Below are 71,169 nucleotides of genomic sequence, written 5' to 3'. Positions count from 1 at the left end.
AACATGAAAAGTATGAGCATGTACAGCACTCAGTACTTAGCTGGGGCTCCTTTTGCCTGAATTACTGCAGCAATGCAACGTGGCATGGAGTCCATCAGTCTGTGGCACTGCTCAGGTGTTATGAGAGCTCAGGTTGCTCTGATAGTGGCCTTCAGCTCTTCTGCATTGTTGGGTCTGGCATATCGCATCTTCCTCTTCACAAAACCCCATAGATTTTCAATGGGGTTAAGGTCAGACGAGTTTGCTGGCCAAGAACAGGGATACTATGGAAAATGAGATCTGCATCTCCATAAATTTGGTCAGCAGCAGGAAGCATGAAGTGCTCTAAAACATCCTGGTATACAACTGCGTTGACCTTGGACCTCAGAAAACACAGTGGACCAACACCAGCAGATGACATGGCACCCCAAACCATCACTGACTGTGGAAGCTTTACACTTGACCTCAAGCAACATGGATTCTGCGCCTCTCCTCTCTTCCTCCAGACTCTGGGACCCTGATGTCCAAAGGAAATGCAAAATTTACTTTCATCAGAGAACATAACTTTGGACCACTCAGCAGCAGTCCAGTCATTTTTGTCTTTAGCCCAGGCGAGATGCTTCTGACGCTGTCTGTTCAAGAGTGGCTTGACACAAGGAATGCAACAGCTGAAAGCCACGTCTTGCATACGTCTGTGCGTAGTGGTTCTTGAAGCACTGACTCCAGCTGCAGTCCACTCTCCCCCACATTTTTGAATGGGTTTTGTTTCACAGTTCTCTCCAGGGTGCGATCATCCCTATTGCTTGTACACTTTTTTCTGCCACATCTTTTCCTTCCCTTTGCCTCTCTATTAATGTGCTTGGACACAGAGCTCTGTGAACAGCCAGCCTCTTTTGCAATGACCTTTTGTGTCTTGCCCTCCTTGTGCAAGGTGTCAATGGTCGTCTTTTGGACAACTGTCAAATCAGCAGTCTTCCCCATGATTGTGTAGCATACAGAACTAGACTGAGAGACTATTTAAAGGCCTTTGCAGGTGATTTGAGTTAATTAGCTGATTAGTGTGGCACCAGGTGTCTTCAATACTGAACCTTTTCACAATATTTTAATTATTCTGAGATACTGAATTGGGGTTTTCATTAGTTGTCAGTTATAATCATCAAAATTAGAAGAAATAAACACTTGAAATATGTCAGTCTGTGTGGAATGAATGTATACATTATACAAGTTTCACTTCTTAAATGGAATTAGTGAAATAAATCACCTTTTTGGAGATATTCTAATTATATGACCAGCACCTGTACTGTATGTTCATGATTTGTACTTCAGCAGTAACTGTTACTACTATTTGCTGCTTTTCCAGATGCTGCAAAAATGAAAACAAAACAAAACTAGCAGAGTAGATAAACATTAATAGATTTTTTTATAAGTATCTAACAATATAAAATATTGTAGCGCTGCCCAGATTTGTGTATCCCAACATGCTTATGGGCAACTGAATATAGCCCCCTGTTGTGTCGTTGCTGTTAATACTTGCTGTACCTTCATATTGTGGCACATATTTTTGCCCGTGTCTTATGTGAACCCTGTCCAATATTTGCATGTCCTTAACTTTGTATACATCTCCCACCATGTGTGTACTTCACAGTTCAACATCTGACCTTTGTGTGTTTAATATGTTTAGGTTGAGTGTTCATTAGGTACCTGTTATAGTCCTGTTAATGACTGAATAAAAGAGCACGTTCTTCCTAGCCAGCAAAATTCGTTGTTTTAGTGATAGCTTCGTCTGCCCAGCGCTGCTATATACATGTACCACAAGTCAAAAGTTGTTGCATACCATGTGTTTACAGACTTAGACTTTTCCTTTTATTTCATAAATTGGTAATTATTTATTTTTGGTAAACATGGGAACGTTGAGTGAACAACCATAAATGAAAATGTAAGTCATATAAAACAAGTTTCCTTTATAACATGGAAAGAATATGTAACAGTTTATGTCTGACATCCTATTAACTGGTTGTGTGGTGATGGCATAGTCAAATTCTAGGCTGTTATTTAACTTTAAATGCACTAGTTAACTGTTTCATCCCATGGAACAGAGCAGTATGTAATGTCTCTTGTAGAAAAGAATGCCTTGAATTTTCTCCGCTGGTATAACTTCTACAGGAAGGTACTTTCATGAATCAAAGATATGACATTTTATTGCCAATAAAGGTACTCAAATGTTGAACGTTTATTGTAAATACATTTATATGTTAGCAAAGAATATTGGGTGAATTTTTAGTAAATGTTAAGTGAGCAACATGCGAATGCAGAAAATCTCAGTTTGTGCAAAAACATTTGATTGGTTGTGTACATACATACATAAAATAAATATACATCAAAAAAATCACGAGGCGTAAACAAAGGCATCTGCCCTGCAAGATTCACAGGCGCATCAAAATAACCTGCACCTCTGAATGGCTTCAGTAACACGTAAAACTTTAAGATGTAAGATGTAAAGAAAAATGCAGTTTCTTTCCTATGCACTGATGTGAGTCCTAGCTCTGTTAATGGTTGTGGATGTCAAACATGAAAAAAAATCATACTCTTTCTGTGATGACTGACTGCCTCCATTATACTCTATAATTACACGCAATCATATTGCACATACCAGGCCATTTTGCCCAGATAATAACATAACGAAATGAAAGCAGAGACGTGCCAGGGAGGATCTGTTCTGAGCTCTGTCGTAATTCAGGTAGATACAGGCAACCTGCACCAGGACAGCTTACTGTTCTGTTTGACAGAGAAAAATTGAGATGAGTCTCAGCTAATTGAAACTTTATCCCTGCATTTCCAATGCTGCGTTCATCCAGAAGCATTGAAGAATTCTGTAACTCACAGGGCTATTCAACACAGATCCTGGGATTTGTACAACTTCGAGGAACGTAATCTTGGGGAGAGATCTATTAGCTAACGAGGTGGAATGACTAAATTTAGCAAAACACTCTTTTGTTTTAATTGCTTGAGATAAAAGAGTGAGGCTACACAGAATGAGGCTACACAGCTCGGTCAGTCTTATTCTATAGCTACTGATTGGATTAAGTTCATAGAGGTAATCAGCACTCTCACTTGCAGTAGATGCCCACTTTCATTTCACCTACTTAGTGAGAATGATATTATGATCATCTCCATTTTACCTTCTCATAATTGGATTGTGGAAATCTTAAAATTGCTGAAAAAAAATCTTGAAAAGTCCAGACCCTTAAAATATTTTTAAACCTAAAAAAAGTACAAAAGTATGATGGCATAAAAGAAAACCAATGAAACCGTAGTGTCATAAAAAGTTCAAATACTTTTTTTTCTTCTGAGAAACATACTTAAGACATCAGGGATTAAGAGGTTATCTTTGCTGATGTCCTTCAGCTTCGGGGAGAATAAATTCCCATCTATGCCAATTTCAAGGACATTGCCGGCTGCCTGCAGATAAATCCAATATGCAGCTGAGATACAAATTGTAACTAAATTAAAAAGTATGGTTAGGGGACACCTAGAAAAAACAGAAGTGTGAATGAAAAGGTCAAGGAAAGTATTACAAAAAAAATGTGAATGTGGTATGAGGAACCATTGGAACACTTCAAATCAAAGCCGAGTGATGGTCCTCCTTCCCCGTTCGACTACATTTATTTGTAGGCTGTGTTAATTACTCAGCACTGTTGTGAAATTCCCCGCGACCCAGTAGGATAAGCGTTTTGGAAAATGAATGAATGGATGGATGGATGGATGGATGGATGGAAATTTCTGTCATCAGTGATCACTCCTTAAGAACAACAAAGATATTGTGTCAGTCGTAGTTTCCAAAGCTAATGAATCCTGTGCGCATGAACCTTCCTAGTGTATGGATGGAGGAGATCCTACACCATGCAGGCTGGTAAGCATTTTAGAATGTTAAATTCCTTCAATCAAGCGGAGACCCTGCCTTGTGAAGTTTGAGGAACCATTCGGAACCTTTGGTCTGGAACTGAGGAACCATTCGGAACCTTTGGTCTGGAACTGAGGAACCATTCGGAAGCTTTGGTCTGGTACTGAGAAACCAGGTGGGCCCTCACAGCAAAGGAAGGTCCAGTACCACAGGAAATCAGAGAAAGAGACCAGCTAATGGTGTTTAGGACCATGTTGACTTTCACCACAATTTTTATTCAATCACATCTGTCAATATGGGTTTAATGAACTACTTAACAAAATAGAAGAGAACCCAGAATAACTTCTGGAACTAAAATCTGGAAATACACTATATGGACAAAAGTATTGGGACGCACCTGTCAGTCACTGAATTCAGGTGTTTCGTTCAGACCCACTGCCACAAGTGTATAAAATCAAGCATCTAGCCATGTAGTCAGGTTTACAAACATTTGTGAAAGAATGAGTCATTCTGTAGAGCTCAATGAATTCAGTCGTGATTCTGTCCCAGAATGCCACCATTTCAATGTCAGTTTGTGAAATTTCTTCTCTGCTAGATATTCTACATTCAACTTGAAACGTGAAAGCATTTAACAACAGAAACTCAGACGCAAAAAGGCCGACCAAGTAAAGTAACAGCAAGTAAAGTAAAGTGGGGTTACCGAGTACTTAAGTGTATAGTGTAATAAAGTCACCAGCACTCAGTTGACTTAATAACTGCAGAGTTCCAAACTTTCTCTGGTATTAACTTGTGCACCAGGAGCTTCATAAAATGCAAGCCTTACATCACCAACTGCAATGTCAAACATCGGATATAGTAGAGTGAACCACATCACAACTGGACTCTGGAGCAGTGGAAATGTGTTCTATAATGAACCATACTTCTCTGTCTGGCAGGCTGATGGATAAGTCTGAGTTTGGCAGATGCCAAGAGAACATTACCTGCCTGAATGCATTGTGCCAACTGTAAAGTCTGGTGGAGGAGGGAGTTGGGCTTGGTCCCTTAGTTCCAGTGAAGGGAACCTTTAATGTGTCCTGTTCCCTTTCAGCCAGCAGGCGTCACTGGTCATACGGTTTCCCCCTCCATGTCTTGTAGGCCTTTAGCCCTATTCTGTTTCCTTGTTCCACAGGCCGCTGTGTAGCTCAAAGGTTGAGCATGTGGCTCAGAAGATGAACTCTCCAGCCATGAGTTTGAGGCTAGTGGGAGACCAGCCTCATCTGTTATTCAATGTTTAGTGGTTTTCTGTTGCCCTAGTGTTTGTTATTTGCCTGTTTCCTTATTTTAGGTTTACCCTGTTCCTGCATTGTTTAATTCTGTTCCGTGTTTATGTGTTTATGTTCCTAATTTTTTCCTACTGTTCTAACCCTTAGTGTTTGGTACAGGTTCTGTCTTGAGGTTCCCTAGTTCTGTGCTTAATAATTGTTTGTTACTTCACTTGTTACTTGTTTTCCTGTGCCTGTATGTACTTAAGTGCCTGCCCTCACTCCATTCTTCAAATGGACATTTGGAGCTCTGCTTGATTTGTTAGTCCTACTCCCTGGTTTGCTCTGTTGCCTAGTTGCCTGTACTTGGTATTTTCTTTTTTTTCCTGTTTGGTCTTGGCCCCTCATATTCCATTTATTTTGAGCTGTTCCTCGGTGTGTTCAGCTTGTTTAAGCATTGTTAAGCAGTGTTCAGCATTGTTGTGTTGCTTGGAGCCATATCGTGGAACATCACTTCTTTTCAACCTTTGCCATGTCCCATCGTAACACAATGCCTGACCTCACAAACATTCTTCTGGATGAATGGGCAAAAAATCCCACAGAAACAGCCCAAAATCTTGTGGAAAGCCTTCCCAGAGAAGTGGCAGTTGATATAGCTTCAAAGGCAGGACCAATTCCATATGGATGCCAATGGATTTAGAATGGGATGTCATAAAAGTTCCTGTAGGTGCAATAGCCAGGTGTCCCAATATTTTTGTCCTTATAGTGTACATTACTGCTCATGTCCTATTTAATTTTCAGGGGATTTATCTTGTGTCTCAGTATTTTTATGTTTGCTTCACTCCACGTGCCCTAAGAATATAGCAACATTCATCTTGGAAAACAAAACGCTTTGAATCTTGTTTCTTCAGTCAGACTTTGGCAGATTTTGACATGTTCAGTACAACTCACTTATTACAATGCATATCATACAGGAATCTACACACAGCCCAAAAAATAAAAATATATGATGATGTCAATCATCAGCAACATAACCAAACATAGTGAGTGAGTCTTGAGTTAGTGTGTGTGTGTGTGTGTGTGTGTGTGTGTGTGTGTATGTATATGAGGTTCTTGGGATTTCAGTTCACAGTTTGGAGGTACGGGTTCTACTACATGAAGCCATTTTTTCCAGTTATTTACAGAGATGAGTGTTTTTACCTCAGTATAAGACCTGATTAATCCATAATAATAAGAGACTGCATGCCCTCAGCGAGAGATTCATTAAAGGTGCGTCTCCCATGAAACCTTTTTAATTTTCTAACAATAAACCCTGGCTGTTGAGACCATTTGTTCACATAATACATGAGATGTGGGAAGACACAACGCAGCGATGGCTCATTAAAGAGACTTGTTTACTCTCTCTGCCTGACGCCAACCGTCTGCTTTCAGACTCCACTGGTGTGTCATGGGGAGGTGATCCGCACACACCTCCATCAGGCTCACAGTGAAACCCATGTAGCAGACACACGCTTTCCGAAACAAACGGCACCCTCCACCTGTATCTGTAGCCCCCAGCACGTCCACCATCACCATGTCAACTTTGATTATTGCATGCTGAGAAGACAGACTGGTTACTGCCTCAGTCATAAACAGCTCATTGAGGTCAAACTCATTACCAGGCTTGTGACGAGTGGCATTAACATCAACTGAGCAAACATGATCAGCTTGTCTTGAATTCAAATGGCTGCATGGACCAGAGACCACATATCATTGGGGGTGTCTGTTTCTACCGGCATGAGCCTGGGTGAGTTACAGGCCAGAGGATTGGGAGACAAATGGGCAACCATCTTATCAGCGCTCATGCCTTTGGCCTCCCATCCTCAGGGCCACACACCCGAGAAAGGCTGCCTAATACCTCATAAGAGAGACTCTGTGGTGAAGATCTCACACAGGTTAACAACAGGCTTGCATGACATCCCACTCAGACGCAATATATGGTATTTTGAAATCTTCCTGGTATCATGTGCACCCTGTATTATCATAATACCACCCAAGCCTTGTAAGCAAATAACTGATTTTCTCAACAAGAAGTTCCTAATTAGCTTTATAGAGTAATAAAGACTAATTCAGCGGGACATTAACAAGTGTTGGACAAAGATAACTACAGTAGGCTTATATACGTTTCTTTAACTCTTTTTTGTTTCCTGAAAGATCAGCAAATCTTCAGTTCATACAATTTTTCAACTACCACCTACCAGCTACACCTACACAGTAATTATTATCCTATGGAAGCACTCAGTAACCAGCAGCTGTGCAAGAGATTATATTTAAATAGCCACATGAAAATGTCCCTGACCTCTGAAACACGGCTTACTATGGACTGAAGAATATTCTCTCATTTCTGTTGCATGTGTTGCCATTAATGAGACATGCAGTTGGGGCTTCTGAGCCAAAACAGGGCAAAATATGTGATATAACTTCCAAGAGGGGCTGAACTGCTGTGGATACACAGCTAAATCTCTCATACACAGAGCCGGTCCTCTATGCTGTTGTATGTGAATAATGTTCCCAGGAGGTTTCCTGGAAGCTCCTCCTCTGTGCAGGGACAAGTCAGGGATCAGCATTCAGATAAATATCAAAATATCAATTTAAATGGGAAAATTGCATGACATTTACAGGGTTACCTTGTATTCTTAGACTAAATGCCTCAATGTTTCTTTTTTCTTTTTATGGGTCCTTGTGTTTAATGAGGAGGTCTCAGTTTTTCTACCACAATATATTGAAATTGTAACTTGCATTGCGATTTTATAAAAAGTATCATTTAATTCACCGTAAGTTTTATGGTTTTGATTTTTGATGTATAGTTTTAAATTGTAGTGTTTCAGAAGCACAAGGCCACGTTGGGTAAAAACTAATCTCACCACACCCCCTAGTGGATCTTCTTAAAAGGCGCAGTCCAATTGGATTTACAATCGCTGAAGTACCAGGTGCTTTTATCCGAAGCAACTGACAAGACAGGGAAGAGTTACAACTTATGCATGCTCAGTGGGATTTGAACCCAAAAGCTTTGCATCATTAGCACAATATTTTATTTGTCGAGCTACAGGCTGGGGCACAACGAAAAATAATGGGTCCCCAACCCAAAGCAATCCAATTATGTCACTCATTTGAGGCCGCAGGGAATAGTCCTAACTCTCTGTCCTTTATGGTGTCTCTGGCTACAGGAGCTGCTGAAATTCCATAATGCAACAGGACTCACCAGACTGATCATATTGCCTAAATCTGTATTTTCTAAAGGCTGTAGAATTCCAAAACTCTGTAATAACATGATGTTTGACCACGGGCCTATCCAGCTCTGCTAAGAATTCAAATTAAACAGAATAATGACAGTGGTGTAAAGAACATCCACTTCATTAGGCTGGTAAGGAATTAAAAAATTGAAAGAAATGTATGATCATAACTGGAAATGGGTAAGCAGGTGTGGAAATAAGATGGATAGATGAAAAACTGGAGAAGCAGAGTGGTGCTCACTGGATACTTCTGGGTACTCAGGCCGAGGGTGACAGACAGCCGGGGACGTGCCTGAGCACTGCTTACTAAACACTGCTTACTTAAACTCCAGAAACTACAGGAATCTTCTAAGCTACAGAGAAGTAATACGCATCTACAATCATTAACCCATTTGTGCACTGATTTTAAAAAAACATTATTACACAACTGATACAGTAGAATGTGAAAGAAAATCAAGCAGTAAAATAAGCATGAATTCTCAAACATTTTTTACTGATTATTTCTTCAATGAACACTGAAAAATATTTGACCATTTTAAATATTTTTGTTTCAAAAGTGAGTATTAAAAGGCATTCAATGTGTCTAATAAACTTACTAGTAAATGAAAAGATATTTGTATATACAATACAAATAAAGAAATAAAGCAACATTGAACAAATCCTGAACAAAGTGTTCCAAAAAAGTATTAAATATGAAAACCTATTTGAAAACTGATATTTGTCTGTTCTGCACAAAAGTCACAAACAACTATCTGGCTAGTTTGCACAATGTCACAAACAACTGTGAGCGTTGTGGTGTTTACAGCACAGCTCCTGGCACAAAGTGCTTTTGTCAACCATCTTGCAGTCCAGTGATGATGAACATATATGGCATCTTTTTCCTTTTCTTGGTAGCTCAACTTGATCAAGTGTGGGCCACTTAGTGCCAGAGACATTCAGAGCAGCCAAGGTTGTTTCTGAAAGACCTGGCATCTGGACTCTTCTCTTCAGTCAAGGCCTTAGTGGCTGATAGTCTGCGTACTCAAGAAAAATGTGCCATTTATATGTGGCACGTCCTGATTTTGCCAAGTTCAATGTGTCCCTCAGTCAACAAGAGAGGGGCTGGTATGTTCTTTGTACATGATCCTGGTTTCCCAGTCAGGAAATTTTGACATGAACACCACCATTACATTTAAGCCTGCAAAGCTAAGGCAATGGAAAAAATAGACCAAAGTCCAATGCTTTGTTCTTTCCTAAACACTACACAGCAGCTGTGGCACAGCTAGTCAACATGATCCACACCATCTTTTGTATTGCTATAACCCGTTATTATGGTTGGCTTTCCAGATTCCTCATGAATATCCTTATTGTGCATACAGGAAAATCACAGTCATCTTTGATTTTTCCAGGCCACAGTTGTAAATAAGAAACATGTTCTTAATCTGTCTTGCCTGGTTAAATAAAGGTAAATGAAAATGAAAAAATCTTTTTTTAACATTTTTTCCCGGTCTTTGGCAAAAGCTAAACATGCTAAAGCCTGTAGCTCTCATTTCACTGGCCAGAACCCCCTGAACCTCTGGTTTGTTTCTGCCCAATGTTCCCAATAGTGTTATTTGTTTGCATAGCAAATCTGCTGTAAGGTTCGCAACTGTGAACCAGTTGTCTGTCACACTTATGGCAGAGTAATGTACAGGATCCAGCAGTGTTTTCAGTACTGTTTCTGCCACGGCAGTGGATGGTTGGGCGCCTTCACAGTCTGAAGAAGGGAGTCCATTAATCATGTAACCAGCTACAACATTACACAGAAGGAATAATTCCATCCCATATATGCCAGGCTTAATGGGCAAATACTGATAATGGCCATGGTGTTCTCTAAAAGGAATGAACCAGGAATGAAAGAATACAGTATTTCTGTATTCTTACTCAGCTCTTTTTCGTGTGTGTGTGTGTGTATAAAAAAAAATACAAAATTTTGCACTTTCTCAACAGAGTATTCAGATAGATGGTATTCATAGCCTTATTGAGCTAGTATCTGAAAAATTCATCGCAGTCTCAAAGCACTTATGTGGCTAAGGGCGTCTGCCAAGTACTATAAATGTAAATGTAAACCATTCATCAATTGTCACAAATGATCAGATCAAGTGGTTCTTTTTGCAGCTTTCAATAAAAGCAATCCAAATTGGCTAAAGTGCTACAAATCTTATCACTGGCTTTTCTGGCTTCACGTGTGTCGCTATTGTCTCAACACAAAAATGCCAGTATTTGTTTGAATGTATTTATTCCAAAAGGCAGCTTAATACTGTTCTACCACCAGGATCACAGGACCAAAGAGACCTCATAACAATACGCTCCAAGCAGAATCAATGACACCCAATACTACTCTCACCTAATCCTCATCAATTAGTGACCATGTATTTGGATCTCTGTCTTTGGATGCAAAGAAAAGTCAGGCATATTTGTTCATATTATCAATTACCATACTTTTCAAGGGCCCATTAACGGGGCCCAGCAATGCATCCAATTCACTTTGCATAAGTCTGGCATCTCTTCTCAGGTCCTCTTTTGTATGCATGATGTTGAAAGTCCACTCTTGCCTCTGTAAGCAGGTGCTTCTCCTTGTGCAGAAGCTTCTTGTTGTTGCGCCTGCACAGGTCTTCTGTGCTCATTGCGATGCTTATGCTCCTTCTGCATCACTTTCTCCCTCCTCTTCATTCTGTGCCGCCATCATCAACACTGAAGAAGTCATCCTTCGTAATCCACATTTTTACTTTATACATTGAAAAGCCACATGACATTTTGTCGAAATAATAATTCTCACTAAAGTCACAAATACCTAATACAGAAAAAAACTAAAATTTGTATATAAAAAAGCGCAGACAAATAAAAGCACTGCAACCAAAATTATGAATACAATACTACAAAAACTTATTTCTTCCCGACATATTAAAAAAGACTAAATCAATCTCTAATTATTTTGCGATATTTTTTTCTGGTATATTGTCGCAGTCAAAACATAACAGGCATACCCGATTGGAAAGGTCAGAAATAGAATTTCGTGAGGCCAGCGAATATTTTTTGTTTTGTCGTCAGCGACCCATGTTCATTTCACAGGGAAATAGTACGGGAAATTGGCACTGGATGATAACGAACTCTACTGCTTCTTTGTTGGTGCATACAAATGGCGTCTTCGAATAAGCTAAACACAGTCAATGGCAAAATACGCGGCTAAAGCCGTCCGACAAACCGCATGTCTTAAAACATTTTCAGCTTAAGCAAGTTTCTTTCCCAACCACTCCGATACCTGCTTTCGTCACCATGGCTACAGTCAGCACGCTTGACGCGCGTCTGCCGGAAGTGTGTACGTACGTCTGACACGTACGGACACGTCATTTCCCATGCAGAGGCAGAGTGACAATGACGACCCTAAGGCAGGGTACGAAGAAGATGGCGCCGCTTGATAGCATATTACGATTTAGTATGTGTAAGGTTTGTCGTTGTGTTTTGTAGAAATTGTAATATTGTTTCCAAATCACTTTCTTTTAACACGTAATTCTCCCTGTTAATAAAACGTAACGTATTTTGCTAAATTATCTAGTTTATAGGAATTTTAATTGTATTTTATGTAAAGGTTTTACCATGAAAATTTGCCTGTAGGTCATTTTTATGAATTCCTGACACACCCGTATTTACAAAAAACGAACTGGATGGACTGTGCCGTATAGACCTCAATTCACAAGGCAAGCCAACAAAGCCTTTTGTAATTTCTGTAAATCGACATGAAAGAAGAAATATTGTAAATCTACGTGTTCAATAAAATTAGCGGAATTGCTTTTATGAAGAACATTTTAAAATAAATTAAAAAAATACTCCAAGAAACTAGTTCTGAGTGCAAAAAATAAATATAAAATTTATTAAGACACCCACAATATTTCAAATATATTCGAACAGCTCATAATCCAGATGGATGTGTAACCTCATAAAACTGACAAGAAAATAAATAAGAAAAAAATTCACTCATCTTTATCATTAAAACAGAAATAATGTAGAATAATCATTTAAAAATAAAATCACATTGCCTCATTTTCTCCGACAATCTCCACAATTTATTATTATTAAAAATGGAACTGTAGTCATGGTCAGTATTAAAGCCATGAGGCCAACCTTAAAATCTTAACACCAGAAATTGACATAATTATAATATACTAATGCATTGAAGTTCATTACCCTTAATTTCGACTGTTCTAATATCTACAGTTGAATAGTACATATAGATCATATTACAAAGGAGCTACATTTAAACAATCAAACCCAGCATCACCCAACCCACCCACCAGTTTAAAGTAACACAAACTCCAAAGATTAATAACACCCGAGAAACGGTTCACTTACTCAGTCTGCGTTTGAAACAATGAACTAATCTGTGGACTACATTATGTCACATGTATTTGAAATAATTAGATTTTGTATTGTATTTTTAAAAACAGTTTGAATAATAATAATAACGATAATAAATGATAATACAGTTGCAGTATTATCAATCATCCCATATATAGATATTTTCCATGTTATTGTACACATTGCAAATCCATCATTATTCAATTTAAAGACGTCTGAAGCAAACTTCAGCTGTTGTGGCAGTCAGTTGCCAGCCAGGACACTTAGACAGTGACTGTTTCCCTGAATTCTGTGGCTTCACAATGAGGTTTGACTGAGATTGAGCTAGAGGGGGATCGCAACGTCACCATGCGCAACATTTCAGGCACAGGCTGGTTGGTGTGGTCAGAGCCGGCCCTGGACTAGCAGGCTGAAGACGTGTCCCGGCGGCTGCCATGACAGGTATGTACAGAAGACGTCTCGCACCGTGAGAGCGTTCTGGCCAGTGCTGTCCACCGTTACATTTTAGTCAAGGACAAAGAAATGGGGGTTCCCCTTTACCCAAACATGCATTTTAGTCTTACATCAATCCACCAGCAAAATCACAAGAACCATTCTTAAAATTTTAGGAAACTGCCAAATGTAGTGTATGTCAAATACTCATATTCTTCCCACGACCATATTAGGGCCCATTCCTCTGGCCAGGGACCACAAATACTAACAAACCAGGCAGCACAGGGTCCACAGGGCAGCGTCCCTATAAACCCTATAAACCCTCACTCCCAGCGCCCTTTGTATGTGGCTTGGTGACAATCCGCCCTCTGTACAGAGCTGCTCTAAGACCTTCCAGTAAGCATCTCATGGTAAGCACACTGCCAACTTCATTCACAAACAGAGTATAGCATATTATCTCTAAATGACCATAATAATAATAATAAAAACGTTAACATGTTTTTTTACACAACTCTTTATTTTTGTTTCTTCATTTTTTTATTCCTTTATTATCTCAGAACATAAAACAGTACTGTGGATTGTACCACATACGCTATGTATTCACATAATACACGATACAGCTACAGAGAAAGAGACTGAAAAACACTTTTTTTTACATACTGCATACTTGACATAAAAAAAATAAAACTGAGGACAATCTTAAACTCATAAAAGGAATGTAGCTGCCAGTTCTTAAAAATGAGTATTTCTTTTGCCTTGTGTTCATGTGTTTATTTTTGCCTATTAGAGACGGAAACTAGCGTTTCTCTGCTCCCAGGCTCTTGAAAACGGGCCAAATCAGACAAATTGCTTCGGGTTAGGCAGTGACCAGTGCTGAAGAGGGGCATTTTGTGTTTGTTTGTGTGTGTGTGTGTGTGTGTGTGTGTGTGTGTGAGAGAGAGAGAGAGAGAGAGAGAGAGAGAGAAAGGGAATGGGAGGGAGTGAGAAACACATGAAAGGTTGCACTTTGCAGTGTTCTGACCATCTCACACGTTAACAGATGTTCTCACAGGGGATGGACTTTCAGCACCAGATATGTGTGGTGTGCAGAGGAAGTTAACAGTCTTTTCACTTCCATATCATGAGTCAAACTACCTGTATAAAAGTACTTCCAACACATTCCCTGACCATGTATCATGTGTTTTGAGGGTGAGGGAAGATTAAACAATGACACTGCAAGTGCTTTTCTTGTTTTTTTTTTTTTTTTTTTCCATGTTTTTGCCTCACTGCTATCAAATCACTGAGTGATTCTAATCATGTTATCCGTTGCAAACATTATTCACAAAAATGTAAAAATAGGTGTTTTACTAATCAGCACCATGTGAATTTCTCATTCCCCGTACGGTGGCTTTCCTCCTAGAAACACCCTGTCACAACTTCAAAAGGCCCAGATACCCAAGCTGTCCAGTAGTTGTCCTAACCCCCTACCCACGATTCCACAGTGAATTCAGCGACTGCATCACAGCAGCCGCCCATCAGTGGGGCACCCGTTAGGAGCAAACTACTGCCGATTTTCCATCCTGAACAATTAAGTCTGTATACAAATTTACATCTTTAAAAAAGTCAATAAATAAACCAGCACCTGTTATTACTATTTCCAAGAACGAGATGGAATAAAAAATGACAAATCCGAAGCTCCTTTAGTAAGAAAAAAAATGGCCTTTAACTTTGCGTGAGTTACATCTCTCAAGAGAAAAGAAGAGTTGAACAGGAAAATCGAGGCAAGCTGGAACAAATGTACGTGGTCTCGTCGCTATCCCATAAGCTATAACTGTCTGGGACTCTGTTAACGCAAGAGACCATCGTTAGCAAGTAGACCTGACGACTGCGTGTAACGTTTTTCACATCACGGAAACATCTTCCTCTATTGCTGACATTATAAACGGCCACACGTGTTAAAAGTGACAACAGAATCTATCGCCAGTTTGAATGACAGGAGGCTGTCTGCTCTCCTGTCCTTCATGCGACCTTCTGGTCATTAGCCATGTGGCATCTGCGTACTCTTCAACCCATGATCTTTTTTCTTCCGGAATGGGGCTGCTTTCTGTTCCAGAGGTACTGACGTACTACAGTACTTCGTACAGCAGGGTTCCTGACACACATAACAGACACGTCACATTCTAATCAGCTGCTCCCTTCGGCTGTTATGGACTCAACAAACTGACAACTGGAGAACCCCATGTTCACTCACGATTAGGTTGTTATCCCTCTAAAGTTAAATAATCTTACCTATACTTAAGTATTTACATTTGCTTATTTCTCCCCATAAAATTCAATTAAAACAAAAAACTAGTTTTCAAGTTGTCAATAATCTGTTCTTTCGCTTTTCTTTAAAATCAAGATTAAAAGTGCTTTTATAAACTCTTTTCTTCTGTATTTACAATTTGTATCAGGTAAAACTAAACAGTAAAACCGAAAAAGAGCAACAATCACAATAACAATAATAATAAGCATCATTAGCATGTAATAAATAAGAAGGAGGATGTGGATTGTGACGCACTGTGTGGGCAACAGCCACACAAGAGCCATGAAGGATGCCTTGGGAGGCCTCCACAGCAGCCGTGTGCTGGTAGCATGTCGTGACTGTGACCAGTGTCTTTACAACATGAGGTATAGAGAGATTGACCTCTTAAAAGCACCAGGATCCATTCACTTTGAGCACCAAGGAGTTTCTGGCCTTCCATAGGAAAGGCATGGCCTGCAGCGAGGCCGCACCATGGAAAAGTCGACTCCTCGTCTGCACCGCCCGGCCCCTCCAACCTCGGCCCCACCAACCACCCCTTTTTCAGCGGCCTAAAGCTGTATATTGTTTGGCTGGGCCAGCAGAAGGCGCATCGATGAAGATCTCGAGAGCAGCCCCTCCCAAACGCTCATCACTGGCCCACGCCCCTACGTGTCGTTTCAGAGCTTCTTTCTAAAGACGGCAACATTGTAGTAGTACGCCTTGACCGGACATGCGAAGCAGGCACATGCCTTTCACAAGAGCCTGCACCCTCAGGAACCCACCACCGACACGGAGCCAGAGAAACCCGCACATTCCAAACGCACTAGAGATACGGATGCTTTTCACCCTACAGTTTCTTCCCCATCAATAATGCTGCGTTTCCATGGCCCCAGCCTGCAGTTGAAAAGGCATCCTTACATTCCCAGGGTCCTTGAGAAGGCTAACAGCTGGCTTTGTGATTGCCTGTTCTGACTGCGTACTTGCTTTGTGGGAAAAGGAGAAACAATAAAATGACCTTTAGGGTCTTGTGGGTGGCTGGTGGGTCCCAGAAGCGCAGCATTACCAGGAGGAGCTGTGTACATGTAAACCTCCACATGGGAAACGCAGTACTAAACACGCGTACGTCATGCTACGTCCGCCACAGTAGGTGAAAAAGGCCAAGGCTGTTTCAGTGTGTTAAACAAGCACCATTGTTTGTACGTGTGCTGAAGGCATTACAGTACCCGTGAGGACCGACCCAGCACCGCAGCGCAAGCCGCTCTGGCCAGCTAAGGCACACGGGCCGGTCGGCGGGTGTGTCTACATGGGGGGGGGGGGTGAGGACACACATAGAACCATGTCAGCACCATTGCACAGGGGGCACCTCTGTCCTCCATGAGGACTTAGTGAGAATGGGGGGGTCAGGCTGAGCTTCCAAGCGTGCAAACAAGACACATCCCCTAAAGGATGATGGGAAGGATGTCAACTCGAGCCCGGCCTGCCTACTCGGGGCTAACGGCATATGCTGGAGTTAGATAGGAGACGTTCGGGGCAAACCAAGACGTCCGATTTGTTGGCATAGACCAGGAAGAAGCACCAGCTGTGAGAGACGCAGGAGAGAAGCTGTTTCTGCCTCCATCCTATCCCAGGAGGGTATGTCCTCCATGTCCTTGCGGAATTCCCGCTCAAAGGACAACGCAGAAGGGATTCCCCGTGTGTTTTCCAGTCTTTGAAGAGCATTTCTGACGGACTGGGGCGGTGAACTTCCAAAACATGTTCTTCTGGGTTGCAGGCATCATGCGGCTCTAGGATGGTTCCTCCAATCGTTTTGTTGCACGTCTGACAGCGTTCTCTGTCACCGTTAAAGCTTAAAGATGTTGGCGCCGCCGTCCGCGGCCTTGTCTTCGTGCGAGAATTCCAACCAAAAACCGAAAACAGTATGGGGGGGGGGGGGGGAACAAAAATAAAGATCTGCATCTTGCTTGTTTCCAGATTAATGAGGAAGAAAATGAGCAACGAGGGATCCCAGCATTCCCACAGAATATCATATGGATAAACAGTAAAGAAAAGAATAATATTAATATTAAACAAATCATTATCCTCATAATAGTAATAATAATAATACCAGTAATAACAACATTGACAGTAACAATAACAATCATAATAATATTGATAATATTAGCCATAATAATAATTAGGATCATTATTGTATTAAGGATCAGAAACTTGTCACCCATCTCTCACGCCGGAGAGAGGGAAGAGCACCGCAGGCAGGAGGTCCGTCAGGCAGAGTCCTGATCCGCTGCCAAATTTGAGGTAAAAACCAAAAAATAAGGGAAAATATTTCAAGGATGAAGGAGTAATCCCCTGGTGTAGAGAGTGGGGGCCACAAGCTGGGGCTGGGGGACCGACTCTCCCTTTGCCTGCCCCCCCCCCTCCTCACGCCCAGTGGCTGTAGGGCCCGGTGAGCTGCGTGAAGGCGTATGGTGACACTGTCACAACGGAGGCGGTGTGCTGCGTTGACGCCTGGCGTATGCTCACCCCTTCTCGTCTGTCCTTGCCCTGCATCGGCCCGGGGCTGGCCCCAGCCCCTGCTGCGCCCCACTTGCGCTTCTTGCCGTAGGCCTTGATGTCGTTCTGCGAGAGGCCAAGCAATGCTGCCTCCTGCTGGCGCTGCAGCGCCCTCTCCGCAAGCAGCTTCATCTTGGCCTCCCACAGTGCCAAGCCATGGCAGGGCTGGTTCAGGTTCTTGTGCTGGTAGAAGACGAGCGAGATGCGGGTTGGGTGGCTGCGGTCGGGCTTCTTCAGGGGCGTGGTGGCATGCAGCTCCCGCCGGGCACACTCAATCAGGATGGAGCCGTGGGCTGGTGCCACAGCCACACCACCGATGTTCGGGTCCAGGAAGTTGTGCTCACTGTCTGACCACACCTCTTCCTCCTCCTGCTCACGCACGCTCTGGCTCTTGGCCAAGCACTCAGGTCCAGCGGGCTCGCAGAAAGCCTGTGTGTCCGCTTGCTGGAAGGCATCAGGGAAGAGCCGGCCTTCGGGTGCTGGCGACGGCGTGCTCCCAGCAGCCGAGCCCCCACAGGACTTCCAGGCCTTCTCCTGAAGCCCCAGGGGTGTGGAGCTCCGGCTTTCACCCACCTTGCTCCAAAGCTTCTCAGGGAAGGCTCCTGTAGTGCCGCTCTGCTTTGGGCCCAAGCCGTACCCTGTCAAGCCTGCGCTCCAGGACCTGACCTGCTGACCGTCCCAGTGGTGGGATGAGGGAGCCGGTGATGGAGTTGCCCTGATTGAGGGTGACAAGGAGGGGGCCGGCGAGGCCAGGGGAGTGGCAGCGCTGTGAAAGGGGGCCCATTGCTGTTGGTGCTGCTGAGGCTGCTGATGGTGGGTGGCTGGGTGCTGGTGGACCTGCTGTTTCTCAGAGGTGGCAAAGGTCTCCAGAGATGCCCCTGGGGTCAGGCTGCCATTGGGTTTGTGCCCTGGCCAGGCGTCGGACTGCGGGGTGGAAGTAAAGTTGACACTGCAGCTTCGGGATGGTCCCTTTGCCGCGCAGTCTGGGTACAAGGGTATGTCAGCAGGCTCCTGCTTGATGATGGGCGTCGATCTGTTGCGGATTTCTGATGGTGCCGACTGGGGCCTGGCAGGCAGGGCCAAAGACTTGGCAAACTCTGCCGGGTAGCCACACCGGGCCGCGTCGCTTGGCTGCTCCTCCGGGTGGTCGGGGTAGGAGTGGCCCAGGCTGGCCTGGAGGCTCTGTACATCCGGCTTCTTGTCAAACGAGGCAGCTACCGCGGCTGCCTTAGGCCAAGCTCCATTGCGACCCTCGTAGGCAAGCAGCTGGTGGGGGAAGAGAGTGTTGGAGGTGTAGCCGTAGTAACCATAGTGCAGCGCGGGGTTGGAGTGAAAGCCGTTGACGGCACCAGGGGAAGGGGGAGGAGGACGAGGCCCATTGGAAGCATGGCCACTTGCATAGTAACCAGGATGGGGGTAGACATTGTTTATGCTGTACGCTTTAGCTGGCTGGCGGTTTCCTAGGGAAGGGTAGCCCTCTAAGACTCCGTTGAACTGGCCCATTGCTTCTGTCTTAATGGTGGGTTTCACCTCCTGTTTGGGGATTGCTACAACAAGACATGATGAGAGAGAACCTGTTAGCAGCGATGCAGCACAGCATCTTTCCCTCCACAGATATGGACTCATGTCACATAGCCGCTGCAACGTGGCACTCACCTTTGTTTGCTTGCTGTGGTCTGGCAGGCCCAGAGTGGTGCATCTCCATCTTGATGGTCTTCTCTGGTGTCTCTCCCAGCTGCTTCTGCCCTTTCTTCTTCTCAGAGGCAGCCTTCTTGGCCTCCAGCCGGCGCTGCCGACAGGACTTTGCAGGCTCGGGAAGCTTGCGCACCTCACGCCGGAAGTTGTTGAGCACCTGGATGGCACCATTCTGCATCTTTTTCCGCTGATTTTCCTCGCTGCCGAACTCGTCGGTGGGGGACACTTTGTAGAGAGGGAGCACATGCAGCTGCTCGTCGTCTGGGATCTGACCAACCACTCGGTTGTCCTCCTTGGTCAGCGTGCAGACCTGGTAGGGAGGGACACTATGGTTAGGAGGCGGTTGGGTGAGTAGGGCATGGACAAATGGGTAGATGGGATGGAGGGCAGGCCTACCACAGTGCAGCCGTTGTACAGGTTGTGCTGGTCCTTGTGTGCATGGGCACAGAAGTCCATGCAGGCCGTGACCCCAGAGAATGGACGCCCCTCCTTGAGGCCAAGCCGGCAGTCCGGAGCGGTTTTCTCCATCGCACACTGAGAGGGGCAGGAAGCAGGTTTGCTCATTGTTAGCAGAGCGTCCTCCCAAGACCGCACATCACACGCAGATAACTGACTGACATACAGATGCCTCATCCCAAAGTGCCTCCAATGTTTTCACATATCTGGTTCTGGTCAATATTGTGCTGCCACAGCCCCCAGTGCTCCCACGTTTGGCGCCCGCCACATCTAATGAGAGCCGAACGTCATGCTCTGCCACCCTGTGCATTTTCTGTTTGGTTTCCATGTCAACGACCAATGTAGTCACCTGCCCACAGAGGGCATGTTTACACACCCCAAGGGGCTGTGCAATAAAAGAGCGTGTTTACACACTGATTGGGACAGCACAGTGAAAAGGTATGTTTATGTAACGTCCTTGGAAACCGAGAGACTGACCATAATTATAAAAGTCTGGAGGGACAAAATCTGACTTTGCAGCTGACTGTGGCCACAAGTCGTCAACTTACTGAGTGGCCCAACATCAGTAATTCACCTTACTCATTCAGAAGAGAAATAATTCATATGCTTTCAGACACATATATTTCAGTGATAATGCACAAATACATTCTAACAATACACTTAATTATTTATAAATGATTTGAATTTTAAAGTCTTATCATTTGGGATTACAATAATTATACTATTATATTTATATAAAACAGGGATTAGCTTCAAAATTACTTTTACAGTTATTGTAATTATTGTTAAACAGGGGTCATATGAGGAGTGGATAATGGCCATAGAATCACTGAGTCCCTCAAAACAATGTAGTGGCTTCTAGTTAGGTTTTATTAAAAAGCACATGTAGGAATCAGTACAGCGGACATTTCTGTGAGGTTGAAGAAGCACTGGTCCAGGGCGGCAGGGTGGAGAGTCTCGGTGACCTTACTTGGTTGCTGTATGCTTTTGGGGCCATCTGCTTGTACAGGGGAGCCACCTTGGTAGCTAGTTCCTGGAAGTTATCCCTGAGATTTTCCTCCTACAAACCATCACAAAAAATATTTAATATTTAAAATAAGTACTGACAAGGCTACACGTAATGGAAGCAGCACCCAAAAAAAGATAGCTACATTGTACACAACAGGCACCCGAAAACAGAGCTACATGGAAAAGAATAGGCACCCAAAAGGACGGCCACATGGAATGGAACAGGCACCCACAAGGACGGCCATATGAAATAGAAGAGGCACCCAGAAAGACAGCTATGTAAAATGCAAGGCCCCTGCTGAAAAATATAACTAAACGGGAAGAAAGAAACAGAGTTGGAGATGGACATCAATGGTGGAAAATTACATTTTTTTAATGAGGGAGGTGAATGTGAACTAGCCATAGATTGAAAATGCAAAAATATCAGCACTGAACAATTTTAATCCACTCATGCATGGTGTCCACATTTGTGGACAGTTAATTTAATTCCATTTTGCGTTATTTTATTATGATATAATTCTCCAAATCCGTTGTGGGCAGTATCAGTGCATCCATAGCAATCTTGGAACAGCAGAAAAAATGTTGTTTGATTGCTGACTCCCTAAATCCAAGATGTCTGACAGTGATGGCCGCGCACATTATGCTTGAGTCATATCTGTGGAAAACTTCTATTCAAAGAGGTCAAGTAAAAAAACATTAGTATGCACAGAAAACTGTGATGAACATGTCTGTGTTTGTAAACCTACATTTAGAGTAAAATGTAGTCTTAATAACTCAAAAACCAACTGTCCACATATGTGGACATCATGTAACAGTGGAAGTCTTGTTTCTGTAACCTGGTATTTTATCTATTATACATTTTTCCTTCTGATTTAAATGAGCTTATATTAAAATTAAACTGACAATAAAAATGTTGAAAATGATCATACTGTTGTGTCATGTTGGACATTCCTATTTTTATAACAGATGATTCAACATGACATGAAAATGAGCTAAAAACTTAAGAAATTAGTTAATTAATTGATTCATTTTTATCTCATTAGCAGTGCATGTGTTCTCATATTTACTGCACTATTGCAAAGTTTCCAGATATATTTCACCATTATTGTAAATATTATTTTGAAGTTGTCCTCTCTGTTGTTTGTAAAATACTTGCGTGGACATTTAAATAACTTTTAAATAAAAAAGAATTTTGCAAAAAACTAAAATGTATTTCAACTTAAGCACAATTTTGAATCATAATAACAACCTTTTAAAAATGTGTATAGTTTTTCTCTGTATTCATGCACGAAAAGGTGAAACACAGAATTCCAACATGACAAAGACAGCTAACGTGAGTAAGGTTGGTTGCCAAGACAAAGATGTGCGGCGTTCCCAATCCATGATGTGTAGATCCCGCACTTATTTTTTTATCTTTTCCATAGCAACTTTCAATATCAAAGATATAGTATGCACTTACACTAACAAATAACAACACTAATATTTATATATACAGTATGATGTTATGTGACCCAGTAGGATAAGTGGTTTGGAAAATGGATTGATGGATGGATGATGTTATGTGATCAAATCATTTTCAATATTGTTCCTGCTCCCACTTGTTCTTTGGGGGTTTCTGCGATCTTTTGGAAAGCCCCAGAAGTATTCCAGTTTTCCAGTATTCCAGTTTTCCAGTATTCCAGTATTCCAGTATTCCAGTTTAATTGTTCATGGCCAACGTGCAAGTAACTGATATTGCAAATGGAAAATTCGACAATATGAAGGGGTGACAATAGTAATTTAATGATCGTGTCAGTATGGGGTGCAGCCCTCAAAAACTTGATTTGTGACAAAACGATTACAGACTCAAGCCTTCAATCCTGCCTGTTCACCCCGGAGCAAAATATGTAACAGCTGAATGAGAGGTGGGCTACATCTGAATGAATGGGGCCCTTTCCCAAAACTGACCTCTTTGGGGTGGTCTCCTTGAAGCCTGAACTTGCGTGGCGTCTTGCTTCGGGCATACTTGCACCCATTGAAATACATGCTCCAGGAGCACCCGAAGGAGAAGGAGGCACCACAGGTGTCGAGGTCCTTCCCCTGGCATGCGCAGGTGCGGCTGTGAGTGGGGCGGGAGGCAGAGAGGGGCAGTGTTAGCAAACTGCGGTCTGGAGGCCCCTCGGCCCTTGGCCAACTGGCCACAAGCCACACACTCACTCTTCATTGAGGCCACAACGGCGGCTCGTAGGGTTGCCGAACTTGGTGAGCGTTTCGGTGACCTCCCGGTACAGGTGGTCCCCAAGGGCGCGCGGCACGCCATCCCAGATCAGGATGACCACGATGATGACGGCGTTCTCACAGTGGTGTCCCACACGCTGCTTCACCAGGCACAGGACCTTCTCAGCCTCACTGCTGCGCCGGATCACCTGGCCGGGAAGTGCACAGGTAAGTCAGGGGTGGAGGGGGGTAAACCTTAGTCCATCCGCAGGGAGGTACTTCTGGAATGACTTCATGAAGAGTTAACTGTGTTTAAATGATGGCAGCTTCCACAGAGATGTCACACCTACTCACCCTGAGTAACAGTGACAAAGTATTTATTTTACATGATCATCCAAATTTCCAAGCCAGCATGGAGCGTTAACAGCAAGTCTTGTTTGCAGCTTAGCAGCAGAGCTGCCTCATGTATTGTTTCTTATTTAGCAGAAGATGCACAGGACTCTGTTTTTCAATTCTCAGAACACGGATCTTTTTTTTTTTACTTTACTACACCATTTGTCTGATGGACCTGTTAAATTGAGTTAAATTGACTGTGTTTGCAAACAGACACTTGTTGCCAACTTTCATGCATCTGGCATGACACTCAAGCTTTCAGACTCACGCTCATGTAAGAAATCGTACAGCAAATCTATATTATTCCATTATAACTCTAAAATTAGCTACATCAAAAGCGCAAGAGTAGTTTGCAAGCCCTACACGATTTACTATGTTCTTACAAGGTAATAAAACTTACATACATGTAAATGCATGTGATGTTTGTGCAGACTTGTCTCGAACTGAAAATCTCACTCCAGCCAACTGACCAAAGTTGGCAGCCCAGGACTTCAGCAAACAGACACTTGGACCCGCATGTTTCAGCACACAGCTACTATAGGAGCAGTGCATTTTGGGAAAGCCCCTGCGCCAATCAGAATTTTAAAGCTAGTGTTTGTTTAACTGAAGCACTTCATCAGGACTACCAATAAAGCCGCTCATCTGGTACAATTGACATCAGTCAGTCTCTCCAGCCAATGGGACTGTTGATTAACAAGGGCCCCATAAATCATGGCAGTCTTGACCCATCAGGGTAGCTGTGAATTAGTGTGGCTCCCTGCAGCTTAAGTGTGACGGGCAGGGGAGCTCGCACCCTGCCGATCCACACCACGTGTCACCCTGTCACAGCTTTCCCCTTTGTAAATCCTGCCCTCGTTAGCTCCCCAGAGCCACTTGGCTGACAGGTGATGCTGTGGACATACATCTTTCCCTTTTCTCACAGTCCCTTTCCTGTCCCTCGGTGTTTTGCTCAGTCCTAAATGCTACACCACACACAGCAATGGGTAGACACAGAAATTTTTAGGAAACGTACTCATAGATTTATTAAGTAAAAAGAGACTCCTTCTGTCGACCTTCTTGAAGACTACGCCACTTTTCATCTTTACTGTCCAGCAAATAACAAACTGGAGAACATTCCAGTGTCATAAGGAAGGAAACAATGAAGCAGGAAGACTTGGAAGCCTCTGTGAAGCCCATCCTGTCATGAAGCCTGGCGGTTTCCTGAGATCGTCCCACTGAGACTTACCCACTTAGCAATGGGGCATCCCTGAGAACTCTTTCCCTCCTTCCCTGTGTAGACCACCTTCTCAATGCGTATGGCCTCACCCTTCTGTCCAAACCTGCATACATACAAAACACATACAACTTCAGAAACATGCATGCATGGTATACATAGCCAACTGATTGGGTGAGAGGCAGGGAATCCTGGGTCGTATCGGGGTGAGAGGCAGGGAATGCTGGGTCGGTTCGGGGTGAGGGGCAGGGAATTCTGGGTCGTATCGGGGTGAGAGGCAGGGAATCCTGGGTCGTATTGGGGTTAGAGGCAGGGAATCCTGGGTCGTATCGGGGTGAGAGGCAGGGAATGCTGGGTCGGTTCGGGCTGAGAGGCAGGGAATCCTGGGTCGGTTCGGGCTGAGAGGCAGGGAATCCTGGGTCAGTTCGGGGTGAGAGGCAGGGAATCCTGGGTCGTATCGGGGTGATTAACCCCTGTGACGTGCTATAAAACATCCATGGACTCCCCCAGCATCCCCTAGCTTCTCCTTGAGTCATGCTCAAATCACAAGTCTTGGACGGTTTTCCAGTCCTCACCCTGTAGGCCATACTGCTTAAGTTACCAACTAAAGAAAGTGCTGGATTGAAGCAGTGTCAGTAGCAAGCCACAGTCCAGGATCAGTCAGCTTTGGTGATAATTACCACTGTGCTGTAACACATTTTAAAGTCACTAATCCCAGCACATGTCTTTGCCCCCCTGTGTGTGGCATGTGATTGAGTAGGAGTATCCCACTCCCCTTAAAGGGGCAAATCAGAGGAGGTACCCTGAGAAGGCGGCAGAAAAAGGTGATCACGTGATTGCTACACTGTGTCCTCATCTCCCCTAGCCTACCTCCTGCTCACTCTCTGCTGATGTTCTCTCTTTCTCTCATACATTGGATTCTGGGTCAGGGTTTCCCCCAGGGGCCCAGGGTGAATGGAGGAGAAGGAGGCAGTGAGACACAGCTGTGCAAGTGGTAGGCAAGAGGATGCCGGGGAGACTGCAAGGGAAGGATGGGCTCCTCAGGAAGAACTTGCCCTCACTGTCCCAGCTTCCCCTTTCACCTCCGCCAGCACAATGCGGGCGCTGCTGCTGCCTAGGCCTCTCAGGGGCCAGTTACTTGACCAAGGGATCTTCCCACACCACAGCTATCGGTAGGTTTATCTGGAAAGCCAAGCACTGCTCATCAAACATCTACATGGTGCCTCTCACCTGTTTTCCATGAGTTCTCTAATGGAGGCCACTGTGGGCCCCGCGCCCAAGTGGTTGTAATATGGGCCATCATCCTTCTCATGGAGCTGCTCTGTGAGAGAGAGAAGAAAAAAGTATGCGTCAAATCTCTGCCTCCACAACCTGAGCTCCACGCCTCTGTCTAGCTGTCCCTCCCAGTGGACTGGGGGCGTGCCTCTGGCTAGTCCTCTGGTGAGCCAATAGCAGTGAGTTTTGAAGCTGGGAGGTTAGGAGGGAACACCCAGGCGGAGCACATGTCAGTTTGGAAACAGAGAAGCCTTCACTGACAGAGTCAGCCTCACACCAAACAGTGCGTGTTTATTTGTGAGCTCTACGGTGGGAAAGGGAGGGTAGCAGGCAAGGCAGCGTGTGTGAGGCTGAGCGTGTGTGTGTGCGTGCCTGGCCCAGGAGGGGATTTAAGGTCACATTCCACTGGGAGCAGAGGGAGGAGAGAGAAGGGCGTGGCTGAAACCAGGAAATTATCCACAGGAGTAATGATCCTTTGACTGCACTTGTGTGTGTTTGTGTGTGAGTGTGCAGATTAGGTTTATATTACATTGTGAGGACCAAATGTCCCCCACAATGTGACTAAAACCTGTTATTTTGACGTTGAGGGGATCATTTTTCAGGTCCCCACAAAGATCTTTGAATGAAATTAAAACACTAAAAATGGGGTAGGGCTGGGTAGGGGTAAAGGTAATCATAGTTGGGATTAGAGTTTTCCCCAAAGAAAGTAATGGAGAGTCCCGACAAAGATATAATTACAAACTTGTGTGTGTGTGTGTGTGTGTGTGTGTGTGTGTATGTGTGTGTGTGCGTATGGGCGCTCCTAACAAAGCGACCAGAGAGGGTGCTCAAGTGAGGGTGTCGGGTTACACCAGCCGTTTTTCACTCTGTGTGTCTCACGGTGTGTTGCCGGGCAACACACTGGTGACCTCTAGCCTAGTAGTAACCTTTGCTCTCCCAGCTACTGTGCAGATACAAGGTATTTACAGCAAATAATACATAGCTACTCAGAATTATGGAAACATAGATTATATAATTTTGCCACTGGAATTCCATTCAGTGGGATATCTTTGTCTAAGCAACAATCAGTTATTACCCAGAAGAGGAAAATGAGGTGTTACATACACAGCAGGTGTTAGGAGTTTAGGAGAACCAAACCCTATGTAAGAGATCAATATGAAAATCAGACAGATGTTCCCAGCATGCCGTGTGGCTGAATGGTGGCAGTGCTGTGGTGGAAATCCTTTGTTGGCTGCCACTTCAAGTCCTGTTTTCACACTTCTCCATACTCAACTGTATTTCTCTCTGAAAGGCTACAAGCCACCTGTCTCCTGGCATGTCCACAGGCTTTCAATGTTACGCAGGACAAAATGAAACATGAATCCTGTTCTTCTGTTATTCTCTTTTTAAGTCTTCTCTCATCCAGACTTGAGAGAAAATGAGGGGCACACCCACCAGCATTTTAGCGACACCAAGGGATGAAGCAAGTGGATCCCTTTGGATGTTAGGTGTCTGCCTCTGAGAAGTAGAATGCTGGGAAGGACACTGCTGACCCGAGGCTTAGACTCTCAGAGACAAACTCTAACTCATGGAAGGAGATTGCTGGGAAGGCCACACTGCTGACCCAAGACTCAGACTCTCAGAGTGAACCTTTGACTCAGGGAATGAGAGTGCTGAGAAGAACACTGCTTACCCAAAGCTCTGATTCTTAGAGAATACCATGAGAGAATACGAGGTTCCTGATCTCTTCAGGCCTGGCTAGCGTGCAGAGCCCCCAACCTGTCAGTGATGGATGGGCCAGGTTGCTCTGAAGTACAGTCATCCTGCTAGGTCATCATCTGCAATAGTGCCCTCCCCCCGCCCCATTGTCCGGCCCCCTTTCCCCTCCTCCTGCTAGCATTCTCAGACGCACGCAGATGGTACCCAGACAATGGCGCTGAAGCCGAAGAGATTGGGTTATAATCAGGGTCATCGCGTGGGGGACAGAAGTGGAGGATAAAGATCATTCTAACTCCACATAGGATCCTGGGTGGGCACAGAAACAGCTAAAAGTCTCATAACCACATGGGATCTTTGTGTTCAAAGGATGGTCTGGAGTACTGCTGAGCCTCTTTCATGAATTGATAAATAGTATGTCTGTCTATCAGGACTTAAGACTGGCCAGTAGTGAAATGTCCTGCTGATGACCAAAGCTAGTGCTCGTCATGGGCAATGTGGCTCATTTTATGCAGGGCAGCATTACACCTTTCTTTGCATCCCCCCAGCCATCGGGGTTTCCTGTCTGAAAATGCGAACCCTCAGGTGAGATTATGGGGTAAACAGCAATCATGACCGAGTGTGTGTTTTGCAGTCTCGGGACCGAGCACTCACCTACACAATCGCAGAGAGGGAATTCGGCCTGAGCATTCTTAGCGGGGGTGTCCAGCAGGCTCTTAGTGGGTGTGTCTAAGTAGCGCAGGGGAGACTCCAGGAAGCCACGCAGTGAGGGAGAAGAAGGGGGGACGAGCTTTGTGGGTGTTTCGGTGTCATCTGATGCGGTGGAGAAGCAGGCGGTGGTGGACAGCACTGTGATGTCCCCTGACGACTCGATCTTCATGCGCTTTGGCAGCGGTGAGAAGGGAACGGTGAAGGGATCTTCCAGGACTCGATGTTGCTGCTGCTGCAGTTGCAGAAGGGGGTCAGGGGCTGAGGCCGGTGCCTGGGATGAGGGACACTGTGAGGCATCCCCATTGCATTGCTGATCTATCCCATCACCTGCTGATGTCTGGGGGGGTTCTGCTTGGGCTGCGTTCCCATTTTCCTCTATGCCCCCTATGTCCATCGCCTCACCTTCTGGTAGGGGTACACCTGTGGCAGCCAGGGGACCAACAACAGGGATTGTGGGCTGTTCTGGGAGATCAGACGGGGGTACAGGGGGGACGGCTTGTCCTGAGTTAGAATTTGGCTGAGCTGGGTTCAGTTCTGGGGTCTGGCTCTGGGTTCCGGGCAAAGGGGCGTCTCCAAACTCGGCCTCAAACTGGCGTATCAGCTCCTCCAATTTTGGGTTTAGGGCACCAAGCTGACTGAGTGGGGGGGCTGGTTGGGGTGTGGAGGGCAGGCTTGTGGTGCCAGGGATCAGACTGCTGTCTCTTGACACTGGCGGCCCTGAGACAGCCTGGTCACCCTGCGGCAGTGAGGCTGCGGAGGAGGCTAGCAGGGTAGGACCGCTTTCAGCATCACCCTGGTGAGCTGGTTCAGCCAGGGCGCTGTTCAGAACAGATTCCTGAGGGTGGGCTGGGGTCTGAGCTGGAAGGGGCCCCGGTTCTGTGGCTAACAATGCTGGGATAAGGTTGGCCATGGCCGGAAGGGGGAGAATATTCTCCTGACGGCTCGGTGGTGGTTTCTGAAAGGAGATCTGGGCCTGTGGCAAGAAGGTAGGCTGCGAGGCCTTCTGTTTGGGCTTCTTGATTACTATCTGCTTCGGTTTGGGTACAGTCGGACCCAGCTGAGGCAGGAGGCCGGCCGCCAGCGGCTGCTTGAGGGACGGAGACGAGTAGCTCTTCTTCTTCCTAGGCTCCTTGGGCTCCTGCTTGATGGGTGCGGAGCCCTCATTTGGCCACCACTTGCGCAGGTCCTGGAAGCCTGGGAAGGGTGGGTGGTGGGCAGCGGCAGAGGTGCTGGAGAAAAGGTTCCGCTTGTGGTGCAGGTACTGCTGCAGGGATGCCTGAGTCAAGTGGCGCACAGCCGCGCTCCCAGGGGACAGTGGCCGGCCATTTGCCACAGCCCCGTACCTCTCCATTGCAGCACAGTTAGAGCCTGGGTACTCTCCAGAGTCCATCTCTTGCTTGATCTGGAGCCCCCCGAGACCTGGGGGGCCATGATGTGAGAGGTGCTGGGGGGCAGAGGACCTGAATGCGGGGTTTGCGTACTTGCCACTGGTGTCTCCCAGCAGCTGCTTCAACTCCGACATGGGATCTCCACCGTTGTGGGGGGGAGGTGTGAAGCGAGGCTGGGACTCGGCAATCAGTGTCATATGGGGCTTCCTGGGGCCCGTCTGCCACTGTGGTGGAAGGGGGCCACCTGGCGTGGAGGTGGGTCCAGGGAAGGGCGACACAGCATGTGGGTGAGGGGAGGAGTGGAGCGCTGCGCCTGGCATTGAGGTCACGAGCATGTTGGTTTTGGGGTCCTCTGTCTGAACCTGCCTCCTGTGCTCCCAGGAGAATGAGTCCAGCTGCGGGTGTATTCCAGGCGGGCCGGATTGTGGCCTGGGTGATGAGGAGGACAGGACCAGGTGGGTATTGTGCTGTGAGTGGGGTGGAAGGTGATGTGGAACTTGATGGTGATTTGTGGATGAAGCATCCGCAGGGGGCACCACGGGCTGAGGAACGGTGGCCGACAGCTGGGTCAGGGCCTCGATGGCAATGGCTGTCTGCAGGCTGATGTTTTTTTCCTTGGCAATGGAAAGAACACTGGGTGAGCAGGGGATGGGAGCCAGGGAGCAGGGCATGTGGGAGTTGAGAGAGGTGTGGGAAGGGGTAGAGGAGGTGGCAGGGGGCGTGGCTCTGTTTAGCTGAAGGGCGAGGTGGGCCGCTTGCTCCTGCTGGCTCTGGTGGAGCACACCGGATGCCCCATACTGCTTTTTGTCCTGGTCATCCACCACCATCTGGATCTTCTTCTCCAGCCACTCCATGTAGTCCGGACAGTCAGGTCCTTCGCAGTTGCAGTTTGGCGGCTTGTTGCCGTGGCGTGCCTGACTCAGTGCTGTTTGCAGAGTGCTCAAGTCCTCGGGGGGACCCATCCCAGACGGCTGGGTCTCCACTGCCTGGCCTCCCATCTCCTGCTTGAACTTCTCATACAGCTGAGCTGTATGGACCTGCTGCTCGGGGTGGCTGCAGGGCGATGACGTGCCCATGCTGGCTGCAAGGGCCACCAGGCTCCTGGCATTCTCCATATCTCTTTCTTCTGCAGCCCCACGCACCTCCCCGTCGCCCCAGCAAGGCATCTGCAGCTGCTCCTGCTGGAAATGATCAGTCTTGTTTTGCCCAGGGCCCCAGATTTGCCCCAGTAGCTCACACGCTGCCCTCTTCTGCCCCTCTCCAGCTGCTCCAGCACCTAGCCCGCCTGCCTCCTCTTCCACACAGCGCCTGCTTTCCCCATTTGTTAGCCCCAGGCTCAACAAGCCTTCTTGCAGGTGGTCATGTGACCCAGCTTCCATCTGGCCTCTTCTTCTGGGGCCATCCACTGAAGCCAACCCTGAAACAGTCTGCAGGACAAACAAATAAAAAAGGCTTCAGTTCTTTGCATTCGAGGGACAAGCGGCACCTATCAGTCTTCAGCTCATTCACTGCAATGCAGGTTAGGTCTCTGCTTGTTCACTGTAACAGGGGTACAGATACACCATTAATGTGTGACAGTCCTCATAAACAGCAACCAGTAATGGGCAGATGGCACAATTCCCTTTATTCACACTGGCTTCATGGTGCAACATGCATACATCTCCTCAGTGGATCATAATGCAGAGTTGGTATTACAGGAGTCATTTAAATGAATTCATTGTCCACAGCTGTGAGGCTGGACTCCATTCCAGCATAAAGCTAATCTGCTCCATATTTTCCAGCTCTCCATGACTCCTACAGTCACCATTTCCCTTTTAATGACCCGCTGTTCTGTGCTCTCTGCCTTAGACCCACGCTAATACATTTGCATGTGCTTACTGTACATTACCAAGGCGACTTATACACAGATCAGCTTTTATTACACGCAGAGGCACACACACTGGGATATGGGGGACTATGCACAGTGTATGAATCCTTGAGACCATTGTCCCTGTCTAAACTCATGCAAATTCCACAGAAGGTTTTCTGTTGCAAAGAAAAGCTGTCTGAAATTTGAAAGGCAAAGCAGTGTTTCCTGCAAGCCCTACCCTCCCCAGCTCCCCACTGTTATTCCAGCAGGTGGAGGTGAGTACAGCCCAGTGCCATTCAAGCTGCCCTGAAATCAAAAGGCCTTTCTGGCTCCTTATTCAGATCCCGGCCATTTGTTACCATCACATGATTAGCGTTTTAAAGGAGTTGGCGGGATCTCCACAAATAGACCATGCTTAGCCACTGACCTGTGCATATTTCAGTGTTGATAGTACTGGACACATGAATGACGCGAGACATTACGCGTTAATCGTTAATAGGCACAAAGAGACTGCTCACCTGTCCCATAAGGCACTTCCATGCTCACTAAATTGTTCAATTGCATCAGCCAGCTGCCACTGCAGTGTTGTTCACAGAGAGGAACACGTGTACAAAAAAGAAGAACTAAAGTTCGCTCCACTATTAGCCATGGAGCCATGTTTGCTAAGATACTTCACTGCACAAAGCAGAACTAACCAAACTGGGTCTGAGCTAGAAACCCTATGGAAGAGGGAAGTGTGCTGGTCTGGCTGCCTCGGCACACATCAGGGGAGTAGCACAGTTTGCAAGCCGGAATTCGAAAGCTCTTCCCGTTGTTGTATCTGACACTGTGTGAAATTCGCCGAGGTGCATTTGCTTTTGTGAACAGGTAGAAGGTGTCTATGACAGTGAGAGCAAACTCCGGGGCTCCTGCACACAGGATATATTCTTCACTTATGATATGAAAGGCAGCTGATCTGAAGACCATTTCATTCCAGACTGTATTGAGTCAGGGAAAGAAGAGGCAAGTACTGTTTAGAAACCCGTCCACATGTGAGAGCCTAACTGACACTCTCTACGGTGAACTGACGCTGCTCATACCATAAAAGAATATCTTTCAAATGTTCTTCCTCATATTCAGTGTAAATGTAATTTTGACAATGTTTCTTTTTCTACTCTGTGGAAATTCACCATCATCTAAAAACGACTCTTTAACAGCAAAGGGGAATCTTGTAATGAAAATCTCACAGACAGGCAGAAAGGATCATGAATGCATACAGTGTCTATTTATATTGGAAGCCAACACTTCAGAGACATATGATGCTAAATACATCATATATATCCAACTTGGGAAAAATATTTGGCAAAAAGCCAAAGCCAGAGGAATTTTGTTTGTTGAGGTACAGTTCTATCCCTTTGTGACTTCCTGGACATTTTACTTCAACAGATCGTCTTCTGGATGTACTTGCTCAGATCACATAGATGTTGTGCTCTGCAGCAGTTGTCAGTCATGGACACCAGTCACTGAGGAGGCTCCTCTAGACGGTTAACCAATCAGTTAGTGTACATTGTCAGAATTTACCCCAGGAATGAGAGCAGTTGGTTCGCAGGCATGTAAATGTTGAAAACTAAACTGTTGCTCAACAACCTGATTGCATTAACCACTGGGTTGCGTGGTGCATTCTTCCTAAATGCACCCAATTATGACACTTCCTGTATGCCATGTGGAATAACAGAAAGTCACCGGACCAAAATATTTGGGCTGAAAATGGAATTCACCATTAGACTCGGAGGAATGGGCATGTTTGGATGAGGATGAATGGCGACAGAACACATGACCAGCTTGAAAGGGGAGGTGACTGCCCTCCGGGGGATGCGGGACTCAGCAACTCATGCAAATTATCCTGCTTTGTAGGTAACCGACAGGCAAGCTCGAGATCAAAAGTCTCTGGATAGCAGCCTCAGCTGTGTACCAATTAAAACGCACCAACATCTATCCAGACAGCTTCTTTCAAATTAACCACAATGCCATGACCTGGGCATGACATAACACACTGGTTCCTATACCTTTACAAAAATACATACATGGCTGTCTGTTAGCCAACTATGAAAAAAGAAGTTGTATATCTTTCTTTTTAACCAATTATTAACCCAGCAACTACCAGCAGTGACCCCCAAGGTGCACTCAGAATTTACTCATTTAGTCTCAACATTCCAGACTGCTGGACCATGAGTTCTTGCATTTATTAACAAAAAAACACCATCTATCAGCATGCGTGTGACCCAACCTGAGTGGCCCTCAGTGTAATATATGGCATTTTCAGTTTTGGCTCTCAGGAAACCAAAGTCAAACACAAACCACATACAGGTGTATAAAGGCAGCTTTTACAAACAACTGCTGAAACCCAGTGACCTTTCGTAAGCCTGATCACAGATAGCAGCCAGTAAGCCAAAGAGCCACACTCTGTCACTAATTATTGGTTAAATAACTAACTGTACACAGAGTCTTCCCCTCTCAGTCCCAGAGTCACAGAAAATGACCTTTTCAGATGTATCGCTGTTGGATGGACCACTTGGTCTGAGTCCACCTCTTGTGTGTGCTATCTGTTCTCCCAGGGAAGAGCATGTCACCGATCAGACTGGACATCAGTGCCAGGGGAGCCTCCTTCCCTGTCTAACCCTATTCACACTGGCCAAGGGGCGGAGGCAGCTTTGGAGCCGGGGGGCTTTAAAATCACGGCTGCACAGCCCCCCGTCAAGCCTGAATTCGCTTCCTCTTTCCTGAAACGGTTCGTAAAACTGGCACGGCAATGCAGTCGCTTGTTCGCACACGCGATCCCAGCCGTGCAGGAGCAGCAGAACCGAAATACAGCCACAGATAGCAGACGTAGCTGACCCCCACCCCCAACTGTGTCAAAACCGGACGACGACGCAGCTGGGACACGCCGAGACCCACGCGCGCATGCCACAACAGCCCTGAGTGAGGGGAGCACGTGCTTCAGGCAGCCAAACAGACAGCAGCTAGCGGCACGTACGCCAGTATGCCAAACCGGACTGGTCTGTCAAACCTGCCTGTCTGCCCCAGTCCCTTTAAATGCGGCGCGTAAAAACAGGCTCACACTGCGGCCAGCGGTGTCCCCACCTCCGCCGGGGGGACTCAGACAAGCGCTTCTCAAGGTTGACAAGACAAAGCAATAGCAGAAAAAAAAGAGGAAGGGTGAGAGTTGGAGGGGGCTGCAGGAAGCCTGGAAGTAGACAGCTGAACACAAATCCACACGGCTGGACACACGACACCCCCTCCACCCCCCTCCCCTCCCACTGCCCTCCCTCCTGTCGTCTAGAAACATGAAGTACCGACAAAAAGGAAGTCGATGGAAAAATAGACGGACGCCGGCAGGAAATGTGAAAAAAAGAGTCGAACTACTTACGTTAGCGCAGCGCTGCTGACACGACTATAGCCTGCACGACGGAAGGGTGGAGGACAGAGAGAGGAGCGTCTAACATAAGCAGGGGCTCACCAAGGGTGGAAAGCCGGCAGAGATCTGCTGTTGGACTCAGTCAGTGCGGCACGCAGACACTCACGCACACACCCGCATGCACACCTCCCCCCAGGCACTCTCTGCCTCTTCTTACCGCCGCTGCTCTCTTCCCTCTCTTCTTTCCTCTCTCATTATCTCTCTCTGCTCCTCCCTTTGCCGTGTCTCCCCTCTTCTCTCTCTCTCTCTGTCTGTTTCTCCTTACAGCCCCCACTCTAAATCCCCCCCCCTCTGTTTCTGACGCTCGCTCGCTCTCTCTCTCTCTCTCTCTCGCTCTCTCTCACTATCCCCGCCTGCTTGAGTGGAGCGAGAGAGAGGCCATTATCTGAGGCACAGTGGGCACGTACATTGGAATGGAGGAGAGTGCAGTGAACAGAAAGGGGGGGCTGGTGGGGGAGGCGTAGGGCTCAGCAGACCTGTGCAGCCCTGCTTGCTCTGTCCGTCTCTCTCTCCCTCTCTCTCTCTATCTGAAAAGCCTACTCATGGGCATAAATAACACTGACGTGAATCTTTGTTCATAATTTGGGTTTCTGAGAATCATTTTCAGAATGTCGGCCGCAGAAGGCAGAAAAAGCGAACTCCGGCCGCAGTCGTAGCTAACAGGAAAGCAAAGAAAGAGCGAAAGAAACGCAAAGCAGTCCTTGGATGTGGTTTGTGTGAGGTGTATCTTTTTTTGGTCACCGCTTCCCATTTCAAGCGTGTCTCCTTCCTGCTCCTTGGCAACTTCTCATCCGCTCCCAACCTACGGGTCTCCCATCCGTTTCGTTCATGCCTCTGTCCTCCACGATTCCTATCTGCCTGCCGCTCCACCACATCCCCTTTCCGCCCGGGGCCGATGGGCCACGATGGAGGGCTCGCGGATCCGGCGCTGCGCCCATGTCCTCGGACATCGACATGGCCACCGTTAGCCTTCGGCTTTGTAGAGGAGTGCGGTCAAAGTTTGAGCGAAAGTACAGGGGCCAGGGAGGACAAGAATAACGGATGGTGCCGATAAGGGAGGAATGAGGAGCGGAACGGAATACCGGGCGATGGAGCTGGTCAACGAGGGTTACGGAACGGTCAGATGGTACGAGCAAGAAATGGAGGACGAGCCTGGGAAAGAGGCAGGGAGAGGAACGGAAAGCAACAGAAATATATCCACTCGCAGACAGCGACTGCAAGCTCGCCTCTCTGTTTGGGATTCTGGATCTCATTTTGCGGACTCCGTGGTGCGAAGAGGAAGCGGAGCGAGCGAACGGACCGAGGGAGCCACCGCCTATCTCTGAACGGTCAGCGGAGAGCCGAGGAAAACAGAGCGGCAGACGTGTTTGGGTCTGGGAGCAACAACAACAACAACAACAAGAGCAGCACCCAGAAGCCACACAGCTCCCTCATCTGTCGCCCCTCAACCCGTCTCCCCTCTCCTCTCATCCTGGCTCCTTCTTGTGGCGTCCCTCCGACACAGTCGCCCCTTGGTGCAGCTCTCCCGTCTGCCTCTCCCCCCAGCACCCTTGTCTTCGCACACGCTGCTTCAGTGCCACTGGATCTTTCTGGATCTCAGAGTTTTTTGGAGCGGTGGGTCCTCCGTGTAGGAGATCGCTGGCGGAGCGAAGCAGATAAGCAGGCATCGCTCCCCTTTCTGGCTGCCGTCTTTTCCTGCAGGTTTGGCAGCCTCACGTTTGGTCCCCCGCCCCACAGCCTTACGCATGACTCTCCACCCCCCCCCCCCCCAACACGAGCAGCCCCAAAACAGGAGACACGCCACTGGCTAAGTCCTCGGCACAGCACCGAGCTGCAGGATGAGGTGCGTTACGTAATATGGCAGCAAGACCCAGAGGGAGTGGGGGGGGGGGGGGCGGGGGGGGGCACAGAAGGCTCAGAAAGTGGATAGTAGTGACATTACCCTCACGTCACGAAAATCTGACATCATCCCCTCAAACCTACACCCCCCCACTGCGACCACCCCGAGAACCGGACAGGGGTGGGCGGATGGGTCACATGACATAGCGTGTGTGGGAGCCCCCTCCACTCCTCGCTCGCTCACTCACTCACTCGCACCCTCTCGCTCTCCTCCTCCCTCTCTTTGTCAATGACACAGCGTTTCTTGTGAAGAGCGCCAGTTTAACCCATCTCTGCCCAGCTTTGCCTCCCGCTTACCAGATTAGTGACATCAGCGGATGGCAAGGGGTGGGAATGCCTGACCGGAGAGTTGATAGTGGAAAGTTTCTGAGAGCAGGCAGGTTCCGGATGAAGCAGACAGTGCTGCAGGGCAGGCAGCCACCAGAATGTAGGGACATGCCAGGCTGGTCGACTGGGGGGCCACACCACTAAGATGGACAGTGGCCCTCTACATTCAGCTCCCCCTCCAACTGACCCCATACAGACCTCATCCACCTTGCCCATCCCCATGTTCAGGCTAACCCTGGGACTCATACCAGATGCCCACCCCCCCAACAATCTGGTAATACCGAGGCGCAAGGAAACTGCAGCCACCTTCTTTCAGGGGTGGCATGCCGACTGATGCTACAGCACCCCCTTATGGCAGACAGAACCAGAGTGCTCCCCCAACATCGCATGTCTCACCTCAGTCAGGCGGCTTGCTCTGGCGGCAAGGTTGCTTAGGCAACCATGACGATGTGCAACCGGAGACCCAGGAGGTAAATTCATGCGGCGAAGGCCCAGGACACCAACTTCTCCCAAAGCAGCGTGACAAAAACCTCAAACCCAGCACTCAGAAAACGTGATCAGGCAGCCAAATAGACAACAGAGCCACCTGGGCTCCTATTTTCGCATGGGGGTCACACTCCCTTCTGTGTCCGTGGTACCAAAGAGGTCCGCCAGCCCAGGTGAGAGAGCCCACACACACATGCGCACACACTGGTGCACTGACCGATTCCTCAGGAGGGAGAGGCAAAAAGCAGCTTCCACTGTAGGAGGGATGACAGACAGCTGAGAAGAGAGCCTGGACTATGTGTTCACCTCTCCACACTCCGCCATGAGTCATCTCCTCTTACTCCACCCACACACACTGACACACAAACGGGCAAGGACTGACTCACAGACATACACACCCTACAACACTCTGAAACTGTAACACACTCTGGCACTCACACAACAATACACATGCAGAATACACACAGAATAAACATATATTCACACACAGAGTGAATACACACAGTAGATACGACAGAAACACAGAGGGTGGATATACACAATGACATTAAGCACACATTCACAGTGAACACACTCTCACACAGTGAATACACAAACTGTGACTACCAACAGACCCAATTAACACACACACTCACTAAATCAATACAAACACAGTGAATATATTTTCACACTGCGAACACACTCTTGTGTAATAAATACACACAGTGATTTTACTCACACAGTGAACACACCCTTACAGAATGAATACACACACAGTGAACACACTCATATACAATAAACACACACAGTGAGTTTACTCTCACACAGTGAACACACCCTTACAGAATGAATACACACACACAGTGAACACACTCATATACAATAAACACACACAGTGAGTTTACTCTCACACAGTGAACACACCCTTACAGAATGAATACACACACACAGTGAACACACTCATATACAATAAACACACACAGTGAGTTTACTCTCACACAGTGAACACACCCTTACAGAATGAATACACACACAGTGAACACACTCATATACAATAAACACACACAGTGAGTTTACTCTCACACAGTGAACACACCCTTACAGAATGAATACACACACACAGTGAACACACTCATATACAATACACACACACAGTGAACACACTTTTACACAATAAATATACAGTGAATACACTCTCACACAATGAACAAACAGTGAATATACTTTCACACCGTGAACATACTCTTAAACAAAGAATACACACACAGTGAACACACTCATATAAATACACAGAATATACCCTCACACAGCAAACACACTTTTGCACAATAAATACACAACCAATATACTCTCACACAGTCTTACAGAATGAATACACACAGTGAACACACTTTTATACAATAAATACACACAGTGAGTACACTCTCACACAGTGAACACACATTTACACAATAAATATGCAATGAACATACTCATTCTTATACACACTCTTATGCTATTAATACACGCCCACACAATGAACATACGTTTTTTTACAATGAATATTCTCACACACACACACAGACACACACACACACACACACACACACACACACACACACAGTAAACACAAACTCACCCAGACACTGAGGGACACACTGAGCAGAAGCACACTGTAAGAAGTCACACCAAGCTGGATTGTTACTGCACACAAACAAACAGTACTGCCGATTAAAATAAACGCAGTGTCATACACACAGGTGTTCCCACGACAGCAAGGGGGACGCTGACATTTTGGGGGGATTTCCTCTGTGACTTTTTATTGACGCATTGGGTGTGATTAACCACCGACCCCCAAGCTGAGTAATAACTAAGCTCCTGCAGGGATTCTGGGGCACAAAACACCTCGTCCCACGGGTTGGATCTCTCAGCTTCACCCGACGCCTTTCAGGTTCAGTGAGAGGGGTAGAGATTCGACATGGGGGTAAAAAAGGTCTGACAAGCAGAGCAATCCTTCACTGACACTTCCCCAGAGCCCCAAAATGTCTGAATCTTCCACTGCTGCCAGCCCGCAAAGACCCTGGGCAAACATCATCAGAACCTGCACCTCTGACACACGCACCCGCAATTAGCTCAGAACCAGGACCGCAGGCATCCGGGGACGTATTTGTGAATGAAGCTCACGAATTTATGCAGAAACAGAGACCTTGTGACCTTTGCTATGCTAATCCAAGGGACGGGTTATTAACATGGGTGTGGAGTGCGACACACGCCTGTAGAATGTGCTCGTTCTCTTTGTTTCTCTCTCCTTCTGCTGTCCTTCCCTTCTTACAGAGGTCCCCAGGAGCCGTGCTCTGCTACGGGGTATCCACTGTGTCATAACTCCTCCCGGTGGCCCCCCCCCCGCCCGCACCCCCTCCCCGACACGCGGCACGTGCAAGTCAGCACGCAGAGCCCAGCTGCGAGGGGCCCCCAGCCGCACAAAGGGAGAGAGCGAGCAGAGTGGGGGGAGGGCGTATCCGACCTCGCCGAGAGCAGGGGGGGAGGGTCTTTGTGAGGCAAACTGGGAACGGCAGGAAAATAAAATGAAATATGTGCAGAGAAACAGGAAGGAGGGAAGGCGAGGGAGGGAAATGCCAAGGAACAAAGGGACATGGCGAGAGTGCAGACGGAGGGGGGAAGCAGGGAACACACGGAGGCGAACAAAGGAAATCAATAACATACTGCAGTCTCCGGAACAAGAAATGTACATCTGTGTTAAAAAATATTACTACACAGAGTCCAGCACAAAGGATCCCCAGGACAACGGCTGAAAGCAGGGCACCGGTGACGAAAGGACGACAACTCGATCAAACTGCCTGTTTCTGATGGCAACCCTATTTGAGTACATATACTATAAGCCAGTGTAATATTAGCGTAGACACTAACAAGGTGCTGGTGGTGGGTTGGGGGGCAGAGAAGCAGCTCCCCCCCTCAAAAGCCTGTGGCTCTCTGCCAGCCTTGTCTCTCCCAGGAGTCAGGCTAAGATTAGCTCCCCATATGTTATAGTCAGGCACAGCCAGCCTTAAAGGGCCAGTGTCCCCTTTTAACAGTGCAGAGCCAAAGGCGCCATGCTACTCATAAAATCACGCCATCTTTCTCGGTCATAGCCGCACATCGGACCCTCAGTGCATTACCAAGCTCATAAGCAGAGCTTTTACCCAGTTAGTTCTGCCCTGGGACTGGGAGTACCACCACAGTGTACCGGAAACCGTCCAAACAGCTGCCTGGAAGAAGGAAACAGTCTGAAAAAGGCTGTTCTGAGCAGAGCCACAGAGGACAGAGACGCCGCGGTCAGCGGAGCGTGAGGACGCCGTGGCCGGGAGCCCGGCTGACCCATCCATTTTTTATGAACTGCGGCACCGCTCAGCGAGCCCTGGGTTCTCCGGTGGATGCAGTCAGCTCCAAACGTGCATGAGCGGAGCCAGCCCAGAGACGCGGTGAGACGACTCCCCATATCGGAGAGGAGCTGGGAACTGAGATCATGTGAAGCCCAGGAGGACTGTTACGTAAGACCTATTTTGGTATGAAGTCGTCGGAGCTCGGATCAATTCGGCTTTAAAATGACGCCCATCTCCCTCCAGCCTCCGCTTCAGAAACCCTCAGCAACTGCTTCAGACTCATGATTTGGGGGCCACTGGATTCTTGTTGATGGCCACCCATCCGCCAGGTGACAACCAGCCTCCAGAAATCATAATCCAGGGAAAATAAAGACCTCCTGAACTGTAACCTTCAAGGCAACAAGAACTGCCACAAAGGATGAGCAGCAAGAAGCAACCTGAGCAGGTTCCTTGTCCAGGAATGAGGGGAACATCATCCTAAAGTCTGAATGGACCTTCGGATTCAAGTCAATGAACGTTTGTGGTGAATTCAGAGTTTAAACATGGACTTTGGATGCCGTGTCAAAATATGGCCTCTCTGAGCCCAGTTTCCATTGTCTTCCTCTCATACCACCTTAGAAAGGCTGTGACAGTTGCCTTCTACACAGCAAACCATTTGTACCCAACATCAACGTCATCTGTCACTATCGGATGCAAAATCCAGGTCACCGTTAACCTGTTACCAACATAGCCTTGCCCTCATGCCGGGACTGGAAGGTTTTGTCCAAATGTCCTCATTCCATTTTATCCAATCCTCTTCTCTCTGTAATTTAGCAGTTCTCCTCATGTATCGTAATTACAAACCCACCCCATCCTACCCTACCATAACCATGGAGACACAATAAACCTTTTTTCTGTGGGTCAAAGTAACAAACACTAAATTTCTGCACAAATTCAACAGACCAATAGTGAACCACACGTATCACAGCACTAACTACCCACCCAACTCAATGAAAAGAGACACCAGCTAGGATGCTTAAGACTATTTTGGGATAGAACGAGTGAGTTCACCTCGACAAGCAAAGGTACACATGTAGTAGCTGTAGCCCACGTTTTTTGCTACATTATTCAATGCCCCATTGACATACCCACATATTCTACAATTCAGTACAACGCAAAGCACAGACTGGTGCTGACTGATCCTCTATTTTTGTCGAATGGCATCGTGGAGAGTGGGTCATGTGATTACAGTCATAGAGATACATACCTGGTGAGATCCACTGTGTAAGTTCATCGCCATCAGCTCAGTACTTACCTGGAGTTCACCTGCATGTATTACATAGGCTACGTCCATAAGTGTTAAACCAGGGTGTTGTTGGACAGACATACAGCTAAGAGTGAAGGAGGAAGGCATCATCCGTAATACAACCATGACTCTGATCACAAATAAAACTGCCTTCCAACCTTAGCAGCCAAGCTAGCATTAGCATGGGTGTCTGTCATGTCACAGTGGTTAATGAGTATGTACTCACATGTGTGTGCAGCCCCAAAGTAATGGCCACAGAGCCATTCTGTCCTCTTTTGGGGTTTTAATAAAACAAACCAGGTAATAAATAACTCAGAACCTGAACTCAGCCTCCTGTCTCTCTTAAGTTTCACCATGAAGTACAAAAGTGTGACTTGTCCCAAGATCCGCGAGGAGCAGGAATGCGCTCTCAGGCTGCCGCCTCGTGTTCCAGCTCAATGGCAGACTGGATCTCATAGCTTGGTGTTCCTACGCTGGGAGGTGGGAGTGACTGTGCCCTTTCAATGAAACCCCGGTCACCAGTCCCCAATTTCATAAGAATCATCAGCATTGCAAACAAGTCAAGCCACCTGTAACAGGGAGATGAATTTAGCTTCCTGCTGAGCCCAAAATCCCATCTGTCTTGGTCTGAGGACTCATCAGCCATGTCATTGCTCTGGGCAGCATGTGAGGGGAGTAAGGTGAGAGCATGATGTAACAGGGCAGATGACACTCCTTGGTTGAGTTGAGTCAGAGCTACCAGGGAGGTCGAGTCTTTTTATAGGCTAACCCTCACGACTAAACTTTTATTTATAAACTGAGCTCATTCCATTCGCTGGCACTTTCTGTGACTAGCGAAACGATTTTTACTTCTGGGCAAATCCTAGCTCATTCGGTGTCAACGTTAAAGCGAAGGGGCCCCTTTAGAGAGCCTCCAAGAGATAACATCGTGAACATGTCCTAAACAAAAAGCCACACCTGGAGGTTAAACATTCACATTGTTTCAGCGGCTATATGTGTGTGAACAGCACAGGACTTAACCATCATACTCACGTTCCCTCCAATTCATGATGTTTTGGGTTTTCATGTCCATTTGGGGGACGCGCCAACATTTTGGGACAACGAAACATTGCGGTGAAAGTTCAGTTACCACACCAGACGTTCAACGGGCCAGGCGATGGAAACCTTCCACCGGGGGGGGAGAAAAAGTGGACCCTGGCACGCGTCAGGATGGCAGGGAAAGCCGAGGACTTGCCGGAGAGTTATTGGTGCTATTATTCCGCAGGGAGCCAGTGTGGTTTATCGCGACTGAGCGCAGCGGCTGGCAGGGCGCGGAATCACAGGGCTGCTGGGAGTTCACATGGCCTCCCGTGCACTGCAGGTTACTACAGTCCAAACAGACGTGTCCATGTGAGCACCGGCACGCGCATGACCCACTAACTTTCATTCCGTTTACCTCGGGTGACTTTAAAACTTTGACAGGCCCGCCCACCTACTTCCTCTTTTCCGTGGCTCCTGGCACGTGCCTCCCGTTCCCTCCAATAAGCGCCGAGCCCGGGATCCTTTAAACTCAGGCCGTCCTCGAAGAGCAGCGGCATGCGCTACAGCCAGATAAAGGCCGGCGCGGAGTGGGGAAAGCGGACCCGTGCGGATCTCATGCTTTTGCATTCGCTGGCCACCTCAGTGTCATCTGCCCACCCAACACCGTTTGAACCTGACCCTGCCACCTGTCTGATTCGCGTTTCGTCGGCTCCCTCCCCAACCTCTGGCGGGAGACAAGGAGACTCAGTTCAGCTTAGGGTACAAATAAACACAGAACCACACGCACACATGGATTTGGAGGCTGCCTTCTGACTCCTTTCACGGAGACATAAGAAACATGAAGGACCATCTCTGAGGGATGACAGCAAGCCCCACTCTATGGTGGCTGGACTGCGCCAATTTGAGGACCTGCATGTCACACAGACACAGACACACACACACATATGCAGACAAACAATCAAACTCCACCATCATTCTCTCCAGAGGGGTATTAACCTTACCTCTGCTGTCAGATACGAGGTCCCAAACCCAGCTTTTCTGTTGTCCTCAAATCCCACCTTGCGGCCGATCAGAGAGAGACAGAGACAGAGGGGGAGAGAGAGAGAGAAAGGCACGGCAATCAATAGAATAATGCGACAAGACGCCTCTCGACGACACGCATCTATTCAGGGCGCCCGGCATCCAGACGCACATTCACAGCACATCCTTCTTGTTCCCGTGCTTCTCTCTTTTTGGAGTTTTCCCCCGTCCTTCCCTGCCTTTCAGTCGAGACAAAGGCAGCCCTTTAGCCTGAAACCGCAGCTGGTGCCCCCGCTCTCTCACGCCCGATAAGGAGTGACACACGGCGAGGGTCTTTCTCTATGAATTATGTAACACAGTGGAGCGGCTCCTGCCCAGGTTTAGGCATGCATGCGTGTGGAGCTAAAAATCACCACTGATAACATCACTACGCTGAAAATGAGGAAGGAGGTAATTTAACTGTGGTGTCAAACAGCCCTAAGCGAAACAGCACCGAGACCCCAAGTGAGCTCCCCATAGCCCCCTCCCAGCAACAACAATAGTGATATAATACTTTTCTCTAGAAGCGTCCTGCCTGGTTGGCTCGTCCCTGTACCGGCTCTGTTTTGTCTTTAGCCAGTTAACCCCAGCCTACCCCCACACTCGCTGCTTCCACCCCCACCCGCTCTCCCTACCGGCCCTGTCGCTGTCAGCTCCCCCCTGATAATTAATATTTACCCACTGAGCCAATCTGCTTTGCCGAGTGCTCCATCCACTGGCGCTATCCCCATTAGAAGTCTCCGGCTCTCGCGACTAACCTCTCTGTCTCCCTCTTGCTTCTGTGTGCTCCTGCCCATTCAGGAAGCCATCTTGTGTTTTTAATCCTGTTTTACATTAGTACTAGTAGACTAGTTCTGTCTCTCTCTCTCTCTCTCTCTCTCTCTCTCTCTCCCGCCTCTCTCTTACTCTCTCGTTCGCTCTCTCTCTGACTCGCTCCCCTACACAGGGTGATTTTTCTCCTTTTTTTTTTTTTAACCAGCGTTCGCGGTCGACGCTGCCTTACCCAAGACCCCCTCCCACACTTCTCTTTTTTTCTCCACCCCTCCCTCCTCTCTCTCACTCTTTCCAACAAGCGAAAGAGCAAACTGCAGACGTGATGTGAATACCCCCGCCCCCCCCGCCGCCTCCACCACCCCCCCCATGCACACACACAAGCCGGCAGCACCACCGAACTGAAGCGACGTCACATTACGGATATCAGACAAAGGAAGCCCAGCGACCAATCAGCAACAGGGAAGATCTTTGCTGCTAGGCTGAGAGAGGGGGGAGGGGAGCCAATGTGTGTGCGGTGTGTGTGCGGTGTATGCTGGCTGTCTATAAAAGAATGAGCCTGTGAGGAGAGAGGAAGGTGGACGGGGGAAGGGTTTCTCTCTTTGCCTGTCAATTATCTCTCGTAGCCGGCTTCCCTAAACAATGCCTGTGGTATGTGGAATCACTGAAGACCATCTGGGGTCCGGCTGCCTGTAATAACTGGACCGGATCGTGCCGGACTGGACTGCACGGCTGCGGGCTGACGCACGCGCAGACATGCGCGCACACACATGCCCCCGGCGACCTGGAAGCACGCAGCAACCCGCTGCTAAATATAAAGCGCACACACTCACACACACACTAATGGCTGCAGGAAGGAGCTATCACCTTACTGACAAGCAACTGACGCCACTGGGTCTATTAATTGTTTATTGCAATAAAATCAAGAAGAAAAGCAATTCACTGCACGTTAAGGACAATGGTGGAACTAGTGAATTTTAGTTTCCTGTTGCCATAAATTACTGCTCCTCTGTAAATAAGGGAATATATACCGTATTCATGAGGCAGTGCTGCATCTCACAACGAATGTGAATCTATTTAGACTGCAGCCTGTGAGTTTGCCAAAGTCTTTTTTGCAGCATGTTACACACATCAAGAAGGATAAAAACAGGGTCAGTGTGTGTGTATGTGTGTGTTTTCACTCCCTGCAGGTGAGCATAGCCCCATGTGTGGCTCTCCTCACTGTTTAGCATGTAGCCTGAGTGTTGCAGGGCAGCTGCCCCTGGCCACGCCTGCCTGCATTGTCGTTATTCGAAGCTGACCGAGCGTCCTTGGCACAGGGCACCGGCGCGGTTCGAGACACGCGCGGTCAGATTACCGCTGTAAGTGAGGAACGTGCCAGAGTGCACTCACACAGCCGCTCGCTGGCTTGCCGCCGACCCAAGGGGCACAGAGAGTCGCCCGGAATACTCCGGCACACACGCGATGCGACCCCACAGCGCCGACAAACGGGGAGCATGCCGGCGTGCTCTCTCCCTGTGCGTCTTTGCACTTTCGTAAATTCCCGCTTTCGGTCTTCCAGCATGACACACGTTTCCTGCACAACCGTTTGTTTACTACGACATTGTTACTATGGAGACCGCCAGAGGCCACTGAGAAGATGGAATTCTGGGTGGCCACGCCCACAGGAGGAAGGAGAGTTCGTAACCCGCCGCTTCACCAGAGGTTCGCTCCGCCGGAGCGCGGGAGGGACAGCACTCGCTGCGGAGGACGCCGCCGTCAACGGAGCCCCCCCGTTGGTTTGCGAGGTCGAGAAGGAGACGGGATGACATGGCGCAGGGTGGGGGGGAAGTGAGGAAGAGAGAGCGAAAGTCGAGTTTGTGGAAAAGAGTGAGAGGAAACAGAGAAGGCAGAAGTGGCAGGACCGCCAGGGAGGGAAGGAAGGAGCTCACGGAGAGAGACGGCGGCCGAAGAGGGCGGGTTTAGCGGAGGCAGCCGGGGCAAACAGCGGCCAGAGCACCCCCCAGCCTGAACTCACTGGCATGACGTCACGCAGCACATTACTATGGTGCCAGCTGGCGGCCTGCGCCCTGCGTCGCATGCTTAGCCACAGGGGGGACGACTGCGGCATCCTCCCCAAACCCACGGGCAACTGGCCTGGTGTCCTGGAGCCCCAGAGAGGCAGAAGTGACCCAACAACCCCATGCCCCCCCCACCCCACCCCCAGCACCTGGTCCCGCCTGACAGGCAGAGCCCTCCAAATCCCTTAAACTCACAACACGGGGCAATAATACACAACCCCCCCCCCCACACGGCCCTCTCACACTCGCTTAAACACAAATGCACACAAACACATTCAAACACTGTCCCTTTTCTCTCACATCACGACAATAGGAGATTAAGGTTCAGGCCCGAACCCCCGCCTGCTGAACCTATACCCACCCCCAGAAAGGAACAAGGGGTGGGATGTCATTAAAGTCGCATTGATAATGAGTCGTAAAGGGGGGGGGGGGGGGTGAAAGGAGGGCTAAAGCAGGACTGTAATTACAGCACAATTAATTAACATAGTCATCACCATTCCTCTGAGAACAACACTTTATTGCCACCCCATCTACCCTCCTCCAAACCAAAAACCCCCATCTTGACCCAAGTCCCTTGTAATCATTGCAGCTGGGTCTCACTTTTTGAGGTTTTGCCCTTCCTCCCCCCACCAGCCCGTGTGGGTCAACACAGGAGCTGGACTCACACCATGGACAGCAAATGTCAAAGTTAAAAGCAGAGAATTTGAAAATGCACGAAGGAATAAGTCTACTTTCCAGCAAGGTGCTCAAAAATGATGTAAAAGTAACCCAAAACCTTCTTTGCACCAGTTTGTAAGCATACAAGTTTGGCTAATTTCATCTCAAATGAAATTCCTGAATGCTTCTGCTAATGATACGCCCTTGACGTGCCCTTTCTGTGAGACTGTCATGTGGTTCTCACACGGCTGCGGACAGCCAGCTCAGGCAGTGCCTCCCATGGCACGAAACCAGCCCGGGTTCACGCGCCGTCCGCTGGCTCGCCTTCTGCCGCTTGTCAGTGTGTCTCCCGGCAGGAAACTGAAATAGCAGCCCAGAGGATGGGGGGTATGAGAATATGGAGAGGCTCAGTAAGTCATGCTCGCTTATGAAGGGAGCTGTAGTGGGAGCAGGTACTGAGCAGACCGGTTTGGGTCACACAAGCATGTCCGTATCTGTCATTGGGAGACGCCCACAATGCTGCTGACTCAGCAGATCTCAGCCAGCTTGGATCATAAGCCGTAAAAAGATGAATATACCGATCAAGCATAACATTAAAACCACTGACAGGTAAAGTGAGTAACACTGAGTATCTTGTTAATATGGCACCTGTCAAATGTGCCATTACTTATTAGGCAAATAAACAGACAGCTCTTGAAGGAGATGTGTTGGAAGCAGGAAAATGGGTAAATGTAAAAATCTGAGCGATATTGACAAGGGCCAAACTGTGATGGCCAGATGACTGGGTCAGATCATCTTCAAAACAGCAGGTTTTGTGGGGTGTTCCCAGTTGTCAGTAAGTACCTACCAAAAAGTGGTCCAAGGAAGGACAACTGGTGAATCAGCGATGGGGTCAGATGGGCCAAAGGCTCATTGATGTGCATGGGGAGACAAGGCCAGTCTGTCTGGTCGATCCTGCAGGAGAGCGACTGCAGCACAAATTGCTGAAAAGGTTAATGCTGGCTGTGACAGAAAGGTGTCGGAACACACAGTGCATCACAGCTTGCTGTGTATGGGGCTGAGTAGCTGTAGAGCAGTCAGAGTGCTCCAGTCCACCACTGAAAGTGCCTACAATGGGCAAATGAGATCAGAACTGGACCGTGGGGCAATGGGAGAAGGTGGCCTAGTCTAGAAGGTCCTGTTTTCTGTTACATGTGAACAGCCAGGTGCCTGTGCATCATTTACATGAGGAAGAGATGGCAACAGGATGCATTATGGGAAGACAGCGAGCCGGCAGAAGCAGTGTGATGCTCATGTTCTGTTGGGAAACCTTGGGTCCTGGCGTTCATGTAGATGTTACTTTAGCACATGCCACCTATCTAAACGTTGTTGCAGACCAACTACAGCCCTTCATGGCAATGGTATTCCTCAATGGCAGTGGACTCTTTCAGTAGGATAATGCACCCTGCCATATTACAAAAATTGATCGGGAATGGTTTGAGGAGCATGGAAAAGAGTTGATCTGGCCTCAATATTCCCCAGATCGAGGTCTGATCAAGTATATGTGGAATGTGCTGGACAAACAAGTCCGATCCATGGAGGCCCCACCTCACAACTTACAGGACTTAAAGGATCTGCTGCTAACATCTTGGTGCCAGATACCACAGGACACCTTCAGAGGTCTCGCGGACTCCATGCCTCAATGAGCCCAGAGATGATTTGATGGCACAAAGGGCAACCTATTCAATATTAGGCTGGTGGTTTTAATGTTATGGCCGATGGGAGTATTTTACAGAAGAGGTCATGCAGAAATATCTTAATCAAACAGGGCAAAGAGCTGCAGTGCTCAGGATATCACTCATCACAAAATAAACAGCTCTCAGAGGTTTCAGTAAGGCCTGAGGCTTCTAAACGTACACAAGGAAATTCAAAATCAAAAGAATCTCAAGGTAAAGTCACAGAATTTACCTTTAACATAGCAGTGTTAGTCTGTTTCATTACAAACCGGGGCACTCAGTTTAGATTACTTCATTCACATAAATTTAGCCCAGTTTAGCTTAAATCTGACAAGCTATCCAGCAAATCAAGAAATCCAGCTTCATGATACAGGCCCCTGGTCAGGCTTAGCTCACAGTGAAGTTTAAAGGCTATTTACAAACACAGGTCATGTGACCAGCCTCCCAGACTCCTACGACGCGACGGAGAACCCTGCCAGCCGTCCACAGGAAGCGCCGTGCTAACTTTGGAACAAAGTGCAGTTTCTAAAACCGTCCTGTGTGGTATCGCTCATCTGGACTATGGGGGGAGGTCCTGCCTCCAACAAGCCACAGACAGACTCGAAATGACAGGCTTTCCCTGAAAACGATGCCCCCACACAACCGCGATGAGCAGGACAGCGAGCTCGCACCTATACACCATCTCTGCAGGTAATTACGTGGATGGCTGCATAATTCACTTCACATTCCAACTTTAATGGTAAAAAGAGCAACCTTTGGAAAGAGAATGATAAAAGGTGCCCTGGGGATAACAGCAGAAAGCTGAAAGGGTTAAGATTTGTGCACAACCCAGCAATAAACGGAAAGTAACTGTGACAATTAAACTTAATGATTGATTTCTGCGCAGGTTCCTTCAAGAATTACACAACAGAGCTTATGTTCGATCCCACAAAGCAGCCCCTCAGCTCAGGACCGTCAGGCCTGAGAGGAATCTAACCTCCAGAAGTTGGATAAAGAGGAGACTGAGAGAGCAACAGCACCCAGAGAGAGGTGCAGGTAGGGGTGGAGGTGGAGCACTTCCTGGAGGGTTCTCCCTGAGGAGAGAGCTTCCTCTGACGTGTGTGTGTGTCCTGAGCTTCCCTGAGGAACCCCCCCCCCCCACTTCCTGCCAGTGAGGGGGACTTCCTGCCATCTCCACCACCCGCAACCTCACCCCCCTCTCGTGCCTTTATTTACATTCCCCTTTCTGCTGACCCGTCTGGAGCGAGCGCTTCACCCTGTCTGTCAGCAGCAGAAACGGTGACAGCAGATCAATCTCCAGGTCCTGTGCCCCCCTGACCCTCCCCCCCCCCCCCCACCACCACCACCTCTGTCCAGCTCCTCCCTAGAACGCGTAACCCAGCCTCAGCTCCCCGGGTGCAGCCTGAATGCTACCGCTCCTAAGCCCCAGTGGGGGTCTGCCGTTTAGCACTTGAGTACAAAGTGAATTTCTCCAGCAAAATGCAAAGACAGAGAAAATGCAGCTACTGTACGGAGCAGTATCACACAAAGGGATCAGACAGTCGTGTCTTAAAGCAGATCTGTGGAGCTCTCAGCTGGCTTTGTTTAGTCTATCAACCTTCACAAACATCAGCCAAGAACCACAATAATAAAGCACAGAGTGGCCATGTCTGGTTATGCTGACCCTCACACACACAAAGGCTTTCTACGGCTCATGGACGGACACACCAGCACGCTCACCTGTGAGGTCACATGGCCGGGCGGCTCCTGCATGGGACACACAGGACACTTCCCCTTCACTGGCACAGTGACCACACCGGCCTCAGTAGTGCCTGCTGGGTGATTATCACTCCTAGCGAAGATTATCACTCCTAGAGGCGATTATCACTCCTAAAGGTAATGGGTGTGTGTGACAAGAGCTGCTTCCATCGACCTTTTGATGACCCCCACAGGTGTAACACCACCTCCATCTCGTCACTTTGATCCCGTGGTAATACTGATTGGCTTCATGTTACAAATAAACTCTAACAGACGACAGTAACCAACACTCGCGTCTGTTGACTTAAGATAAAGCCAACCGAGGCAGGAAAGACGTCAGGAAGTGCTGACACAGACCGAGAGCAGCGGCCTCCAAGGGGATGGAGAGGGAGGAGCCGGGGCGCCCGGTGGCGGCGGGCTGACTGCCGGGGTGGCGGTTTGGGCTCTGCTCACGCTGACTGTGGGCCGCGGTTTCTCTAAACAAACCACGTGTAGCCGGCATTACGCAATGCAGCTGGAGATCAACAGCAGGGAGGGAAAATGCTTTGACAAAACAAGCAGCTTCTGCCTGAAGGTCTGACATCAGCCCCGTGTGGCAGGTCAGGTCATCTCCTAACAGCTAGACTTTCTGAGCTAAAGAAACGTCTCTCTGTTTTATTCATCCCCCTGTAATTAACGTCTCCTTAGAGATACACAACAGTCAGCCTCGATCTACTTGGCAGAAAACTGTTTCCGTTTACAACTTTACTGTCTGGTTTTTAAAAGTAACCTCATGGTTTAAAATGAAACTACACAATGACGCAAAGCAACACCTGCCTTGGGTGTTGATGGCATAACGGTTAGTTATTTTTTATGTGAGTGTGGTGACATGCTTCTACTTTTGTCCGTTGAGACTTTGCCAAAACCACAAAGCTACTAGGCAAAATCAGGCATGCATATACGATGGGCTCAGACAGGAATGGCCGGGACAGAGGGGACCGATCATCTTAACTGCCCAGCCGGTAATCCCAGTGCAGAGCCGGGATCTCTGGATGGAGCATTCCGCAAACAGTCGCCAGGCCTGCCCTAAATTCCAGTGACTACAGCAAATGGCAAAAATATGATCAGGTATCCCATCCAACAGCTATGGATAACTATGCCAAATACCCATTCACCAAGCTTCTGGTGAGAGCTGCCCAGTGCCAGCGACTAGCAGGAAGAAAGGGTTAGAAAGGAATCGCCAGAGACGAGATAGGACACGCCCACATACAGACCACATGGTCATCTCCACAGCATCTGGAGAACATTAACCCTCATCACACAAGGAGGCACTAACACCCCCACCCCATCAAGGAGTAAAATCTCTGGCCTTCTGCTTACAAAGTCCATTTTCTCTACTGCCAGTTGCCCTGGCAATCTCTCAGTGAGTATGTGCCCAGAGAAGTGTGCCCTGTGTGTATGCCCTCAGAAGCGAGTATGTGCCCAGAGAAGTGTGCCCTGTGTGTGCCCTCAGAAGCGAGTATGTGCCCAGAGAAGTGTGCCCTGTGTGTGTGCCCTCAGAAGCGAGTATGTGCCCAGAGAAGTGTGCCCTGTGCCTTCAGAAGTGAGTATGTGCCCAGAGAAGTGTGCCCTGTGCCTTCAGAAGTGAGTATGTGCCCAGAGAAGTGTGCCCTGTGCCTTCAGAAGTGAGTATGTGCCCAGAGAAGTGTGCCCTGTGTGTGCCCTCAGAAGCGAGTATATGCCCAGAGACGTGTGCCCAGTGTGTGTGTGCCCTCAGAAGCGAGTATGTGCCCAGAGACGTGTGCCCAGTGTGTGTGTGCCCTCAGAAGCGAGTATGTGCCCAGAGACGTGTGCCCAGTGTGTGTGTGCCCTCAGAAGCGAGTATGTGCCCAGAGACGTGTGCCCTGTGTGTGTGCCCTCAGAAGTGAGTATGTGCCCAGAGAAGTGTGCCCTGTGTGTGTGCCCTCAGAAGCGAGCATGTGCCCAGAGAAGTGTGCCCTGTGTGTGTGCCCTCAGAAGCGAGTATGTGCCCAGAGAAGTGTGCCCAGTGTGTGTGCCCTCAGAAGCGAGTATGTGCCCAGAGAAGTGTGCCCAGTGTGTGTGCCCTCAGAAGCGAGTATGTGCCCAGAGAAGTGTGCCCTGTGTGTGCCCTCAGAAGCGAGTATGTGCCCAGAGATGTGTGCCCTGTGTGTGTGCCCTCAGAAGCGAGCATGTGCCCAGAGAAGTGTGCCCTGTGTGTGTGCCCTAAGAAGCGAGTATGTGCCCAGAGAAGTGTGCCCTGTGTGTGTGCCCTCAGAAGCGAGTATGTGCCCAGAGAAGTGTGCCCTGTGTGTGCCCTCAGAAGCGAGTATGTGCCCAGAGATGTGTGCCCTGTGTGTGTGCCCTTAGAAGCGAGTATGTGCCCAGAGAAGTGTGCCCTGTGTGTGCCCTCAGAAGCGAGCATGTGCCCAGAGAAGTGTGCCCTGTGTGTGTGCCCTCAGAAGCGAGTATGTGCCCAGAGAAGTGTGCCCTGTGTGTGCCCTCAGAAGCGAGTATGTGCCCAGAGATGTGTGCCCTGTGTGTGTGCCCTCAGAAGCGAGCATGTGCCCAGAGAAGTGTGCCCAGTGTGTGTGCCCTCAGAAGTGAGTATGTGCCCAGAGATGTGTGCCCTGTGTGTGCCCTCAGAAGCGAGTATGTGCCCAGAGACGTGTGCCCACTGTGTGTGCCCTCAGAAGTGAGTATGTGCCCAGAGACGTGTGCCCTGTGTGTGCCCTCAGAAGTGAGTATGTGCCCAGAGACGTGTGCCCTGTGTGTGTGCCCTCAGAAGCGAGTATGTGCCCAGAGACGTGTGCCCTGTGTGTGTGCCCTCAGAAGCGAGTATGTGCCCAGAGAAGTGTGCCCAGTGTGTGTGCCCTCAGAAGCGAGTATGTGCCCAGAGAAGTGTGCCCTGTGTGTGCCCTCAGAAGTGAGTATGTGCCCAGAGAAGTGTGCCCTGTGTGTGTGCCCTCAGAAGCGAGTATGTGCCCAGAGAAGTGTGCCCTGTGTGTGTGCCCTCAGAAGCGAGTATGTGCCCAGAGAAGTGTGCCCTGTGTGTGCCCTCAGAAGTGAGTATGTGCCCAGAGAAGTGTGCCCTGTGTGTGTGCCCTCAGAAGCGAGTATGTGCCCAGAGAAGTGTGCCCTGTGTGTGTGCCCTCAGAAGCGAGTATGTGCCCAGAGAAGTGTGCCCTGTGTGTGTGCCCTCAGAAGCGAGTATGTGCCCAGAGAAGTGTGCCCTGTGCCTTCAGAAGTGAGTATGTGCCCAGAGAAGTGTGCCCTGTGCCTTCAGAAGTATGTGCCCAGAGAAGTGTGCCCTGTGCCTTCAGAAGTGAGTATGTGCCCAGAGACGTGTGCCCTGTGCCTTCAGAAGTATGTGCCCAGAGAAGTGTGCCCTGTGTGTGCCCTCAGAAGCGAGTATGTGCCCAGAGAAGTGTGCCCTGTGTGTGTGCCCTCAGAAGCGAGTATGTGCCCAGAGAAGTGTGCCCTGTGTGTGTGCCCTCAGAAGCGAGTATGTGCCCAGAGAAGTGTGCCCAGTGTGTGTGCCCTCAGAAGCGAGTATGTGCCCAGAGAAGTGTGCCCTGTGCCCTCAGAAGTGAGTATGTGCCCAGAGAAGTGTGCCCTGTGTGTGCCCTCAGAAGCGAGTATGTGCCCAGAGATGTGTGCCCTGTGTGTGTGCCCTCAGAAGCGAGCATGTGCCCAGAGAAGTGTGCCCTGTGTGTGTGCCCTCAGAAGCGAGTATGTGCCCAGAGAAGTGTGCCCTGTGTGTGTGCCCTCAGAAGCGAGTATGTGCCCAGAGACGTATGCCCTGTGTGTGTGCCCTCAGAAGCGAGTATGTGCCCAGAGAAGTGTGCCCTGTGTGTGTGCCCTCAGAAGCGAGTATGTGCCCAGAGAAGTGTGCCCAGTGTGTGTGCCCTCAGAAGCGAGTATGTGCCCAGAGAAGTGTGCCCTGTGTGTGCCCTCAGAAGTGAGTATGTGCCCAGAGAAGTGTGCCCTGTGTGTGTGCCCTCAGAAGCGAGTATGTGCCCAGAGAAGTGTGCCCAGTGTGTGTGCCCTCAGAAGCGAGTATGTGCCCAGAGAAGTGTGCCCTGTGTGTGCCCTCAGAAGTGAGTATGTGCCCAGAGAAGTGTGCCCTGTGTGTGTGCCCTCAGAAGCGAGTATGTGCCCAGAGAAGTGTGCCCAGTGTGTGTGCCCTCAGAAGTGAGTATGTGCCCAGAGAAGTGTGCCCTGTGCCTTCAGAAGTATGTGCCCAGAGAAGTGTGCCCTGTGCCTTCAGAAGTGAGTATGTGCCCAGAGACGTGTGCCCTGTGCCTTCAGAAGTATGTGCCCAGAGAAGTGTGCCCTGTGTGTGCCCTCAGAAGCGAGTATGTGCCCAGAGACGTGTGCCCTGTGCCTTCAGAAGTATGTGCCCAGAGAAGTGTGCCCTGTGCCCTCAGAAGTGAGTATGTGCCCAGAGAAGTGTGCCCTGTGTGTGCCCTCAGAAGCGAGTATGTGCCCAGAGATGTGTGCCCTGTGTGTGTGCCCTCAGAAGCGAGCATGTGCCCAGAGAAGTGTGCCCTGTGTGTGTGCCCTCAGAAGCGAGTATGTGCCCAGAGAAGTGTGCCCTGTGTGTGTGCCCTCAGAAGCGAGTATGTGCCCAGAGACGTATGCCCTGTGTGTGTGCCCTCAGAAGCGAGTATGTGCCCAGAGAAGTGTGCCCTGTGTGTGTGCCCTCAGAAGCGAGTATGTGCCCAGAGAAGTGTGCCCAGTGTGTGTGCCCTCAGAAGCGAGTATGTGCCCAGAGAAGTGTGCCCTGTGTGTGCCCTCAGAAGTGAGTATGTGCCCAGAGAAGTGTGCCCTGTGTGTGTGTGTCCTCAGTACTGTGAATGTGTATGTGCACCTTCAGAAGTGTGTGAGTGTGCCCTCTAAAGAGTGCATGAGCCTGAAGGAGTGTGTGTGGAGGTGTCTGTGTGTACCCGCAGATGTGTGTGTGTGTGTGTGTGTGCCCTTAAAAGTGTATGAGTATATTCCCTCCATAAGAGTGTGTGTACCCTCTGAAGTGTGTGTCTGCACTCCAAATAGTGCATGCCTGCACACTTGTGTGTGGGGGTGTTTGTGTATGCACTCAGAAGTGCTTGTGGTCTCCGAACCGTGTGCGTCCCTGTCCATAGCCACCATGCTGCCCTGTCTCCATGGAAGCCCCCTGACGCCCCTCTCCCCCTCACCTCCGAGGCTCCGGTCTTCTTCTTCAGCTGCTCACACTTGCGCAGCTTGCATATCTGGTGTCCCACCTTGCGGTTAAAGCAGCTGCTGCAGTTGCCGCAGTTCTCTTTGCGCAGGCAGGGTTCGCATGCGCCGCACCTCTTCCTCTTCTTCTTTGGTGTGGTGCCCAGCTCTGGGGGGGCCTCTGGACAGGGGGGCTGCAGGGAGAACAGGCCACCCTGCTGATGCTCTGCCCAGATGTATTCGCCAAGCGGGGATGCCCTCCCAGCTGCTCCAGCCCCCAGGAAGATCTTGGGGTCTTCATCCTCCAGAGAGAAGTCATAAATGTCTGGTTGGGGGGTGCCCAGGTTCCCCCGGGGTTTATGCATCCTCCGGCTTGGGGAGGGCAGACGAAAAGGTACGACAGGGGCCGCGCTCAAAGCGTCGGACAGTACTGTCCTGGCCCAGCCCACTAGGAATTTGGCGCGCTCTGTTAAATGGGCAGCCACGTGTGAGGGTGAATATCACAGTACGCCAAAGACGAACAGTTTTCTTTCACTGAAAGCTAGAAGCAGCCACAGCGCCAGCTGGCTGAGGACTGTGGAATGCTGGGGTGGACACGCTCACTGGTACAGGTGGCATCATCTGGCAGCGTCACTGGGAGGCTCCCCAGCGTAAACCGGGGGTGTGGGGCCAGGTCCCGCTGAGGAACAGGATGGGCAGAGAGGGCAGGACTGCCATGAGTCTGCTGCTGAGTTACACCATTCAGGATAGTGCTCTGTGGAAACAGCCAGAAATGGGGTTGTAAGCATTACCCTGAAAACCTACTGTGACTTTTTGTACAACAGGAAGAATCCAAGACAGGTCCTTCAGGATGGACACCAACCCTGCAACCTTCAGAATATAAGTCTAAACAAATGGCCACTGTCCTAATAATTAAACAAACCTGCAGCTGCTGTGGGAGAGAATAGTTATATTAATATATAAAACACATTTCAGGAATGAATGAATAATTTTTGTGACAATACCTATAAAACGTTTGATCTCAAATTATTAGGCGTTAAAAACGACGGAAACCTTTTTTCTTTTCTTTTTTTGAGTGCAAAATAAAAACTGAACGTGTAAAGTGTGAGAAACTGTGGTCTTCTAATGGCGATTCCAGGGCTGGAGGAGGCTTTGTTTGCCGTCCTTTGCATGAGAAAGGAGGGCTCTTTGTTCGTCTGCACCGGGCTTCAGTCAGCCGTCAATAAAGTCGCATTATTTACCGCGGTCGCTGCTGTCTTATTTCCACAGTGGAGTTTAGGTTACCCCGGGATTCAGGTACCAGTGTGCGATCGGTGGGTGTACAGCTGCGTTATCCTGATATTACCATGCACTCGCATCGCATGCGGTAAAATGTAACCTCCCCGGCTCGATAATGTGACAAAGCACAAGCCAGGATCAAAGTTTACAGTAAACGGCGTGTTTCTGCCTGGTCGGGGTGCTCAGAAAACCGGGCTTTAAATGGAAACCTCCGAGTGGCGGTGCCGCGCAGCGCTGTAAACGGGGACGTGCGTTTAATCACATTCACTCATCTTTCAGTTCCGTGACTTACAGTCACGAGTATCCGTTAAAAGCCCCTAAACTTGCAGGCTCGGCAGAAACGCACATGACTTTCATTCCATTTGCCGTTAACGCCATGCAAAAGTCGATTTTAACATTTGAGAATATCGTAATCGAGCGATTGGTCTGTAGCGAACGAGCCTGCAGATCGCACATATGTGACCTTGCTGTCTGGACATTATTTAGACCCTCAGATGACACCCGCAAAGCGCGGTCACGACGATACAGTGTGACAGGCGGGTTACGCGCGCCGCGACTTGCACGTGGCTCTATCAGAGCCGGTGGCCGGTGTCCGGCACGCGATTAACGCCGCCAGAAAAGGGTACAAAGGGGGGAGGGGTGCAGAGCCGCTGCTTTTATCACCCCGGAGCAACAACTGTTTATTCACCAGCAACAGTTTTTCTAACTGAAGAAAGAAAATCGACACATCAACAAGGACCCCCACCCAACTTTCTGAAAATGTCGCCCTGGGGGGCTTCACACATTATAATTCCTTAAAAAAATGCACACCCCATTAAGCAAATATAACAAGTATCACACCGATACTGCCCAATAATATTGCCCCTTATATGTATATATATATTATATGGGATAGTATAATAGATTTCATAAACATGATCGGGCGACGTCCTTACTAAGCTCAGCAGTCCCAGCTTCTTAGGGTTAATTTAAAAGCCAGCATGTGTATTGCACTAATTGCCGTGCTGGTGGGAAACAATCCACTTTCTCTTCGGGGGAATACACATAGAGATTTCTTTTGGCAGGACCCGCGGGCTGGACGCAGATTGTCACAAGAGAGAGAAGTAAAAGAATGTAAATTACCGCATGTCGAAACGTGCATACGTACCAAGTTTTAACGGGTGGATCTCAGGAGAAAGCGCTTCCTTTCCTTAGAAAAAAAAATATTAATTTTAAAAGTGCATATACTTCACTATGGTGAAAAAGGTGTGCAATTCTTCAGCCCCAATTTCCCCAGTTAAATACGTGCGCAGATCTGATTATCAAATACATTTAAGGAATGTTTAAAGTAAAGCCTGCGCACTGCCAGAGTAACCACATGCTCACGGTTTCCTTGTGTCATATCGGAACACTTTGCAAAAATCAAGTGAAGAAGAATATAGAAAAAAAGCGTGGAAAAAAATCTGAAGCTTAAAACACTTTTTAAAAGTTCTGCTTCTTGTTTCGCTCAAGGTTTGAGGTCTCCTTAGAGTTAAAAGAAGAAGAGGAGGAGGAAGAATTGAGGAGGAAAAACGTTGCTGAAAAGAGGTAAAAGTGATCAGGAAATCGCGGAGTGGAGTGTGATCGGCATACTGGAGCGAGGGGGTTAATTTTCCTCACTGCATCACGTCATTAACTTTAGACGACAGCTGTCATTTAAAAGCCAAACTCGTTTAATTTTGACATCCATATACAATATTGTATTTCAAAATTTAATAAGTACAATAAACGAATTATGAAAAAGATCTCTATAAGGTTAGGGGAAAACACGAATTAGACTGGGCCATAAATGAACCCACGCGTTTGAAAAGACATTTAACTTGATATCATTCTGATAAGCGTATTTAAATAAGTATTTATAAAATATACATATTTAAAGGTGACGTATTACTTGTACCCTGGTATATATAGGTTAGACATATAAATATATCAGATATATTTCTTGTTAAAATATATAGACTAACACCTGTTTTGTGTTTAGAATGTGTAAAATAGGTCTATTTTCATTGGAACATTGTGTAGTTATATTATGATTTAGATTGAAAGTTTTTGTTTTTAATGTGAACATTTGCTTGTCATCGACACCATTAATTTACTTAGACAAAATGATAAAAACGAATAACTTACACGGTAACGCCAGATGCTCCGACTTGGGCTTTTTACAGAGTACAGTGTTTTTCTAACTTTAAGATGCTGAAAAGGACGCTGGGTTTGATGTCGTATGAAACCGTTCACCAAATCGCGCTTAGTGCTATCATTTATAATTTTTTTGTATCGATCTCTTAATCCTTTTTCGAATATGACAACTTACCCAACCAGTTTAAACGACTCTGGTGGTTTAAACCAGTCTTTCTTGACTCTGGAGGAATAGAAGTTAGACGTAGGACACCTATATTGGAAACTTTCAAAATTTCAGCCGTGTGTGTGGGCACAACGCCGCATTTGGTACTGGGAAATACAGCGATTACATGATATGATGAGGTGCCTGTAAAACATGCCTGATAACATCTCAAAAAGAGTTATGCAAAGGAATGTCGTCACAAACGGCTCAATTAATGACTATATATTTAATTCTAAAAAGCATTTTAGAGATACAGAAACATTTAACGCCATAAGAAGGTAACAGATTTAAAATAAAAGTATTAATATATCGTCCAGGTGCCATATCAGACACACTGGTAAAATAAACATAACAATACAGGGAAAGATATTTTTCATTTTCATATTTCATTTCATATTTTAAAAAATGATACGTCAGCGTTGTTCCGATGATTTTTAAATTTGAAAAATGAAGTTAAAAAACAACTGTAATAAATGCAGCGAATAGTTGAGATATATCATTATTAGAAGAGACAGCATTATTACTGGGTTTGTGTGCTATTTCTGCCAAACATAGGATCCCTTATATTTATTACACCGAATAAGGAAAAAAATTTAATTTCATGGCAAAACTCGATATAAAACCCAAGTATGAAAGTATGTAAGGTTTATATCGGTGTATACCGGTTTTCGAAAGCGTGACGATGACATTCAGGGGTATTGTAAGAAATCGACAAATCCATACCCACCTTTTTCAAAGAAAGTACGTGCAAACAACAGCAGCAATAATAATAATAATAATAATAATAATAATAAAATAATAATAATAATCAGGGGTGCCGCTAGAGATTTTAGGCCCCATGAAAGCATATCATATTGGGCCCCCAACCCGGGCCAATCCAATTATGATCCAGATTTGTAGGGGGCTTCAAATAGCCCTAACCCCTTAATAATAATAAAATAATAATAATAATAATAAAATAATAATAATAATAAAAATAATAAAATAATAATAATAGGTTCTCGTCTTTGTTTCATATTGCTTTCATGCACATTCGTCCACGTATTTTTTTTTCCAAAAGGACAAATAAAAAGCCAAACTCACAAATAAATAAGTAAAAAAATAAATATAACAAATGAAAAGGTAAAATTACTGAAACAAATATGTGAAATACAAGATGAAATATATAAATAAAATAGTCAAATTCACAGTTGGGTGAATGATTCCCTCCAGCTCCCCAGTATGTTTTTCTGTTACGAAGGCGACGCACACATCAGACTCATTTACCATGTTTTATTGTCACAGCACTGTAAACCTATGCTAGGACCGATGGGAGAAACACACGGGGACACAAACGAAAACGCTACAGCACACGTGCCGCCCAGGTACATCATCACGCAATAAATAACAGAGGGTCCAACCGGGGAAACGGAAACGTGAATCAAAACCGTAGGAATGGTGCCAACTTCACTGGTCCCCATTCGGGCATGTCGATTGCCCAACCTGCATGGGACTGGAGCTGGGTTTATGGACTCAGAAGCAGGGAGGGTCAAATGACTGATTGGGGAAGAGCAAAGAGTCATGCTGCATTTTATTGGGTGGAAATGTTGTTTAAGTCCTGTGAGCTTTAAAGGGAAGAGGAAAATAAACAACTGGCTTTGGGCCAAGGCACCGGACCCGAGTGTGGGAGACGAACACTGGGATTTTATCAAGTGTGGGAGACAGGAATAAGTAACGGAAGTTGTGGTGGTGCTGGGGGGGGGGTGTTGGACACTGTACTGTGCATGGGGGCTCTGATGAAGGACGGAGACTGGGAGGCTCAAATAAAGACAGGAGATGGAGACAAGGTGTTAAGTGACAGAAACAAACAGGAACAATCCTAAGTAAGATGGAGCAACAGAAGCGAGACCTTGGAAGAGCAGGGAGGCCAGAGTGGTCCGGTTCCGGTCTGACATCAGCATTTAAATGTAGTGTTACTTGGACAAACTTATCGTCACACATCTGGCTGCTCAAACTGCTTCATGTAAAATGTCTGTGTGTCGTGTCACCCATCCTTCCATTAACACAATCAACTGACCCCGAGACATGAGAAATCAGCCCCCACCCCCCACCTCCCACCCCGGTGCCGGTTTGGGGTCTCCAGTGTCATGAGGCTTGGACTCTACGTCCGGACTTGGAACTTGCCCGCCTTGGTCATGTACTTGATACCTTTGAAGGGTTTGTACTTCTCCCCATACATGTCCAACCGATTCACCTTCAGACCTGGAGGACGACACAGAGGATTAAGAATGGTCGTGTCTCTCCCTCAAAAGCTGCAGAATCAGACAGCTCTAGATCTCCAATGTGCTATTTTCTCCTGCAGAAGTTTGTATGTGGATATGTGTAAAGTTGGAGAAAGGTTCTCTTCCCACTGGACGAGAGCTTCCCCCAGTACCTGAGATGGCCATCTGCTGAATCTTGAACTGGATGTTGATGGTGGGGTTCTCGTCGGGTTTGCAGGCCCCAGCCTGCAGGCTCATGGATCCCTTTAAGCTGGGAAGCTTCTGGGGATTGATCTTCCCCAGATCCCATGACAGCAGCTGGGCAAAAACACTTACAGTGTTACCGTGTGTCCTGTAGTATCCAGTAATGCTGGGGGATGGAAGGCTTACAAACCCACAGGACCCTGATTGGCTGCTCACTTTAACTCCGCCCACATTTTAGCAATATATGCTGTCTTACGCCATGTACATATAAACACAGAAAGGAGGCTCTCTGAGGCAGAGTGGATACCTTGGTGACAGGGTCGAAGGTGTAGGTACCCTGAGAAGGGTTGAGGTTGACGTTGAGGACCCCACGGGGCAGCTGGCTGTTCACCAACACCGATTCCACAGCCTTGCCCATGGTCTGCTTGGGGCCCAGGGTCAGCTCGAACCGGCCCTGGCTGCTGCCCTCTCGGAAAGTGATGTTGTGTTTGACGTACACAGGAATGGCCACAAGGCTATACGCCGCAGAGGATTACAGGGGTGGAATACAGTCAGTGGCTAGAACTGGAAATCACAGACCAAGAGTCAATGACTTTATTTAATCTCACAAACCTGGAAGCAAGTGGGAGGCTCAGGACACCTGATACTGATCACATGTCTATAGTGCTATACTATTCCTGACACCTGTACCGGCGTGAGCCTGTTACTCTCCGAACCTGACACCTGTACCGGCGTGAGCCTGTTACTCTCCGAACCTGACACCTGTACCGGCGTGAACCTGTTACTCTCCGAACCTGACACCTGTACCGGCGTGAACCTGTTACTCTCCGAACCTGACACCCATTCTATCATGAGACTAGTGATCCCTAATCCTGACACAAGTACTGGTATGAGCCTGTTTCTTACTGAACCTGACATTCATACTGGCATGAGCCTATCAATCATTGGTCTGACAGTGATACTAACATGATCCGGTACTGGTACTCATTGGACCTGATACCCACATTGTCGTGAACCTGGTACTCAATGAACCTGATACTCATACTGACGTGGGCCTGGTACGCACTGGACCTGATAACCGTACTGGCTGGTACTCACTTCTGCGAGCTAACATGGTAGGACAGCAATCGGAAGTTCCCATCAGGGGGGATGAAGGACAAGATGCGCTCGGCCTCCCAGCGTTTGAACCGCACGCAAGGGTGGAAGCTGACATCATCCAGGAGCCGCGGGTTCTGGGAGAGAGGAAGAAGGTGAAGCCCATGCAGGAGACACTGCAGACACCAGGTAGAGTCGAGTCATGGTGAGGGGAAAGGGAGGCTCACCATGAAGGAGAGCGTGAGGTCTGGCATTCCTGTCAGCTTCACACAGGCATCGATGACGCCCTGGATCTCTGCTGTGATGGTGGAACCTGGGAGAAGCAGTGAGAAGGGGGTCCTCACAAACTCAGGGAGCTTCACGGCATTGAAGCAGAACCACAATGAAATAAACGCCCTCAGTCACACACTGTTTCCATGAAACACCAACAGTCTACTAAACATGCATTCTCTTCTATTACACCACATGGTTTGTATCATCTGTGATGATTTACGCTTCTGAGGGAAGCACAATGGCTGAGTCGGCAGCCAGGACTGAAGCCCTGAATCCTGTTTCCACTCTCTGTTAAGTTTGAATGTTCTCCTTGGTTAGTGTGTATGCAGCCTGCGCTACACTGACATCCCTTCCAGAGTGTGTCCCAGACTTGTGCCCTATGCAATAATAGGCTTCAGCCCCCTCCCATGATCCTGTAGTGGTACACATGTTTGGAAGATTGGATGGATGGACGGATGGATGGATGGATTGTTTTAAGCTTCTTAAAGCTGCTTTCTTACAAAGAACACCTTTTACAAGTTAAAGGTTAACACGATCAACACAATATTTACATGACATATCATAATTATTAACGAGACTACTGTGAACGGCCGAAGCAGGGAATGGCGATACCTGACTTGTCAATGATGGCGTCGATCTCTTCCACAACGTCAAAGTATGCCTCATTGTTGGTGTACTTCACGCCGGTGCGTCGCCAGGGCACCACAGACAGCTGTCCAGTCGGCAGCTGCTCTCCCACGTTGGTGCTGCCTGTGCCCAAGGGGAATAAGTGAGCAGACCCAGCATCACGTGACATACTCTGGACGTGCACGTCACACACAACGTTTACTAAAACCATGTGACCTGGTCCCCCACACGGCGCAGAAACCTGTGATGGTGTTGACCACGGTACGAAGGATGGTAGGTGGCTTGATGAGCTCCTTCAGTATGTTGGACTCGGTGGCCAGTGGGAAGCCATTGTCCAGCATCTCCTCCAGCAGCTCGTAGACCACCACCACGTTGTCCTTAATGGCTGCCTCTGTGCAAACCCCAAAATAGTCCTGGTCGGGAATGGAGGTGGAGATAGGAGTTAGTGGCAGCGTGTGAGTGTGGGCAGACCCTGTTAAAGCAGGTACAGACCTGATGGGGGGGGGGGGTGCCGATAAGTCAGAAATTAGATAAGGAAACGAAGGAAGTCCCTCCGAGTAATAAACCCCTCCATCCCTTACAGTCAGCAGCAGAGGCAGCTAACATGGAACAAGGAACCAGCAGAAAAAGAGATGAAGCCGGCAGTCGGCGACATCCACACACCTGGAAGGTATCAACCACCCTGTGCAGGAACTCGATGACGAAGAGCGGCGGCACCTCGCTCTGGATGACAGCGACGAAGTAGATGCGATGTCGCAGCACGCTGATGAGGTAGTGGTGGGGCGTGGGGATAACAGGAGGCACGTTCTCCGGCTCACTCGCTCGCTCCTGAGCCTCGAAAAAGTAGTCGCACACGGAGCGGCTCACCACGCTCTTCCAGTGCTTCTCCAGGAAGATGTCACCCGAGGAGTTGACCAGGAACAGACTGTGTATCATCCTGACTGTGATGGGATGGGAGCAGGCAGGAGGCTGACGGAGGGATCCTGAATTCGGAGCGCGGTCGACCACAGCACAATCACCTTTAGACGGTGATGTTTGTGTTTCGGTCTGTTAGAACAGAACAGTCGGTCACGCGTGGGTGGGTAGGTGTGCGCGTTTGTGTTGAAGGGGTAGCGAGGAGAGGGCAAGAAATAGACAGACATCTGATACGTCCTCATCTTATATGCGGCAGCAGTATCAAGTTCGAGATGGAGGTAAAATGTCAGACAAATGCGTTGTGCGCCTTAATGCATTTCTCTTATTCTTTCAGTACACATGTGCCCTTGACCCAGGATACTTGGTAACTGTTTTAATTCGTATCTTAACAGTGAATAGCGATCTCTCTTCCAATGTTCCATCACACGACTGTCTTGTGACAGGGATCCGCTATCCCCCTCCCCCATCAGATCCCCATACTCACTGGTTATCGAGCCCACAGAAAATGCCACCGTCAGTACGTCGTAGCCACGGAGTCATGCATTCAGACAGGCTTACTCACCTGCAGCCCGCGGCCGGACAATTCGCCTCTTTTTTTCTTATCCCTTGAATGAAACACCAACTGGAGGCTCGCTGCTTCCTTCTCCGTCACCGCGACTCGGACGATGATTGGATGACTGGCGTCCAACACGACCAATGATCTGCAGGAACTGGCAGGAATACCCACCTTTGCCTCACGAATATTGGTGAAGGGCGCGGATGTCGAAGATTATTGGCCAGAGGTCGGTATATCAGCCTCTGGGATTGGTTTGTACAGAAGCGTTCGACCCTAGTACAGCAATAATGTCATGTGCGATTTGCGGGACCAGTGAGATAAGACCAGCAGGTTAGATATAGGTTTCTGTCTTTCTGTTTTTTTAATCAAAGAGTTAGATGGAGATCCTGTATGGACCACTCCCCTGGCGCTTATACACTTATGGTATTGTTCTCTTGGAAGTGAAAGCTTTCGGGATACCCTCATTAATTACGATTACTATGATTACTAAAAGAAAAAAAATGCCCAAATGAGTCATGTTAAACTCGTCGTGTTCTGTTAAAAAAACTGCGGACATCCAGGAATCCAAAAAAGCGATTTATGGCCGGGGTCCAGTAATGTCAGGTGGTGCGCAAACAAAGAAACGCCTTTGGGAAAACAGGTATACACGCCTGTTTATGTGGCTTGTTGGAACACATACTTAAGGATCAACTTTCCGCTAAACCAGATTTTCAAGCCCTTTTAACGGTTAGAAGAACCGGAAGCCCATTGACTGCAGAGGTGCCTGCAGTCTGATACGTTTATAGTGGCAGCAGTTGAATCGATACTCGGTTATTTATAATTAGGTACTAACTCTTTTATGTATCAAAATGTAAAGTATTTAGATATTGCTAGATAAATTAAAGTTTTCAAAGAACAAAGAATGTGGACTGGTTTCTATTTAACTTTTTCAGTTAAAATAAAAAAAACAATACATTAGAAAAAATGAAAAGAAGAAAAAAAATCAACTTAAACTAGTTAACCACTATGATGGAATACCCTTCTGGAATTTTCTTAAGTTAAAAAGGGTACATACCTAACAAATAACGTCGATGTAGCGGGGAAATTATTTAAATTACCGGTACGGCTACCAATGGATCTAACAGGGTGCAACACAATGAAATGATACGCAACAGAATAATTTTCTTTAAACACAAATTGGCTTAATATTCCCCTTTCATGTCAAGGAATAATGACCGAGGCAACTCAGAAGTATCCTTAAACGTCGTAATGTATATCGTATAAATGCCACTATATAAATACCACTATATGAGGCAGTACGCAGTGAGTGCATAAATCAAAACGGCATGCTATTAGTGAGTATCACTATAAGATATGAAAGAGATTATGTTTTTCCCAGGGGTGATGTCTACCATAAACATACCTCGTAAAAAACATGGGGAAACCGACACACAAAATTAATCAGGCACTGCGGAAAATCAGAAATAACCTGCTAATTCTGGGCGTCGGGAATCATGAGACATATTTTTCAACCTGCACCTAAATTGTAATATTCATATAAAGGCTAAAATATACATTTGTTTGGATTTAAAGCAAATTGTTGTAATGATGACGATTAAGTAGCGCAGTATGTAACTCGTTTCATTAATAAAAAAAAAAACCGCATATAATAATTTAGAGAGTAATACCTGCGTATTTCTAAACGGAAACTGGGCATTTGTGCTGCATAACAGAGCGCGAGCGCCTGACTGCTCGGGAGCCGCTCTGCCATTTTGTGCGCGGCTGTGATGAGCCTCGCCGGCCGCGCATTTTGAGATGAGCGAGCTCAGCTCTGCTGATAGTGGCGCTACTCCGGGCACATTGCGGACGTGCGCCTAAGAGCGTGAGCTAAACGGGACATCCCGCAACGCCGACTGCCTCTGCGCATAGCGCAGGTTGCTTTACTCACAGACGAGCGCCAGCTGGGGTTTTGTCAACAGAAAACGCGAAATATAAAAACACATTTAAAAAAAGGCTGATGGTTGCTTAAAAGTCACGTTTTATTGTGTATCCGCTTACTGATTTCGAGCTTTAACAGAAAGTTATAAACTCTTTTTCATATAGCGTTATGCACGTTTTACACAAATGATTATTATAAGGCACAAGGGCGCCACAAGTGTAGGCTGGATAGCTGTCCCAAATGTGTTTGTAGGTATACATTGCAAATTCAGGAATACTATTGTAGGAGTTCCAGTCACATAATTTACAGCACGTTTGTAAATTTAAATCACGGCGCGATCCCAACCGAAAACATAATTAGAGATATAACAATGGACTGCACCTGCTCCCCATCGGACTACCGAACCGAACAATTCGTGGTCATCAGTGTCTCATTACAAAAATGATAACCGACCAGCAGGGGAAAACCAAATCAGATTTTCTGTGGGATCTCGACGCTTGGAATCATTTAACTACTTTGAACAGAATTCTCGGAGTTAAGCAGGGTGGGTGAACTCTGTCCACGGGGGTTCTCGATGTACGTAATTTGAACATATGTACCCGTTTTCAAACCAAGAAACCCCATACTTTATGTAACCAAGTTACAATATCAATGTAATACATTGTATGGGTTAAATTTTTCTACGAAATTTAAGTATTTTATTGAAACGTTTTTACACAAGGTGTTAGTCGAATCTGACGGGAAACAAACAAAAAGTGCAATCACTACTGAAATGGCTCAACATAATTTATTTTGTTTTATGTTAAAATGTACAGAGTTCTTTGAAAGTACTTGCTAAGAAAGAAAAAACGTATAAGTTGAAATACATACAGGGACGAAGCAGAGGCGCGAAGGAGCTCTCCGCCTCTCTCTCTTAGCTTACAACTCACCATGTACAATTACAAAGGATACAAAAGGGAAGCGATATAAACAGACAGAAATATACTGAGCTCATTTTTACATGCCTCTTAGACGCAGGGAAGTCGTCCTATACACACACAAAGGAACCAAAACAAAAGAAAAGAACGCTAAGTGACCTTTAGATAGTTGTTTTTTCCTTTTGTTTTTTAAAATATCATTAATATACTACACAAAGATAGAAAACTCTAGAGATGGGATGGAATGGGAAGGTTAAAGGCATCTTAAATTCACTAAAAGTGAGTTGTAATTTTTTTAGTTTTGAATTTCTTAATAATATTACCCAAGTCAAGCTAAAAAATACCTTTAGTTTTCTTCCTGAAACCGAAGTGAAAAAATGACAGTACCAATATCAATGTCAGAGTTTTTTATATTATAGAAAAAACGTTTTCTCTACAATAGGTTTCTAAAGTCAAAAAGAGTCAGCTTGTGTACTAAAAGAAAGCTGCCCAGTCTGATAAAATTCAGAGAAAACAGAACAAAATTAAAACACACAAATAATATATGAGAGGTCATGTCTGTAAGAAAAAGATCCTCCTCAGAATGCGAATACTGAACAATGAACACGGGGAACAGCGCTATGCCCTGGGCCGGATGCAGCAATCACGCAGGGAGGCCTGTACCCTCAGAGCCCCTGCCTACCTGCCTGCCTATCTTCTGTGTGTGGGCTGTTAATTAGGAGACGAGGTGGCCTGCATCCGGATGGTGGTTATTCACGCTGAGCAGCCTCCTCCACAGCTGCTGTCCTGTGGCATGTCCGGGAAGCTGATCCGAGTCCGTTTAGGGATCGGAGCATTTGCTGGGCTGATGTCAGACACGGAGCTCCCTCATTCACATCCCCGCATGCTTCAAACACCTGCTGTCATAAAGGCACAGACATCGGGAGCGTCCGCACCCACAGCGAGATGCATGAGGGCCGACTAAAATTGGTTCTTGTCTGCCATGCGGTTTTGGGGGACCTCACTGTAACCTGGCAGTGTGGAGCTGCATGTCCCGCAACGCATCCTCTCCCACTGTACGAGGAAGACAAGGACTCAGACCAAACCGTACTCGGTGTTTTACGGCACACCTCCACTGACACACACGCAGACCCTCACACCACCCCTCGGCACTACCTCACGGCAGGGCGCATGAGCACAGGACAGAGACTGCTGGGAACCATTTCTCCAGGACACACAAAGACACAGAAACCAAAACATTAAAAGGATGTTGGACTGCACACAAGCATTTCAACCGTCAAAACAAAACAGAAATTTAAAAATATAAAAAGATAGTCCCTTCTACAATGTTGTCTTTTTTTAGGTAAGGCTTCCTATGTCAATTAAAAGATTGTGTGCATGGTTACATTTAACTTTAACCATGTGTTTTCCTTTCTCAGTTTTTCAGACCGATCCAACGCTTGCCTCGCCCGCTCCTCAGAGTGCTGGAATGTGGGCGGGGAGGGCAGCCCTGGGTCTAATCCCGATGGGCCAGAGCTCACACAGAGGTCCAGTTCCACGGCAGCTCAAAGTACATGCCCTGGTCAAGAAAATGATCCGTGGAGATAAGGACATGGAACAGGAGCAGGCATCGTCCCTTTCGGCCTCACTCTCGCCATGGTGAGGGGATGGGGGCAAATTTACACGGACATGGAAAAAAGGCGCTGAGTCCGACGACTGTCGCTCATCTACTCATGTAAGGCGACTGTTTGGGGACGCCGGCATTCATGTAGCTGTGATGCGAGGGGCCCGTGTACATCATGTTGCCGTGGTGATTGGGCTGCATAGGCTGCTGCGGATAGGCCTGCCCCCCCATCACACCCATCTGCATCTGCATGGGGTACTGGGCCGGCTGGTTCATGTATGGCGGGTTG

General features: G+C 47.6%; 3 protein-coding genes across 14 annotated transcripts in view; all 3 read right to left on the bottom strand.

Annotated features, from left to right (window-relative positions):
* Nucleotides 1-12,252: 12,252 nt before the first annotated feature.
* On the bottom strand, nt 12,253-59,754 carry tet3 (tet methylcytosine dioxygenase 3). 10 transcript variants are annotated; one of them, XM_048977028.1, is made up of 12 exons: nt 59,321-59,754; nt 56,895-57,649; nt 44,702-44,758; nt 28,598-31,469; nt 26,204-26,294; nt 24,986-25,079; nt 23,368-23,576; nt 23,119-23,269; nt 21,134-21,223; nt 20,104-20,241; nt 19,669-20,017; nt 12,253-19,559 (listed from the first exon to the last, which is right to left on the bottom strand). In XM_048977028.1, the coding sequence occupies exons 2-12, from the start codon at nt 57,258-57,260 to the stop codon at nt 17,881-17,883; spliced, it is 6,096 nt and encodes a 2,031-aa protein (XP_048832985.1). In that variant the 5' UTR covers nt 57,261-57,649; nt 59,321-59,754; the 3' UTR covers nt 12,253-17,880. The 10 variants fall into 10 exon arrangements, with proteins under 10 accessions (XP_048832985.1, XP_048832990.1, XP_048833040.1 ...); XM_048977033.1 differs by lacking the exon at nt 44,702-44,758 and having other exon boundaries at nt 59,321-59,753; XM_048977083.1 differs by lacking the exons at nt 56,895-57,649; nt 59,321-59,754 and adding an exon at nt 45,438-45,794.
* Nucleotides 59,755-61,789: 2,035 nt separating this feature from the next.
* On the bottom strand, nt 61,790-66,615 carry ap3m2 (adaptor related protein complex 3 subunit mu 2). 2 transcript variants are annotated; one of them, XM_048977127.1, is made up of 9 exons: nt 66,449-66,615; nt 65,635-65,912; nt 65,213-65,384; nt 64,957-65,094; nt 64,299-64,384; nt 64,075-64,208; nt 63,284-63,491; nt 62,946-63,090; nt 61,790-62,773 (listed from the first exon to the last, which is right to left on the bottom strand). In XM_048977127.1, the coding sequence occupies exons 2-9, from the start codon at nt 65,905-65,907 to the stop codon at nt 62,673-62,675; spliced, it is 1,257 nt and encodes a 418-aa protein (XP_048833084.1). In that variant the 5' UTR covers nt 65,908-65,912; nt 66,449-66,615; the 3' UTR covers nt 61,790-62,672. The 2 variants fall into 2 exon arrangements, with proteins under 2 accessions (XP_048833084.1, XP_048833074.1); XM_048977117.1 differs by having other exon boundaries at nt 65,635-66,018; nt 66,449-66,613.
* A 2,517-nt stretch (nt 66,616-69,132) lies between these two features.
* The window catches only part of kat6a (K(lysine) acetyltransferase 6A), a 23,154-nt gene continuing 21,117 nt past the window's right edge, over nt 69,133-71,169 (bottom strand). For both annotated transcript variants that reach the window (XM_048982830.1, XM_048982841.1), the window contains exon 17: nt 69,133-71,169. This exon is cut by the window's right edge and continues 3,028 nt beyond it. In XM_048982830.1, the coding sequence (XP_048838787.1) occupies nt 70,980-71,169 (190 nt within the window). In that variant the 3' untranslated portion in view covers nt 69,133-70,979.

The sequence above is a fragment of the Brienomyrus brachyistius genome, chromosome 2 (genome assembly GCF_023856365.1).
Source record: "Brienomyrus brachyistius isolate T26 chromosome 2, BBRACH_0.4, whole genome shotgun sequence".
Lineage (NCBI taxonomy): Eukaryota > Metazoa > Chordata > Actinopteri > Osteoglossiformes > Mormyridae > Brienomyrus > Brienomyrus brachyistius.
Note: the sequence above shows the minus strand (reverse complement) of the source record. Positions and strands in the feature narration are given on the sequence as shown.

Bases quoted from the DNA above. Each gene is read 5' to 3' on its own strand.
- tet3 (XM_048977028.1), bottom strand. From the start codon at position 57,260: ATGCATAAACCCCGGGGGAACCTGGGCACCCCCCAACCAGACATTTAT. The intron at 21,224-23,118 runs GTCAGTTTTGGG...GATGGTTTGTAG, and splicing joins AAGGAGACCACCCCAAAGAG to GAGGAAAATCTCAGGGATAA. The intron at 20,242-21,133 runs GTAAGGTCACCG...TGCCCCTCTCAG, and splicing joins CAAAAGCATACAGCAACCAA to TGTGCGATGGAGAAAACCGC.
- ap3m2 (XM_048977127.1), bottom strand. From the start codon at position 65,907: ATGATACACAGTCTGTTCCTGGTCAACTCCTCGGGTGACATCTTCCTG. The intron at 65,095-65,212 runs GTTTCTGCGCCG...CCTTGGGCACAG, and splicing joins CGTGGTCAACACCATCACAG to GCAGCACCAACGTGGGAGAG. The intron at 62,774-62,945 runs GTACTGGGGGAA...GTCGTCCTCCAG, and splicing joins TCAGCAGATGGCCATCTCAG to GTCTGAAGGTGAATCGGTTG.